Here is a 72,089-nt window from a genome sequence, read left to right on the forward strand (position 1 = left end):
GGGTTTCCATAATTATCTAATGTTTCATGAGAAATGGAAAGGTTTTCTCTAGTATATATGTCTTTTATTTGCCGCAAATCTGTTTTTCTCAACATCTTAGTCGTTGATATGATACAGTCAGCTATTTGGATGGAATTATCTCTCTACTTGCTATTTCTATGTTAGAGTTCCAATCCCTAGGAGTATTTAGACTATTTTTGTCACTACCTTTGCAATTTTAGTTTCATGTTTTGCAACATGAAAAAGAAAAACTTTGGAGACTCTTAAAATTAAGATTAACGCTGAGAATATTAACAGATGTATATACAAAATCTGCTATGAGTCCCCTACCAGGCTGAGAACTCTTCGAAGGCACAAACTGGACTTCTTTCCTTACTATAACCCATGTGTAGCACCTTACTGTGTAGATATTTGCCATTTTTTACTCCCCTGCATAGCTGCAGATTTTTTAATAGGCCCTTGAGCCCTCTACACAGTTGACCCTGGAATGACACAGGTTTGAACTATGCCGGTCCACTTACATGCAGATTTTCCTCTGCCTCTGACACTCCCGACACAGTAAGACCAAGCCCTTTTCTTCCTCCTCTTCTCAGCCTCAACAATGTAGGATGAGGAGGGTGAAGTCCTTTATAATGATCCACTTCCACTTAATCAATAGTAAATATATTTTCTCTTCTTTGCAATTAATATCATTTTTTTTCTCTAGTTTACTTTATTGTAAGAATAAAATATATAATACGTATATAAAATATGGGCTAAACAACTGTTTATGTTATAAGTAAGGCTTCTGGTCAACAGTAAGCTATTGTAATAGTAGTTAAGTTTTGAGAGAATCAAAAGTTATGCGTGGATTTTTGACTATGCGGGGGGCTGGTGCCCTTAACCCTGCATTGTGCAATGGTCACCTGCATTTGTTTTGTGTGTGTGGGGAGAGGAAGGCTAATATCTCCTACTGAACCATCTTGGTGATGTCACTGCTCTGTACCTAGCACCATATCTGGCCCATGGCGCTCACTGAATGTACCTGCTAATGTGACTTCTAAGACTCTAGACGTCTCAACAGCCTTATTAGACTGAAATTCTGAATATTCCTTTCCCATCAGGGATGAGCAGTGACAGTGCCTGGCTGAGGCCAAGGAGAAAGAGGGCCAGGAATTTCTTCTTACCCTGCTTTTGAGCATGCAAACTCTCCCTTGGGATATAAAGCATGCAAGTGTCTTGTCCCTCAGCTCTGGACACACTTACCTCTAGCCTGTGATTTAGGGATGCAAGAAGATAAGCAGTGGGAAAAGGAATTTCTCTAGTGAGTATGAAAAGAATTAAAGATCAAGAATATATTGCCAGCTCCCTATGTATCCCACCCACCTCAGTCATCAGCCAGACACAGCATGTGAAACAATCCCTCTGCCTCTGCACCTCTAACCCCTGCCATACATATTCTCTAAAGGGACACCATGTTTGAACACCATGTGTGGCTCCTGGGGTGAGCAAACCCATGACACACATGCTCAGACAATGTCCACGAGCTCCACCAACCTCTAGGAAGAGTGTGGTGATGGACTGTGCTCACATATTATTTGGTGAGTGTGTGGTGAGGGGGTGGTTGGGGACAGCCAGGGCCAAATAGGCTCAGTGTTTCAGGAGGGGCAAGCACAAATACTGGATCCCATTATTTCCTGGACAGACTGTGAGGACCCCAGAAGAACTTTGGTTTACACAGTGGGGGCAGCTGTTGCCTCAATGCCAATGGTAATTTCTTCAGTGGAGATAGTGAGACAGAGTCCTAATTGTAGAGGGAATTCTCCGTCCCTTTCTCAGACTACATAAAAGATACAGTGCCAAAGCCTGCTGGCTGTTATCATTGTGTGACTGCTGGCATGCCTGAACTTGGTATTGTTTTAGCAATTATCTCTCAGAGAAAGGAGGTAACATTTGTTAAGAGAGGAGAACAGATTACCCGGTGGCTTCATTTAGAACAGTCTTCCAGATAATATCAGAAGTAGAGCACGCCTTCTTGCTAGAATATGAAAGAAAAGAAAGCAGCTGAATCAATTGGGAAGCTGAATAACTGAACAACATCCCATATAATTATTGGAGCAGCAAAGAAATGCCTATGTTAGTTATTTGCAACACTTCTTGCTTCAAAAAAAGAGAAGCTTAAAAACATCAATAAAGACAGATGTAAAATCTCTGTTTCAAGACTCCCAGTTGACACTGATAGATTCCTACTGAAAAAAAAGATGTTTCCAAAAAGTAAAATAAAATCTTACTGCAAATATAGTAAAATTGCAAAGGAGGGGAGAAAAGTAGCCTCAGATCTGTGAGAAATGTCAATCTGCAAAGTCCATTATCCAAAGACCTTGTACATCAATACTAGATTTGAATTATGCAGCTGAGTTGCGCCTTCATTTAGACGGTGTTTCCCCCAAGTAGCCAGATAATATCAATATCTTGCATTTATATGATGATCATCTTCCCAGATGGCTTCATTAAATTGTATGTTTTATGAGACCCACTTTCTGAAATGTGGTCATCTCTGAATGAGAATGATGCTCCTGGGTAACTCGGGGCAAGGGAAAAATCGTGTTTTGCATTTATGCTGTCTTTCTATCAGTGATCATAAAAATCTTCAGTTAGCAAGCATTTCCTGAGCATCTGCGTGGGCAGAGCCCGAGACGAGGCTCTATGTGGTAACATACGGAAGATTAAAAGGTGTGGTCCCAACCCTCCAATACCTCAGTCTCCATTAAGAACAATTTTTCTGTTTCACAAATGTGAAAACTTGTGGCCAGACAAGTTTAGAGAATTGGAGAAGATCATGTAGTAAATTTGTTCCAGAGATAGGAGCCCTCATTTCTAGGATTGGGTCTACATGGTTTTGAGAATAACATCTAAAAATATTTAAAATATGCCAAACCTGCATTTAAGTGTTAACACTTTGGTTTTTGTTAAGGGAGAAAAGACTAGTTCCCAATTAGGAAAATGAAAAAGGGTCTGTTACGTTGTCAACATGAATTTGTAAATATTTCTAAATATCTAAGTCTTGTGGTAATTGTAGTGGAGGGACAAAAGGAGGGCAGGCTTCCAACTCTGAAGAATTTGGCTGATTTTAGAAGTAAAATGATTGCTGATATGTGGTAATTTCAAAGAAATAAGAAGTCTCCCTTGTGCCTTGAATGAAGATTCAATTTGTTGGCTTATTTCTTCCTACCTTGTAAAATTGCTAGTACTCTAGGAGAAGTCCCACATTCAGCCAACCCAGAAAAATGTCTGGCACACAGCAATCACTCCATGAACAATTATGAGGAATTTACGCTGTGTAGATGAGTTTCTCATAGCCTTTCCTAAGAACCTAGATTTTAATGGGTTTGGAAGTAGGGTGGGGTGGGGAGAGGTCAGAGGTAATAGGTGCCAAGGAAGGAAAGAGGAAATAGACAAGAGTGAAAAGGATAGCCTAGGGGATGGGGAAAACTTGTCTTTTAAATCTTGTTTAGGGACCATGGTGTGCAATGTACTGTATATCTAGAGATATGGAGATATAAGACTAGTATACTTAAAATACCTGCAAGCTCAGAGATTAGAAATCCCAACTCTAATTCTGATCGATTTGGGATTTGGGGCAAGTCACTTCACTATACCTGGGCTACAGATATTCCATCTGTTAAGGATATAGACTAGATAGTCTCTAAGATCAATTTCTGTTACATAGGATTCTGTTATTCTAGCTATATGAGAATATTGGAGCATTTGAAACAGGAAGTAGAAGAGTTGTTCTGATGCTTACTTATCTAGATGGAGAGAAGAGACAACATTAAAATCCAAAGGCTAATGATCCTTTCTTAATGTAAGTCTAGTCTACCAATCAAAATATATTGGATTCTATACTGTCAACCATAAAAGACCTCAGCCAACTTTGGATGAATTTTGGATAATGGAAGATTCATCTCTGTTCTAAAATTCTATACTTTTTTTCCTTCTTAAATTAGAATTTTTTTAAAGAAATGTCTAATTTGTGGCTCTATCAGTTGGTAATAAAGCTTTTAAATGTTTACTTAAAAATTAAACTGTTATCTCCAAAATATTCTACATTTCAAAAACCTTTCCCACGAAATAAAAATGCTAGATTATGTATTAAAATTACAGGTGCTGCATGAATTCAGAAAGTAGAAAGATCCTTGTGGTCAATAGGTAACCAAGAAAACCTTCAAAGTAAAAATGAGGTTCAAAGTTGGGCCCTGAGGGAATTTAAGACTGGGATTTTTGGAGAAGGGGGCTTTCTAGGTTTAAGAGGATCTTCCAAAGAGCAGGGCTTTCCAAATGCACACAGATGAACTATTCTGCTTGAGGATGAAGTTTTCACTGCTCCATGACTACTAACAAAACTAAAGGGCAATGTAGTCAGTATGTCCAATAACTAAATCAAAGCAATTTAAAGGACTACCCCTTATTCTGAGACAGTGTCCTTCCTTGTTTTAGTGTTAAAACATCCTTTTATAAATGATAGTGGTAGTAGATAATAGTTGTTTTCTTCTTATTACTTTTTTTAGACGGTGTCTCTCTGTGGCCCAGGCTGGAGGACAGTAGAGTGACAGTGCAACCTCCGCCTCCCGGATTCAAGCAATTCTCCTGCCTCAGCCTCCCAAGTAGCTGGGATTACAGGCGCCTGCCACCATGCCCAGCTAATTTTTGTATTTTTAGTAAAGATGGGGTTTCACCATGTTGGTCAGGATGCTTTGAACTCTGACCTCAAGTGATCTGCCTGCCTCAGCCTCCCAAAGTGTTAGGAGTACAGGCGTGAGCCAGATGTTTTCATTTTGAAGTGATGGCATCAAATTTGTCTTCCATATGATGGTCTCTCTTGTTCTCTCTTTCTCTTCCTTTGAGATTTTGCTGGCCAATGAAATCTAAAGATCTGTGGACTACCAGGTAGGCGAGTATTTCTAAAATGTTTCCTTTATTACAGCCTTTATCCATGTACACCAAGAAGTCAAGCACAGCTTTCTAGCAAGAGAAAGAACCACTTAATTTTAGAATTTTGTTTTGCTGTTCTTGTGATACTGTCATGGTAGTAAATGCTGGTCAGGCTTAGCTGTGATGTTGATAGAGTCAAGCTTAATATGCTAGACCTAGGATGTGTTTCAGGCCTTTCGGTGATATAGCATCCTAGAAAACAACATCTGCTTCGTTTTCAACTTTTACTTGGTTTCCAACCTACACTCCACGTTGGCAGCAGATCAGCTGCTAAACTGTTTACCAAAGTCCTTGCTTTGTAGAGATTAAATTAACAATTTCATAATTCTCTCTCATTCCATTGATGTAGAGTGACTAGATCATTAGATTTGCAGTATAAGCATGCCAAGTTTCTTTCTCAGAAGCCAATCTTGGGCATTCAAAGTACTGCTTGCCTCCTGGATACAGGGTATTCCCGCCCCTCTAAGCCACCAGGTATATACTCGTTTCCCTCTGGAGGAAACTATGAGGACATGGTGTTTTAGAAGAAAACATTATGGTCTTCCATTTCCACGGTTGCCCTTCTACCTCCTGGTCTCTTACTAAGGAGTACAGGGGAACTTTTCATTATGGTAATAGGGCTTGTGCTCTGAGAAGAGATAATGAGCTTTCTATATTTTTAATTGGTAAATTGTATATGCGTTTTTATTAGCTCACTACGATCGCTGAGCTGATATGGGGAAAAAAATAGAAACACAAACTCTGATTACATTTATTTCAACCGAGAGATGAAGGAAACAAAGGTCCAGATTGGGTACTAACTGGCTCAAGGTCACCTAGCTAGTTAGCTGAAGTACAAGGACTTGAAGTTGATCTAATGTTCTCTCTCCTACCTCCCTCCAATACCCCATCGGAATTGAAATCATTGCAATAGCCACTGCCAAGTACTTAACAATGGATATTTGATGGTGGTCCTTTAGGTCTGTACCAGGGTGGTTTTCAGTTTTTTACTTCATCAGCACAGGAAGGCAAGGACATCGCACTGACTCTCATATTTCATCCTTAGCTCTCGATTCCTTTAGTTTTACATTTCTGACTCTTCCTTCAGTTTCTTGTAGGGCTTTATGATTTAATTTAATTTCAGCTTATGGCTGGCTTTGGTACCCAGAAGAGTGGTAATTTGTCCTTTAAATTATTCACCCAGGGGAGTCGGTGTTCTTAGAAAATGAGGCGGGGAGAACCTATAAGCTTCATCCCAGCAGAGGGATATGTGACACACACTGATGCCTCACTCACTTGTTCTTCTCCCACAATACCTTATCTCCCATGTTCAGCCTTGGTTCCTATAATACCTTGTATTTCTGCAGAGCTTTTCACATTAACAAATAAAGCAATTTACAGCATATTTATACACTGACTAGTGACTAATTATACACCTGCAAGCACTGCAATCATTCCAGACAAGCAACATTCCTCTACATTAGCTTCCCTGTAGGAAGGTGTCTTAGAGCTATTTGCAGAGAGAATTTGGGGCAACAGTCAGTCTCGGCTCTGACACTCAATTGTTGAATGTGGGGGCAGTTATATAATCTAGGATGCACCTCTAGACATTTTAGCTCGGAGCTGAGCTAGGGGCTAGAAAGATTACGAAAGAAAAGAAAGAGTGGATGAATCTGACCCTAGTAGAACTCACTAAAATTGTTGATAAAACCAGGCAAGGCCAGGCACAGTGGCTCACGCCTTTAATCCCAGCACTTTGGGAGGCCAAGGTGGGCAGATAATGAGGTCAGGAGATCGAGACCATCCTAGCCAACATGGTGAAACCCCATCTCTACTAATAATACAAAAATTAGCTAAGAGTGGTATCATGTGCCTGTAGTTCTAGCTACTTGGGAGGCCGAGGCAGGAGAATCGCTTGAACCAGGGAGTCAGAGGTTGCAGTGAGCCAGGATTGCACCACTGCACTCCAGCCTGGTGACAGAGCGAGACTCCGTCTAAAACACAAACCAAAAACCAAAAACCAGGCAAAAACATATGCAACAACTCACAAAGAAAACATGACATTACAAAATCACCTGCCAGGGTGTTTGGTATGTTTTAGGTGGAACTGAAGCACGGAATGGAGGAGACTATTGCAGTTGTCAATTAAAAAGATAAGAGATGAATATTGGTAAGAGCTACCATTTAATGAGTGCCTACTATGTATTTATATTTCCTCAATACCACTGCCATTTAATCTCCTCATAATCTCCAATTATCACATAAAATTAATTGAAGTTCAAAGATGTAAAATAATGTTCTCAAGATTAAACAGATATTAAGGGAGAGCAGGAATTAAAACCCAGGTCTGTCTGACTCTTAACCACTCCATTATACCCTCTTCAGCCTAAGAAAGGGATGGCAAGCATTAACAAGATGCGAATATCTAGTGTGTAAAAGTGGATTGTACAGAGAGAAGAAGAAAAGGATTAGTAGAATCCATTTAAAGGGGTGCTAAGAAAAGAAATTAAATATTTTCAAAGTTTAAGTTTTGGCAATACAGTGGGGTGGAAGCAATGGAGGAGCTCCTAAGAAACTAATATGGGCTCAGAGGATGTTCTGTGATGAATTTAAACAGAAAATAGACAAGTAATCACATTTAAAGATAAAGTAGCAATATAAGCCTGTAAGAATTAGACGCTAATGTCCAGAATGTAAGTGAGCTATATGAAGAATGCTAAGTTAGTAAAAGGAAGCCTACACTTCTATGGGGAAGGGAGAACAAGTAACAAATATCTTTACTGCATGGAGCCTAGGCTCTGTTTGTTGGGCTCTGCTAATCCTAGTGTGGAGGCTTTAAAACTTGTCCGCAAATGTTCTCACTCTCCTCTCATTGAAAGGTGGAGCCCAGATCTCCTCTTTTTTCCTCTCTGGGATAATCTCAGTGACTGGTTGGCCAACACAGTATGGCAGAAGTGCCCATGTGTAACTTAAGAGGTGATACAGCTGCTACCTGGTTTGATACAAAGCAATGAATAACTGAAACACCTGGTGAGAATGTCCGAGCAGAGAAAAGCACACATTTGCTGATGTGAGGCATTTACTCCTGGGAGACCAAAGAACAAATTCAAAGTGTGGTAAGTATCAGGTCTAAGGAGTGAAGTAAGGATGAAAGATGAAAGTAAGTATTAAGGTCAGGCTGGAAACAGGTTAGGCTGTGGAGTGCAAGCATTCATGACTGCACTCTACAAACAATACCAGTGTAATTGGGTCAGGACTGATGTGATGAGCCATACAGCGTGCATTTTTATGTGTGACACAGAAATATTCCCAAGGTCAAAGGAGCCTGGTAGTCCTAGACACTCACAATGTTAACAGATAACAGGAGGAAAGGAGAACTCCCTAACCGCTTTAATTCCTATTTTCTCTCCAGATGAACAACTGTCACATAGAGAAGGGCAACATTAACACTGGTTTTTAAAAAATAAGGTAGGTGAGGAATCTATACGTAAGCACTGGCTACTGAAGCTGTGTGTAAGTCTCACAACCTAGATGAGGTCCGTTTCTCAGACACTAAAAGAACTTTAGGATAAAACAGAACTCCTGTCAATCATCATGAAGAATCTTGAGAATTAGGGAATCCTGAAAATGGGGAAATGTCTTCTAATAACCGAGGTGAATCCTGTGAATGCTAGGTAGGTGGGCTTCAGATCTGGGTTATCTTTCAGAACAAATCCTCAAAGAGATGATTTATAAGCCTCAGCAAAGGAGTCAGCATGAGTTAGTGAAGATGAAGTGGTTAACCTGAATTTCTATACGAATTTACCAATCTCTAATGACATGATTCTGAATATGAGCTGGGCACATAGTGAGAATGGCTGTAGGCAAATAATGATTTCTGATGAATGGATTTATGTTAACCAAAAGGCACACCTCCAGAGTCCACCACAGGCCCCTGTCCTTAGTGTTGCATTATCGAAAATGTTTATTACGAATAAGGTTCTGATGGCAGGATGGCGTGCTGACGCAGGTTGCAATGCACACTATTATACTGAATGCTGGAATCTGTACCAAAAGTATCTTGATAGGTAATAACTATGGACATGTTTTAAAAAGGAGAAATTCAACAGGGAAGCCCTTTTGTTTAGGACCTAGCCCTCACTCCCAATAGAAAAAAAAAATCCAAATGCCCCCAAAGTTTTACCCCAACAATGAAAGAACAGGATAGAAATAATATGGTTTGTGCGCGTGGAAAGGATTTAAGAGTTGTCTAAATTTAACAGCTCTATACAACTTAATAGTGGGATGTGGCTGACAAAAATGCTACTGTGATAGGATGTTATGTTAAAAGAAGTATATAGAACAAAAGATGTGACGGTGCAGCTCTGGTGTTTGTTCTGAAAGTGGTCCTGTGAAGGGATAGTGACAGACTGAAGCATATCCAGAAGAAAGCAACCACTATGGTTAAGGGATGGAGAACAAGTCATATGGAAAATGACTAAAGAAATTGGGTATATTTAGACATGACAAGGATCCTCGGGGGGCATGGAGCTGGAAGCAGATTTAACAATTGAAAGGCTGGCATACAGAATTGAGTGGCAATGTGTGGGAGCCATAAAGAAGCTGGAGAGACTTGAACCCTAGGAAAAACTCTCTTGTACCTGGACCTATGCAAAGATAAAAGCAGTTTCCTCAAGAGGTGAGGAATTCCCAAACTGAAGGCATTCAACAGACATAGGAAGGTCATTTGTCAAAGATAATATCAAAGCGAATAAGAATAAATCTGCAAAACTATGACCTTTTACCACTACTTTATCACACTTACTCCTTACAACAGGAGGCACTTGTATGATGAAGAAATTGAAGAACAGAGAAATAACTTGTCCAAGAATATGCAGCTGGTAGTGGAGAGCACAGCCTGCAAGGCAGATATGCCTTATTCTAAACAGTGCACATGCCCCAGGCTTCCTCAAATAAAACTGAGCTCTTATTTCCAGGAGAGGACACTGGATCAATCTCTAAAAGGAGAAATGGGATCCACTGAAGCTAGAGTAGCTAATACATCCTCTGAGAATATTAAACATCACCAGGAGTCTTCAGGCCATTGATGAGCTACACATACTGTTTCTCAGTTTGGAATGGCTTTTCTGATGATGGTTCTATCATAGCTCAATACCAAAATTAATTTTATAAATCTAAGATCTGCTTCTTAAAGTTCTTTTAGTTTTCTCCAATCATTACCAAAGTATTAATTCCTAGCCTTTAAAAAGAGTAATGCTTCTCAAATTCCAAGGGGATTAAATTTAAAATCATTTCACATAATTTCTTTACTTTGATGGGAAATTCTTTTGATGGTTTTTGGTTTTGGCAAGTCTCAATCCCAGAACAAATCTAAATTCAAGTTCTTGAGCTTCTACAGTGTGTTTTATGTCTGTTACATGAGCTAGCTTTATACATATTTCTTTTGGGTAAGTTTAATTATTGGATCATCGTGTCCTTCATCTGCTATCAAACGAAACCCTCTGCTTTTGTGAACCAATGCATATAAATGTATACATACATATAATTAGCAAGTCAGAGGAAATTCTCTGCTACTTCCATCAGTGTCTTATAAAAATAATATACACTCTTAGACAACCATGAGTCTAGCTTAAGTTCAGTTAGAGATAAGAATACACACATTGTCTTCGGGAGGGACCTAACATTATATAAACCCCATTATGTGTGAGTTCAGTTTGAATGGAGTGTCCCAGAGATGAAACAACAGTACGGTGAATTAGCAGGACAAAAATCTTTTAGAGAACACCTTGTTATGTTTTCTGACCTCAAATTGTATGGGCCCTTGTAATAATTAATAGCTAGTGTCGCTTTTATATTCTGGGTCTCTATCATTGCCTCTGACAAAGAGTTTATAGTCTGTAATCTTTCCAGTTGTCTTCTCACTCTGATGTTTTACACCTCAGTAGCTTTGTCTTAGAGGTGTATTTTGCATTTGCTTGCTCATTCATAGTGACCTCGCTTGGGCTTTGTTTAGTTTATTTGTTGCCTGATGATACATACCAAGCCTTACAGGGACCATTTGACTTTATATACATTCAATTTATTGACTTTAGGTGTCATTGCTTCTGTACAGACCTATCCAAAAATGCCTCCAAAGTGCTATGCCACTAAAAGATAAATGTCCTTATTCTCCTTTTTTGGAGCTGTTGATGTGCAAACCTCCCCCTGCCCCCTACCATCCACCTCAATATTGATGACATTATACATCAATTTCAAGATGTCCTTTACATTACTATACTTTTAAGCTTACTTACTTTATGCTTTTCTTCACAGTGATTTTGCAAATATTTTGCTTTTATGATGTACATGAGCTTAAGCCTAAGAATTCTCTCTCTAGTTTTATGTTTAGAACATTGTAACTTTTTTAGGTTTAAGTAATATTATGATCAAAATAATTTAAGTCAGTATGAGGGGTACATAAAAATTATTTGTGTGAAAACACTGTTCTAGGATATTCCTATTACATTTCTGAATGCATCATATAGCATTATTCTTAAATATTTAGCCAATATTTAAAATTGGTTTGCATTCTCTGGCTATGTCTCATCTATTACATTTGCTATGTGGCCAAGGAAAGCCTGGAAAGTATTAAAAACTCATCATGGATAATCACGAATTGATTGTGTTTAATACCACTGTAGATAAAAAATAGCTTTATTGACATATTCAAGTATGGCAATGTCAGGGTTTTTCTTTTCTTTCTCCTATCTCTATTGTCTTTTAAAAAATTCCAAACACAGCATACACTTTATGCAAGGCATGTTTTCAACTACCTCCTATTAAGTCAATAATTCCAGACCTTCATTTCTAGACCAATTTGGGGATTCAAACTCCAGATGCACATTTCCACTGCTCTACTGGACATTTTTACCTGAATGTTCAACAAGTATTTCAAACTCACTCAACCTGAAATTCAATTCTTGTACTCTTGTTCTAGATCAATGATGTTACTTTCACTCAGTCTCTCAGGCTCAAAACTTTGAAATCATCTTCCACCTTCTTTTCTTCACTCCTAACATTAGCAGTCATCAAGTCCTGATGATTCTTTGTATCCTCTGCCATTGCCTTTGTTAAGTTTGCACCACCTCTCAGCAGACAATCGCACTAGCTGCCCACGTAGATTCCCTGTCACCAGCTACCTACATCAATCTAGCTTAAAATAGGAAAAATATATCTGATCTCATTGAGAGTTCTCAGTTGACTTGCTTCTGTAGATGTGGGCTGACCTAACTTCTGCATTACCAGGCTGTGAATTTATTGATGGCAAGAGATCTGTCTTATTCATTGTTGTGTCTCAGTGTTTAACAGAGTTCCCACACGTAACTGCTGCTTACTACGTGCTTTTGAATGTTGACAGGGCACTAGTGAGTGACTAAGAAGAGCATAGGGTTTAGAATCCAATAGATCTAGGTTCAATTTCTGCCTTCTCTGCCACTTAGCTATGAAGTGACCTTGGACTGATTAACACTAAGTCAGTGATTCTCAACGCTCAGGTGGGGCTCGGGCACTAGAACTTTTAATAAATCTATGGGTGATCCTAATATGCAGCCAAAGTTAAGAATCAACTGCTTTTAGCCTTAATTTCTCATCTGCTATTTGGTATCTATTTCAAATGGGTTTTGAGCATGTGAAATGAGACTTAATTTAGCACAGTGCCTGGCACACAGAAAGTGATTAACATCAATCATGATGTTAAAATACAACTTCGATTTGCAATTTTCTTTTCAATTGCTACCCCCAGCTCTGCCTTTCTTTCAATTCCCAGAATGCACCAAGTTTTTCAGCTTTTGTGCCCTCACACCTGTTCTTCATCCTGCTCTTAGCAGATCCCTCTCAATCTTCAGCTCACGCATGGTCTCCAGGTATTCCCCTTTATTCTCCATCACAATATGGAGATGTTCCATCTTCATGGCACTTGTCTCAGTTTGTAATTACATATGAATTCCACCATTTACTGTATTTCCCCCACAGGACTGTAGCTTCACAAAGGAATGTGGCTTGTCTGTATTGATTTCCTCCTAAAGTCCAGTGCCAAGTGTCTGGTACCTGCCAGGTGCTCAGGTGATAGCTGGCTTAGTAAATAATCCATTCTGATCTTTCAAAAAAGCAAAATTCCTTGACTTTCTATGTCCCTCAAACATATCTCACATCAAAACACCGTAACAAAAACCAAAACCAAAAAAGTAGAATGGTCTGTAGTGTGTGGGGTTCTAGCTACTGAATAGGAAAATTGCAATAGTAAAAAAATTATCTTGGATGTTTTTAATTTGGGTAATGTTTCCAAGTCCAAGGTTCTTAGAGGCTTACTGAATGGCTTAGTCATCAACCTGTAGGCAATAATTAATGTGACTCCTACAATATCTCACTCCAACAAAGTCAATAAACTTTCGTGGGTGTTTGTATTAGCTAAGTAAAGGGCTTTTTGTTTTCTAACTTATCTTTGATCTTCTTGGTTGGGAGACCAAACAACATATAAAGCTAATGGAAAAAACCTTTCTTGAGGTCAAGAATTATCAAATTGTTGATACTTCTACCTATGAAAAAGACCTCAGAAATCATCTAAACCAATCTCTCATTTTACAGATGAAGAAAGCCTAAAAAAATGAATTTATTGCAAGTGATTACACACATACTGTCTTAGTGCTAAAATACAATCCAGGTTTCAAGGATCATTCACCAGCGTTCCATTGACCACATTACACCAACTTCAAAATAACTCAGTTATTATGATTTCTTGATGTTCTTAACCAATTTATATTCTGGCATCAATTAATTTAGGATTTCCATGTTTCCATAACAAAAATTTAGTCCAAATTCATGAGCTTGATGTTTAGAACTCACATGTCTCACCATACCTCTTTGTACATGCCAGACTCTGCAATCTGTTTCATGTTTTTCCAACTCTGAGCTTCCACCAGAATGCACAGGCTAACCATATCTGCATATTTACCCTCAACGCCCACTGAAAGACCACATCTTCCATGAAAACTTTCCTCAAATCTGGTCAAAGAAGACGATGGCCCTTTGAATTTCTCCTAGGGATTTTATATTCCTCCTTGTATTGCAGTAGGAATAACTGCATTAGATGTAGGAACCTTGGAACTGGTGCTATATGGTTTTTGCTTTTTAGGTTCTGTCACTACTTGCAATTAATACATATTTAAACGAAAATAAATGCCCCTCTAGGTTACAATTTTCCATAAGGATTTTCTTGAAGGCAATTTCTAAGTGTCTGAAAAAAGCTCGGTTGGAGTAGGCATGAACTGGACATAGAGGACTTGTATTGCTTTAAGGAAATACATGATGTCAGAACATTTTCAAATTATTGTCTCTTTTCTGAATGCTTTCTCTATTCTTTTAAAAATCATCGTCCATTCTGTATAATTGGCCCAGATCTTTCTTACTGGTAGTGGAAAAACTTACAGGAGTGAAATTTGAAAGCTACAGAAAACATTAGAGAAAACACTAAGATATAGGAAATGTTAGAGAAGCATCATGCAAATACTTGCCTAGAAACATTTTGTTGGAAATTCAGATTCTTTTTCAATTTTCAGAAGTAAATGTAGATAAAAAGGTCAAAAAACAAAAATCCATCTTATCGTTTATCAGTTCAAAGTAAATGAAAGGAGTTTACCATCTGACAGTCCTTTGGAAAACTATTATGCAATTACTCTCGGCCCAGATTTCATCTAGAACATTCAAGTCCATTGTAATCTTACCACATCCATACACGTTTCGGGTTAAGCCACCTCCAAATGGAATAACTCAATAACTAATACACTCAAGAGAGATTATTTTTTCTCTCTTTTTAAAAAGAGTTGCTTTAAAAAAACAAATTCAGGGGGCAGCTCACGCCTGTAATCCCAGCACTTTGGGAGGACGAGGCGGGCGAATCACGAGGTCAGGAGTTTGAGACCAGCCTGGCCAATATGGTGAAACTCCATCTCTACTGAAAATACAAAAAGTAGGCAGACATGGTGGCATGTACCTGTAGTCCCAGCTACTGGGGAGGCTGAGGCAGAAGAATCACTTGAACCCGGGAGGCAGAGGTTGCAGTGAGCCGAGATCATGCCAGTGCACTCCAGCCTGGGTGACAGAGAGAGACTCCGTCTCAAATAAATAAATAAATAAAAATAAATAAAAATTCAGAATAGGGAAGCAACTCCTCCTTATGACGAGTACCTTTCAACACTTATATGGGCTTGCTTTTGCATTGATGGCACCACTTTCATTCAAAAAAAAAAGTTCGCTTGCACAATCTGCAAAGATCTGTTTGGCTTGGTTTCATGTTCTAAAAGTATGGTTTTAGATTAAGTGAAAAATAATACTTCTGAAAAATAAGCGGTTATAAGGTTTTTAAATTTTCTTTATGTTGGTGTAAACTTATAAAGCCCTTCCTATGAAAACTGTCCCCCAAATCACATTACTTGGTCGTCCTCGAGGAACGATTTTGAATGAAAAGCACATAAAGTGCTGTAGCATGGAGACGAGAGACAAATAACTATGCCCTTCTCCCAAAATAAGTTATGACTTACTAGGGGAGGAAAAGGAGCAAAGAGTATAAAGCCCGGTCCTCTGCGGGAAGTACCCGGAGGCCTGCCCCGGAACGCGCTCCTTTCGGCTACGAGATGAGGGGCACGCAGACGGCCGCGCCCCTCGCTGAGTGTGCGTGTATCAGTGCATGATTCCTTTACTCCGCCCACAGGGTCTGGGCATCCGTCATTACCTACGGCTGCCTGGTCAGCAAACAACAGCAGATCCGACAGCCGCCAGTCACCTCGACGGTCCACGCCCACCGCTAGTCTCCAGTTTCCCGCAGACCGGAAGCCCTTTTGCCCCGGCTCGCAGGTCCACGTCTCATTGACAGCAGGAACCGGAAGCTCTTCTGCCCCGATCGCCTGCGCGCGGCCTCGTTGGCCGCACAGGCGCAGTGGAGCTCGGGCGGAGTTGTGGGAGTGGAGGAGGAAGAGGCGGTAGGGGGTACGGGGGCTGGTCCCAGAAGATGGCGGAGGCGGGGGTGAGTTGGGGGTCTCCCGGCGAAGCGCGGGTGACGTGGTGCTGAGGAAAGCGGCCTGAGGAGGAGGGTGGCCCTTGGGAAGAAGAACTACTTGTGTTTTTGCAGCCTGGGAACCCTGGTGGCAGGTGCGGGGAGCCAGGACCACTGATGGGCCTGCAGGGCAAGGGGCTCCGCTTACCTGAGAGGGGTCCGCAAGGTCCAGAAGGGGACTGCGGGATCGGGGAGGGGGTATAGGAGGCGTCGAGGCTCCCCGGACAGTGGATGAGTGTCTGAGCGGGAAGAAGGCTGGAGGACGGCGAGAAGGGCGACCCAATGGTCTGATGAGGTGGTCAGCGAGCTGTCAAGCATAGAGCTGCCAGGACTTGGGGGCTTGTAGCCTGGGAGAGAAGACTCAGACTTGGGCGGGGATTGGATCCAAAGAAGACAGGTTGTCGTAGTAAGTTTATAATCCACTAAGGAGACAGGGTATTGGGTTGAGGAGTAATACTCTGGCGTTTTTGACTGGAATTGGTTACCTATGGAATAGGTGTTTCGGTAAAGCCAAATAATTCTTGCCAGGGCCTAGAAGTGGATTTGATGATAATTACTAGATTTTAGGGTTGCTTAGTGGGGATTGGCAATATGGAGAAGGAAAGCAGTGTGGATTATGGGAGTGGGCGCGGGCAATGGCGCTAACACTTAAGTGATAATGACCCATGTCCAGTTAACGTTGGAAAAAGTTGTTAAAGTATGATATTAGCTAGATGCTCTAGGAAAATATACCATGAAGAACTTGCTGTTTTGTAGGATTGATGAAGAAATGCTTTAAAAAGGAATGGTTAGGCTTGGCAGCTGGGCCACTGAAACTGTTTGGTATCAGTATTGCGGTGGAGCTGAGGACTGCAGGGGAATGCGTGCTCCGGTCCTGGTGCAGAAAAAATAAAAGCAGCCAAACAGTAGCTAGATGGTGTTTTGTAACTTTTGGGTTTGGCCCTGATAGTGAACCACTGAATGAAGATGGATGAAGGGAATGCTACTAATGGGGGCCCCAAAGAAAACAAAAATCAGACGTGTGCTCTTCCTGTTTTCTCTCTTTCATTCTTTCCCTGTACTTTGTGCTCAGTACTGTGTTTTGTCATTGTGTTATGTCGTAGTTCTCAGTTCACATCTGCTGTACAGTGACCAAGCTGTGACTCATGTCCACTTGGGAAAGAGGTTGATTCTCTTTAACTGACAACTGTTGCTTTTGCAGATGGTCACACGGAAAAGGAAAGGATAAAATGCAGTTCAGTAGTTTAAAGACAGTTTTCTTTGTTCTCAGAAACTTATCTCGAAACGATGGAGTAACTTTTTTAGGCACTGAGATGTGACATTTAAAAGCTGTAAGGGGCTGTAAATGCAGCTAACTTACTGGTTTCTATGTTTGGGTTTTAATGTTGAGAGGAAAGAGTTGCAGTGTTTATAAGGCAAATATTGCTTTTCTTCCTAGAAATTTTTAACGTCTCTAGCCCATGATACATGTAGATGTGTTTTTATTTAGGGAGAATTAAACTGTTGCATTGATTTAAGTCTGTTTTTTTCTAATGTTAGTGCTTATTCTATTTCAAGAATGCTATTCTGATTAAGAGAGCATATGATGAAAAATATGTGAGGTAGTCATTTAACTTTATTATTTAGTAGCTTACGTGACCTAAGCACCTGAAGAGACAGGGTTATCTGAGGGAGTAAAAATACTCCTTTTACTGCTAATCATTGGAAGAGGAATGGTCTTGTCATTTGGTTTTAGGGGGTGTTGCAGTTGTTACAATGCAACAGGTTCTTAAGGTTACTAGAAGATTTTGTATGTGTGTTTGTTTTCAAATGCTTGTTGCCTCTAAGTTGTTTCAGTGGCCAACATGAACCTTGATTTTTATTCACGAAGCTCATAATCACTTATAACTCTTTTTTAACCTAAAAGTAATAATATCAATCCATTAATAGGCAGCCATACACCTGGAATAATGTTTTTCCAGTATTGATGATTCATCATTGATCTATGCAAATTATTTCAACTTTTTTTCTTTTTGTTTAGTATTGCACTTTCCAGAAATTTTAGGCCAGGGCTCAGCGTAGAATTTTTCAAGTCTTGTGGAAAGTTTTTCTTTGTGAATTGTTGAAAACATTATTTTGGTATTAATAGTAGTTTACCAACATGATTTTAAAAACGGTTTCTTGTGTGGCACTTAAATTGTTTTGTACCATGTTTGTGAATGGAAGCAGTGTGGTGAAGCAGGAAGAACTCCGGACATGGGGTCAGAGTGGGTGAGCCTAGTCCTGGTGCTACCTGGTAACAGTTCTGTGATCTTGGAAAGTTACTTAACCTATTTTATTTTGTAAAATGGAAACTAACAGCACCTGCCTATTTACCAGGATTGTTTTCGAGAATCTATTGACATATTGTCCTTTAAACAGTATCTTTATACCAGAGACTTTTTCCCTGGTCAACAAATTATTTGTCAAGTAATCTAAATTTTTCAAATATAGATTTTTAAAAAAAATTTTGGAGCATCAAGTTTATCATTAATGTAAGACTAATATTTAAAGATATAGATCCACTTTGTTTTCAGAAAATGGTATCAGTACAAAATCAGAAAAACAAACTTCAAAGTAAACGAAGGGAGCTTACTTTCCCTGGAAAATAACCCACTCCTCTGACTCCTCTAGTGTGCAACTGATATTATAAACATGCTTTTAAAGGAATTTCATCGTTGCATGGTAGGGGGTGATATGGTTTTGTGGAAGCCTCTATCCCTTTGATGAGTCTGGTCATTTTCTGGCATTCACGATACATGTTTGTGGTAATAAGAACTGATGGTACTGTCTTAATCTTGTTAATCCAGTTGACCACTTTGCATGTCATTGGCCTTGCTAATAGAGTGAGAGAATTGTTAGATTACTGAATCTTTACTTTGTTTGGATCGTGGGCTTTTTTGAGTACTTTATATAAATTATGGAACTTTCATCCCAGAAAAAAATGCGTATATATACAACTTTTTTGTTTTGTTTCGCATGGGGGTCTCATACCCCTTGGAATAGATGATTTCCCAGTTCCCTGCTGTTTCTTAAAGCTTTTATTTTTTGTCACCAGTAATTATATACTATTGTATTATGATGTAGTTACAAAATTAGCTTTTTGAATCTCATTCAAATAAACATCAAGCAAATGTGTTATTTTTAAGGAAAACTTTTGGGGCGAAGTAGAAAACTAAACAAGCACTGCCAGGAAAGGTTAAATAAGCAGCTGTGGTAGAAAACATAAACAGAAAGTCTCTAGCTGTCTTGAAATAGAATGAAGTCTGTAGCAATCAGTGGCTCTCATTGTGGGGACAATTTTGGTTATCACAAATAGGGGAGGGGGCATTTAGTGGGTGGGAGCCAGGGATGCTAAATGTTTTGCAATGCTTAGAACAGTCTCACACAGCAAATAATTGTCCTGCCTAAAATATCAGTGCCCTTTGACAAATGCTGGTCAGTGTGAGATGGGGGCTAGCATGACTGAAATAGCTTTTTTAAACTGAAGTTATTTTCCTTTTTAAAAATACTATTAAACATAAAATACCCCTTTCCATTAATTCCCTTTTGGAAAAATCACAAACAGAAACAAATGATACACTGTCTCAATGTGGGTTACTCAAAGTATGCCCATCTTCTAGCAGCTGTTAGCAGCACGTGAGGGCAACGTGCTGTGTCTACTGGGATCTGGGGAAGTAAAGAGTCAACTAATGTTCTCATACAGAGTGTTAGTTTGCTATTTTTTCTTTTTACTTTAAAACATATTTTTACACCTTGATCTAGTACTATTAAAGAAAATTTCAAGGTGATTTTACATTTATTCTCATCGTCTTTGTGCAATTGTATAGTCACCTACTTGTTTTGGCTTACTATCTGAGAGTGTATTATAGTTGAGACGGTATTTCAACATCTAACCATCTTTTCAGTAACCAAACACTTTTATATAGAACCATCTGCCGAAAAAGAAGTCTGAGCAGTTGAGATGGAATGGAATTCAAGGTATAGAGGCAAGAGGACGGGTTTTGGAATCAGACCTGAAGTGAAATTTCAGTTTTGATACTGCATGTCATGTGACCATAAGCAAATTGCTGAATCTCTTTGACTTGGTAGCCTCATCTGTAAAATGAGGATGATAATGCCTACCTTTATGTTTGTTTTGAAGAGTAGAGTTACTATATGTCTGGCAGGGAGTAGGCCTTCCATAAATGGGTGCCCTATAAAGAATAATGATGATGATGATGATGATGATGAGAGTTCTGTAGCTACTGAACCTTGCTAAAAGTAACCAGATGATGATGATGAGGAGGAGGAGGAAGAGAGTTCTGTAGCTACTGAACCTTGCTAAAAGCAACCAGATGATGATGATGAGGAGGAGGAGAGTTCTGTAGCTACTTACCTTTGCTAAAAGCAACCAGATGATGATGATGATGAGGAGGAGAGTTCTGTAGCTACTTACCCTTGCTAAAAGCAACCAGATGATGATGATGATGAAGGAGAGTTCTGTAGCTACTGAACGTTGCCAAAAGCAACCAGATGATGATGATGAGGAGGAGGAGGAGGAGGAGGAGGAGAGTTCTGTAGCTACTGAACCTTGCTAAAAGCAACCAGATGATGATGATGATGATGATGAGGAGAGTTCTGTAGCTACTGAACCTTGCTAAAAGCAACCAGATGATGATGATGATGAGGAGAGTTCTGTAGCTACTGAACTTTGCCAAAAGCAACCAGATGATGATGATGATGATGATGATGAGGAGGAGGAGGAGAGTTCTGCAGCTACTGAACCTTGCTAAAAGCAACCAGATGATGAGGAGGAGGAGGAGGAGGAGAGTTCTGTAGCTACTGAACCTTGCTAAAAGCAACCAGATGATGATGATGATGAGGAGGAGGAGAGTTCTGTAGCTACTGAACCTTGCTAAAAGCAACCAGATGATGATGATGAGGAGGAGAGTTCTGTAGCTACTGAACCTTGCCAAAAGCAACCAGATGATGATGATGATGATGATGGAGAGTTCTGTAGCTACCGAACCTTGCCAAAAGCAACCAGATGATGATGATGATGATAATTATGATGATGAAGGAGAGTTCTGTAGCTACTGAACCTTGCTGAAAGCAACCAGATGATGATGATGATGATGATGATGAAGGAGAGTTCTGTAGCTACTGAACCTTGCCAAAAGCAACCAGATGATGATGATGATGATGATGAAGGAGAGTTCTGTAGCTACTGAACCTTGCCAAAAGCAACCAGATGATAATGATGATGATGATGATGGAGAGTTCTGTAGCTACTGAACCTTGCCAAAAGCAACCAGATGATGATGATGATGATGATGATGGCGAGTTCTGTAGCTACTGAACCTTGCTGAAAGCAACCAGAGTGCATGGCATACTCATATGCCTGGATTCCACAGCAAGGAATGGTCTGCAGGATCAGGTCAGGAGGAGATGTTTCAGGGCATTTTCAGTTGGTATTTAGAGTATGTTTTCCCATGAATTAGCTATACTGTGGATTAGTTTTTTTAGTCCTTTAAGCCATAGAGTTCAATTACATTATAGACTAAGTAGGTCAGTGAGGACTAGCTTGGGAACAGAATTTCCTCTTGAATGTTGAACACAGAGCTTTGATGTGGCATAGCCCCGGTAAAAAGGCCCGTTGTCTTAAGTGTTTATCACATGGAACTGACAGGTTGTGGAGGTTACTAGAACTTACAGATATTCTCATTTTCATACTAGTTATTTGTAATTCAGCCCCATTCTCTGCGGTTTACATGAGGGCTTTGTTCCAAAATTCATTCACAGGTTGTTTGATACTGGAAAACTCAGAGGAAATGTGTAAATTTTAAGTGATGATTAGGAGCTAGGTTTGCTCTCAGAAAGGCCTACTTTACCCTATATGGTTTGATTCAGAAAGAGTTAACCCAATTTAATTAAGCAAATATGATTATGTGGAGCTCCCACATAAGTTCCTGAGCAGGAACTTTTCTGGGTGCATAGGCACAGTGATATTAATACAATAGTGAATAAGACCTTCATAAAACATTTGCAATCCATAAAGCAACTATACCTTTAATTAGAAAGTAGTCATTATAAGTGCTACACTTTTTAAAATAAACTGCTTTTGGATTGAAGGAAATATCATTTCTGTACCGATATATGAAAGTGCCAAAGATATATTGTTGGATGGTATAAAAGTAAATTACCTGTGTAGTATTTTTCCCATTTAAAAACTGTTAGTATTCATAGAAAACATATCAAATATGTGACAGTTTGGGAGACTGAACATCATGGTAAGAATGAGGGCTTTGGAGTCAGACTGCATGGTTTTGAATCCCAGCTTGGCCTCTTACTGGAGATGTGAACTAGGTCAAGTGACTTAACCTTTCTTTGCTTTTTTGCATCACCTATAAAATGTACATAATAATTGCACTTACCTCTGAAGGTTATTGTGAGGATTAAATGAATTACCACATGTCAGGTGCTTAAAACAGCACATAGAAAGCCCCAAAAGGAAAGATCACTTTGGTTAGAGGAATGAACAAGTACCTAGACTGATTGTAGTAGCGAAGTTTTAGGTTTCAGGAGTCAGGGACCAAGTGGATAAAACTCCTTAGAATCTAGCCATTGGATTGTTCTTCATTTTCTTCACCTCCTTTCTTTCGCTTCGTCCTCCAGCTTTCTTACAATCCCTTCTGTGATTGCAACAAGGGCAGACTGTTGAGACAGGAGTGGGATACAGTTGTGCCCCTGGGGAGAGTGAGTCAGGTCTGGTTTCTGTGTTTGGTGTATATGTAGGTGTGTGCGTGGTGGTCTGGTTTTGTAGAATGTTTTTGTGCAGATAACCAAATAATAAACATTAAAGCGGGTTATTTTGTTCTTCTGTGGAGGTTGTCCTTGTAAGCAAGTAACATTTTATTGCAAAAAATACAGCGTCTTCAGTCAGAATATGCTTATCTGTAAAATATAAAATACAGTATTGTAACTGATAGGCTTAGAGATTTAGGGAGAAGAAACAGAGAGCAGGGTTTTACCCTCCAGATTCTAGTGGAAGTGTCAGATTACCTGTTCTGCTTTTCTCAGAGATGGAGCAAGCTGTTTCTACTATGACTCTAACCTTCAGGTCTCTCAGGTCATGTTTTCTGTCCTAGGAAATGTAAAGGTAGTACTTTATTTTTTATTACGTCTTGCATATAAAAATACTTTTAAAACTTATTCAATAAATAACTGTTAGTAATTTGAATAAATTAGTATACAAGCTTGTCATTTTCTTATTTGTCCATTTAAATTAACTAGTATTGAAATCAGTAAAATTACAATAATCATGTATTAGATACACATTAATTTCTTTTTTCTTATCTCTTGCAGGATTTCTGGTAGGTCCTACTTTAGGACAAGATGTGGTACCATTGAAGCGTCAGTCTTTGATTCACAGACAGTTGAGCTTTTCAGCTGGGAAGCCTTTCCATTTTTTTTTTTTTTTTTTAACGGCTTACTGAACCTATGAAACCATGGCAGAAGGAGAGACAGAGTCACCTGGGCCCAAAAAGTGTGGCCCATATATTTCATCTGTCACTAGCCAGAGTGTGAACTTGATGATTCGAGGAGTAGTGCTATTTTTTATTGGAGTATTTCTTGCATTAGTGTTAAATTTACTTCAGATTCAGAGAAATGTGACGCTCTTTCCACCTGATGTGATTGCAAGCATCTTTTCTTCTGCATGGTGGGTACCCCCATGCTGTGGCACGGCTTCAGGTATGTGTAGGATGTTTCTGTAATGCTTAGAAAGGAAATAGGGTAAATGAGTATGGACGTTGTCTGAGCAATAAACCTTTTTAAAAAAGAAAATATATTTATTGAGATATAATTTAGGTATAATACACTGGACCCGTTTGAATTGAACAACTTGATGTGTTTAGGCAAATGCGTACAGTCACATGGCCACTGCCAATCCAGCTGTGGAACATTTCCATCACCCTCCAGAGTCTCTCGTGTCCTCTTGCAGTCCATTCCCCACCCCCAGCCTCAGGCTACCACTGATCTGCTTTCTGTTGCCATAAATTATTTATCTCTGTTCTAGAATGCAATATAAATGGACTCATAACGTATGTACTCCCTTCTGTCTCATTTCTATCTGTCCTGTAAGCTTTTAACATTTAATTCTGAAAAACAATCCTGTTTCCCTTAGGGATGAAGCATTTAACCCCTTAATTTTGTTCTTTCTTCAACCCATCTCATCTAAGTGTTATTTTAAGTTATTTTGATGATGAGCACCACCATTTGGTTTTAAGGGTTTGATGCGTGTGCTGTAGTCTTGTTTCTGAAGTAATAAAAACTTGAATAATTAAAGTTTAAAGCTTCATGTTGTATTTTTGTAAATGCTTTTTTCCTTGGTATCTTGTTTTTATAAGTACCTTAGAATAATAAATATTTAAAGACATCTATAAGGTAGACTCTCTTTGCTTAAAATTAGTATCCTATTAGTTACTTTAGATATTTTTTTGGTGGTGGGCAGTGTGTAATACATAGAGTAGAGCATTTCACAATACTTTATTGCTGCCATACTTCCACAATGGATAGCACTTTAGTGTTTTCTAATGACCAAGACCAATAGATTAATACTGTTTTTAATAATAAAGTAATAAAAGGAAACCATAATCATGTGGTAGAAGATAATCCTGATTGAAGGAGAAAATTGCTTTTTAAATACCCATTTGGTGTCTCATACTTAACATATATGAATGAATATCTTGCAACATAATATATGTCCTTCTTGGCTTCCATCCAAGGGCGGGAGGTTGAAGGGTGAGGTTGCGCTTTACGGAAGTGTTAGAATGGCCTTGTGAAACTTGCTGGACAATTATAGAATCCTGTTGCACAGTTAGAGGGGCACTGTTGTAGTAAGGCTTCAGTGTTTATATACTGATGTCTCACTATTACAGCGTTCACATTAAAAGTGAAGTCATGAAGGCAGTGATTCTTAGTTTCCCAGGGTTATCATTCTCCAAGAGAAAAGGCAAAAAATAGTCCAAATAAAAAACAAATTAAATTGTATCACTCTGCTGTATGTACTGGTCCTCATGCATTTTTCTTTCATTTAAATTCAGAAGAGAAAACGTTTTCTCAACAACTTTTCTAGTTCTTTGTTTCTTTTCTTCTATAGTATAGTCTGGCTGCCAGTAGAAGCTTTTTGGGACATGGAAGAACATACATGTCTTTTCAGGATAGAACAGAGGGAAGGGAAACTGTTGTTTATTGAATGTCTGCTAATGTGCTAGGTACATCCTGTAATCCCAGGGTTCTGTAGAGCAACTTTGGGAGAGAGATGTTTGGCATTGTGCCTGTTATGGGGAGATGAGGACACTCACTGGGATGAAGAAAGAAAACCAGTGAGCCCAGGGTCCCAGAGCCAGTGAGTGGTGTGACTGGGTCCACATGTCACATGCTGGGGAAGGGAAAAGGAAGCTACTCACACTTTCCCCCCTACTCAGGATGCCACTTTTCAAGCCTCCAGACTGGGTGCCAGACCTAGATGGAATTCCCTGGCGTGTGTTGTGCATTTGGGCTGGGGCAGGAGAACTTAACTGAGGTTTCATTGTACCTCCACTATGAAGAATAACAGGGCTGCACCTGCTGTCTTGTCCTTCTGCCCCTTTAGTGTCAGCATTTTTGCCATAAACTTACATTTTAGGAAGGAAAATTTCAAATGCTAATACCACAGTTCAGCCACTACTTTCCTTCCTATTCCCAGCCACTAGGTTTGTCACACTTACGAACTTAACCTCATTTGGGGAATTTGCATTTACATTTCTTGCTTAAGTATTTCTTCTGAAAGCAGTTTGTACCATAAGGTACTTGGGCAAAAGAAAGTAGAGAGACATTAGGAAATCTAGATTCCAGCCAATTCTGCTACCAATTTTGTTAGTTAAGTCATGGTGTTTAGTAGATGAGAGTGAAAGATATCAGATTTGTCCAAGTTGCCAGAGATGGAAAATGGATTCTCGCAAAATCTCTGCTCTGCCATCCCCTGCATCATTATTTTAGGGAAAGTATCATGGGAAAAGAAGTAAATGATTTAAGAAACATAGTGTGTTTGAGTTTGTGTGTGTATGTAATATGCATATGTTTTTGTGTATATGTGTTGGCGTGGATTTTCAAGACCTCGCTGGGGTCTTACCATCTTAAGTCAGAAAAACTGATAATCATCCTTTGATTTTCCTGTTCAACTAACATTCATAGATAGAGCAGCCACCTTTTGGAGGGGCTCCAGAATCACCACCTTCTGTGTGTAGAAAGTGCTCCTTGTTATTTGCCACCTTTCTCTATAGCACAATCCTGGAAAATTTGCTAGTGGTGGTTCTGGTGGGACAACTAATAGAGAACTTTGGTAAACTAATTTTGATGACTTTTTTTTCTTAATTCCATATTTTTAGTTTGATAATGCTGATGTTACAAGTTAACTTCCTTATGTATGCCATGCACCAGAATTGGAATTAGAAATCTTTTCAGCATTATTGAGGGCCACAAAGAAATCTTTCTAAAGAATAAATAGAAAAAGACAACTCGTGTGGATAAAATAAGTAGAGAAGTTGCCTCAAAAATCACAAGTAGCCTGGTTGTGTCCAAAGTATGAAAATAATATCTAATGTAAAAAGAAAAGAAAAATCTTTCCTGTTTTGTTGTGCAGTCCATTGCCCTATTCCTGTAGAGCCTTGTAAGATTCCTTGCTTTCTCTCCCTTTCTACATCCAGTTTCCAAGTTTTACATCTTTCCTCTGTCTCTTTCTTGGTCCATCCCTCAATGGCTGTGCTTGGAGTCTTTAGTCTTTTCCGGCCTCTAGTTTTGCACCCACCCTTTTCTCAGCCCCCTTGTGTGGTACCCTCACTGCTAAGAAGATGGCCTCTCTCTGGTACAACAGTGATGACATTGTTTTCCTGATTGCCCATTGTCTGCAGGGTAAAGTCTTCATAATATGGCCCTTGACTGCTGTTTTCTTCTTCAGAGTCTTTCTGGACCCCGCAGCTCCCTTTGTGTCTGAAGCTTACAGCTTCCTCGTAACACCAGCAGTTTCCAGTTGTCCATGATTGTCCTCAGCCACCTCCCTTTAATGACAGCACTATTTCTGCGCCATTTACTGCTGAATGCTCCTGCCTCAAGGGTCACCTCTTTCTGTGAAGCTTTTCTGACAGCCCAGCACCTTGCCTTCCCCTAGCACAGGCAAGGAGAAGCCTGGGACCCCTCTGTCCTGTCAGCTGCCCTTAATGCAGGATTGTATTTAATTGTTTCTGTGGTCACTTTGCAATTGGAATCGTATCTTACTCTTTTGCCTTTTTTTTTTTTTTTTTTTTTTTTGAGACGGAGTCTCACTCCATCACCTGGGCTGGAGTGCAGTGGCGCCATCTCGGCTTGCTGCAACCTCCACCTCCCAGCTTCAAGCGATTCTCCTGCCTCAGCCTTCTGAGTAGCTGGGATTACAGGCGCCCACCACTACGTCCAGCTATTTTTTTGTATTTTTAGTGGAGACAGGTTTTCACCATGTTGGCCGGGCTGGTCTCAAACTCCTGACCTCGCGATTCGCCTGCCTCGGCCTCTCAAAGTGCTGGGATTACAGGTGTGAGCCACCACGCCTGGCCTTACCTTTTTAAATCTCCAGCAAATACCAAGAACCAGACATATTGTCAGGGCTTAAGTATTTGTTGAAGGAAAATATTATCTTATAGTTTTGCATCGAAGTATACCTCATGGAGTGTTTTCATTTATTCAGTTCCTGTTTTCTTACAAAATGTCTGACTTTAACTGTGTTCCTTTTAGTGCCTCCCTGCATTTAAGCACACTCCCGCAAAAAAGTGATGACTTACTACTGATGTTTTACAAACTTCTTTAGTGTTTAGCTTTGGTAGACTGTAACTAGTCACTGGGAAATAAAGGTATCACAAGAAATGTGATTTTTGCATCAGAGAACCATTTGATTTATAAGCAGGACTGTGTTTGCATATGATTTTACACAGGCATGATTTTAACAGTCTTTCTTGTTTTTTTTAAAAAAAAAAGTACAAGAAGAGGAAAAGAGGCCCAGACATACTCTGTTGAGCTCTCAAACAGTGGAACCTCACAGTGTTGTATATATTGCTATCAGACTCTGCCATGCCTTTATTTAAAGGAAAGAAAGAAGACATTTCATGGGAAGTGACAAGCTTCTTCGAATTCTCCCTCTCAGTGAGCAACTGAGAACCATGCCTACTCAATGGATTTGATTTTTATTGGCAAATCCCAGGGTTGGCAGTGTGGCAGTTTAAATTTCTTTTTGTGTTTTTGCTTTCTCTCCTCAGTTGTCTCTCACTTGCAAGTCTGACATCACATGCATAAAAATATAGTCGATTTTACTTATTTATATCTTTGCACATACATGTCAGTATTCTCTATGTAATAATTCTTTACCTAGGCATCAGTTGCTCAGGAAAATTGACTTGGAATGTCTGCTCTTCGTTGACTTTACTCAGCAACAGGCAAAGGGAGGATATATATGGTGGGGGGACAGGGGTGACAAATGAGCTGTTAGTTTTATGACCCCTTGAGAAAAAAAGAGGTGATATTCGTTTAATTACATTTCAACTGTTAGGGATGCTTGTTGCCATTTTATTTGTATAGAAATTTTAAAATCCTGTCAGTTAATCTTCTCAGGATTTTGGAGCAGATTTTTAAATAGGAATATAGTGTGAAACTTCTAGATTTACTAATAGTTACTGGAGCTCTGCATTGCCGAGATATGTTCTTAATCTCTTGATGTTCTGTGAGCCATCTATACTCAGCACATGCCTAACTCAAAAGAGTTGTGGACTAGAAAATGCATACAGTATTGCAGCATCTCATCTCGAGATAGAAGGGTGGTCACACAGCCTTTTTCAAATGCTGCACCATTGGTCTGCTAGGCTGTGATTTTTGATACTGATTGGTTTCTGTTTTTCTTCGAAGAGTGAATGCATTGCCTGTGAGATACAGCTGGCTAATACTGGGTAGGGGGAGGGCCTCTTGTCGCTCAGGCACTTAGATTTTGGCGTTGTAATTTCATGATTCCTCTTAAGTGGTATTGGTTATTTTAAACATGCTTTTCAACTGATGTGACAGTAGTGTCTTTATTGCCAGAATGGCACAACATAATCATCCTGTTTTTAGGAAGATTAGAATGTTTTCATTAAATAGTCTTTTTAATAACTAATTTAGCACTTAAAATTCTTTCCCACTAAATGAATAAAATGTTGAGGTTTGAGAAATAAGAAAGGGATGAGAATATTTTGGGACTCAATCATTGACATTTTATATACAGTTATATATAATTAATGACACAACATTCAAAGTGTTCTTTCCAAAACTAAGAGAAGTACTAAGATGATTTCTTCTTCTCTTTTAACAGTGCACTTAAAATTTAACTGAAAATTTTAAATACCTCTACACCTTGTTTCCTCCATTGTTTCTATGTGCAGAATGAGTCTTACCTGTAGATTTCTGTTGTGAGTTTTCCTGCTTTGACAATATGACCTACAGCCTCATTAAAGGGCTAGAGTGGAAAGGAGTGTCAGTAAAAGGTGCTAGATGCTGAAGACTAAAACGGGAAGCTGGTAGGGGCGAGACTGATCTACGTAAGAGGCCAGCCAGAACCTTCAGAACATTGTGTGTATGATGAGCTTGTATACTTTTATACTTCTAGATTCTCTTTAGATTTGTGGCATATAATAAATATTTTATGGTTTGGAGTTTAGAGAGAACATTACTTAACTGCTAACTGGTTTGATACTTTTCAGGTCTCGTAGGTATCAGTAGTAGAAAAGTAGCATGAATCATTTAGTAGCATGAATCATTTAGTCCAGTCTGCTAAATTGTGAATCATACATTTGAAGAGTATTTTGTTGATTATAATTTAGAATGTTGTTGTAATCATTTGCAATACTTTCTTCATTGGTGTTATCCTCATTTCATTTCCTTTGGAAGGTAAGTTAAAAAATATCGGTGATTGATGTGAAATAACTTTTTTTTTTTGTTTTTTTTTTTTAAGAATCTTTAAAATGCTTGTGGTGGTTGTAGTGATTCTTTTAGCTTAAGTGTTGCCAGTACAACATTGGAGGTAACTTAATTTTTTTCTTTTTTCCCCACAGCTGTGATTGGGTTATTATACCCCTGCATTGACAGACATCTAGGAGAACCACATAAATTTAAAAGAGAGTGGTCCAGTGTAATGCGGTGTGTAGCAGTCTTTGTTGGTATAAATCATGCCAGTGCTGTATCCTTTACTCTGTAATGAAATGCATAATAACAAAGTGGCTTCCAACAAACCAAAGGTTAAACAGCCCCTTACAACTTCACTGTTGTCAAATTATGATATGCCCACTTAGTCAGAAGAAGAATGTCAACCATATTGTTGAAACATCGGTGTAGCAGCTGTGCAATTATAAAGTGGGGTATAGCCTTTTATTTCAGTGTGTATTTTTCACTATCACTTAGAAACTTTGCAAATTTGAAAACTTTACTTGTTTTTCTTAAATTTGGTTACTTAATTACTTTTGTGTAGTTAATCCAAAAATGGAACAGGTACATTTTCAGAGGAGTTTTTTCCTCTCTTTCTTTGTTAAGAATTGCTAATAAGGACATGTGGTAGCTTCAGGTGCTATTTTGTCTTTTGTTTTTCTTAACTTAAAGAAGCTATTTTTTTTTTTAAAGCTAGATGCATTGGTTTTAATCAATACCGACAGACCACGTAAACGGCATGAGTAGAAATACCAACTTAGGCCTTGGCCAAAAATAAGTTTCTTCCCTCGTACATATTTTTAAAGTTTTATTGTTTGAGGATTCAGACATTTTATTTAGTGGTGAATGAGTATTGTTACAGTGTCTCAGGTAGCCCCTATTCCCCTTCCCCTTTCTACCTTCTCTGCCCAGAAAAAATTGTTTGCCCTCATAAGGTTTTCCTCCTATCATCCTCTTTATTTCCTCTCTTGTACTTCCTCCTCATTCGCTCTGACTTTCCTTGGTAGAAGAGGAGCTGGGAAATGCTATTCCTGTCTTTTTCTAGGAGATGTGGTTTAGACAATGAAGGTGGCAGGAGCCTTGGGTACTTGGAAAAGCAAGAAGTGTGACTCAGGCTGCCGAAAGTTTGCTCTTATGAGTCTGCACTGGACTCGGGGCAGGCAGAGTTAGCTGGCTGGAGGGAGAGGGTGGGTCATGTGTCAGGTAGACCCCTGTGTCTTTCCCAAAAAGTATGGAGGTGTTTTGGATAAGCTTGGGGGCAGAAACCATAGAAAAGAGCAGGGTCCTAGATTCTGAAAACACATCTGCCTTCCTCTGCATAGTTGTGCTGGCTGTTGCAGGTCTGTGAATTTGGAAGTCCCTCAGTGGCTATTATTAGTTTTAATTTCCATTTGTATTGAGGACATTTCCACATGTTTATTTTGGTGAACTTTTTGAGATTTAAGATTCTATAAAAAATCTAGTGGTCAGGAGGGCTTAAAAAGTTAAAATCATATACTATTATATCTAGAAGAGAACTTAGAAATCACCTAGTTCCACATTTTCTTTGTAAAGATAATAAAACAAACAGAAGCTAAAGAGGTTAGGTAATTTACTAAGTCATTTATACTGCGACATTGCAGCAGAGCTGAGAACAGCCCTGAGACAGCCTGACTAAAGTCTAGAAACATCTCATTTTCCTACCCAGGAACCTCAAAACTGTGTCAGTTCCTCTCTGTCCGGTGGATTAGATCTTTCTCTCTTAGACACTTCCACTTTGATTTTTGTTTTTAAGTAGAGAAATTTAAATAGCCTTTTCTGAAATTCTAAAAACTTAATAAGTTCAAATTCTTTGCTTTGTTCACTCTCTTTCTCAATGAAATACTTAAATATAGCAACCTTAGATATCCTGTTGTCCTTCAAGTAAAGTCCAAAATGTTTACCAAATTTATAGCATACATTTCTAATATTAGGTTACTTAGACTTTACAAAATCATGTGGCACTATTTTTTTATTTTTTGAGACGGAGTTTTGCTCTGTCACCCAGGCTGGAGTGCAGTGGCACAATCTTGGCTCACTGCAAGCTTCGCCTCCTGGGTTCACGCCATTCTCCTGCCTCAGCCTCCTGAGTAAGCTGGGACTACAGGCACCCGCCACCACACCCGGTGAATTTTTCTGTATTTTTAGTAGAGATGGGGTTTCACCATGTTAGCCAGGATGGTCTCAATCTCCTGACCTTGTGATTCGCCCGCCTCGGTCTCTCAAAGTGCTGGGATTACAGGCATGAGCCACCGCACCTGGCCCATATGGCACTATTTTAAGATTGATATATCTATTTACGCTGGAAGCCTCCTTACTTCGCTGTGACTTTTAATTAAGTTTAGTTAGCAAACATGAAACTCATTTAATACCAAATTCCACTCTTTACATGAGTGTTTATTTCATAGGGAAATCAGAGCTCTAAACCTTTTCTTTGAACTTTAAGTATAATGACAGCATAACAATAAGAAAAGCTTTTCCAGAAGCATACCCATATGAACTGTAGGTTTCTTTTTAAATCAAGCCTTAACAAGGAAGGACCTTGAGGGAGTTGCCCATGATAGTCCTGAGATTCTGAGAAATAAGCAAGCTGGGTGTTTAGGATACTTGCTTGGTGTAGGGGTAGGGAAATAGTGAAAAAGAGTGTTAAAGGAAGTGGGAAATGGCTTCGTTGCAATTTCTTTTTTGGATTTCTCTATACTTGCAGCATGGTCAGTTTGGTGATACGTGTTCTCCCAAACCTCCCCCGCCTTCCCCAGTAGCTGGTTATAGAGCCAAGATGTGGCCTTTGGGACATAGATAATGCCCTTTTAATGACACTTGAAATTCCTTTAGTGTAATCCTCTAGCAAAGAGATGAGAAAACTGGATTTGTAAAGCTTAATTTTACCCAGAGATTTTGGTGTAGAAAAGGGCCATACATTTGTGAATAGATGCTTAAGTAGGTGATGAAAATAAAATATCATTTGAGCAAACTGTCCTATACCAGTAGTCTCAGGCACCAAAATAGCTTGGCAGGTTGTAAGATAATGTTCACTTCAAGGCTTTATCCTCAACAAATTAAAACTAGAACAGTTGACATAATAGAAAGGGATACTGTGTCCTTGGTACTCTTGTTTCTGAACTGCATTACTATAAAATGTGTCTGTCAGTAAATCATAGAGAGAATGTGGTACCCTGTTAAATAGCTGTCAACTCTTCTATTTTCAAGTTCCTGTATGATTCTCAAGTAATTCTAAACCTGTTGGAGAAATAATATTGGTTTCCTTTTTTGCAAAAGTGTGTTCCTTTAGTGATACTTGTGTTCTGAGGCTTCCAGTTACATTTTTAGCAAAGAAAGCATTTCTTAAATAATGGGTAAAGCCTTATAATTGGGAATGTATGTAGACTGTTCTTTTTGTTTTGTTTTGTTTTTTGTTTTGGAGGGGTTACAGTTGGTAGGATCTATTGATTAATGTATTTTGTGTATCTCGTATTGGGTAAATACTGGAGACAGTTTTAATCCCACCTAGCTTCATACATTGTACTAAGAGACTGAATGTACTTGAGTAGAAGCAATTAATTCCCTTCTCAACAGAGGCATCTCTTATTTAGAAAAATGAACAGGTGATATTATTTGGTTACAACTTTTAAGATGACTTCTTAACACTGATCTCAGAAAGTGGATTTTGATAACAACATACAGTTGTCTCTCACACTGGCTGCACTATCCATTGGACTGTGGTGGACTTTTGATAGATCTAGAAGTGGTTTTGGCCTTGGAGTAGGAATTGCCTTCTTGGCAACTGTGGTCACTCAACTGCTAGTATATAATGGTGTTTATCAGTAAGTATTAGTCCTTCAATTTTTGGTGCTTGTTTGCTAGATAAATAAATGATAACTGCTTTCAGAATTGAGATTATGAAATGAGGTTAGCCAGTTTAATCTACAGAGTAGTTTATTTTCATTGTAATTATCTTAAGTGTCATTGCAGTTCCTCTGTGGGTATTAAAGACATGTCTGTTATTCTAGATATACATCTCCAGATTTCCTCTATGTTCGTTCTTGGTTACCATGTATATTTTTTGCTGGAGGCATAACAATGGGAAACATTGGTCGACAACTGGCAATGGTAAGCTGATGCTCACTTTTCTGAATAAGATGTGGAACAAATGACAAGTTTTCTCTAAAAGGTAGTCCTTTAAGGGAAAGCAATTTGTGAAGACAACATTCTTTGATTGCTTTTTTGCACTTCCATTGAAATAAATCATTTGGAAGAATTTAATCACAGGTGTTTTAAAAGTTGAGGAGCCACTGGAGAGAAAAACTCAAAATGTGTTATGGATAGGGCAATATGATTTATTGACCATATGGGGGATATTAGTGGTTTTTAAAAAACTAATCTACAGGTTTCCACTATATCAGAAAAGGACAGTTTTAAAAGTTGAAAAGGTCACTACTACTAAGTGTGTTGCTACAATAGGTATACATTAGGACCATCTCTAACAAATCAAGACGTTTGATCATTTTAGTTATGAAGGAAAAGGAAAAGGTTAGGGAGTGACATTCAGAGGCCACAGCAGTTTTGTGAATAAATGCTGTCACTTTTACCTTTTTAGCCAGGTTAGGAGAATTGAGTGATTTACTTTGCTGTATTTTTGGTAAAATAGCCAACCAATTATCTTACCCTGTTGGTTTCCTTTATTTTGAATTGTGGGTGTACACTTTTATAGCTGTACTTTAAAAATGTTGTTTTGACTGGAAGCTTTTGTTAATGTAACAGATTTTTTCCTTTATATCATATAGCAATTTGAAAATACAGTGATCTGAGTTCACCACAACAGCCCTATCCTTAAGTTCATGAACTATTCTTTGCTAATTTGCCTTATTGAATACTCAAAGAAACCTGCTTTGCTTCCTTTCGACATTAAAAGATTGATCTAAATTCTAAATCATATACTGCCACTACTTGCTTGTAATGCAGAAATCTCATCTTTCTCTTGCTTTTGGCTGTGGCTTTTTCACTTCCAGAATGTGAATTATTTTTTTCCCGGTCACATTTGTCATTTAATCATAGTAATTATGTAACTCTTGGATTATTTGAGGAATAAATGGGCACATAGTAATAAAATGTTCATTTTTAGAGCTTTTCAGTTTATTTGGAAGTTGCTATTCAAAAGAAGTCTTAATCTGTTAACCTTTTAACCTTTTAATTTTTGCAGTACGAATGTAAAGTTATCGCAGAAAAATCTCATCAGGAATGAAGAAGGCAAAAAATATCTTTTGTACAGAAAAGCAAGATGAAAAGGATGTGAAATGGTAGATATACCAACAAAACTTCAGACTGTAAAATTGCCAGGATGCAGTTTTCCCCTTGATTGGCGTGTGTGTATATATGGATAAATATATATATACACACACACATATTACTGCAATCTGTGATTGCTTCATCTGTAAATCAGTTGCAAACCTTTACATATTTGACTTAAATAACTGTAAGATATATATGTACTACATTAAAAAGTGTTGATTAATAGATGAAATTTTTAAATTAATTTTTTAAACATGCCATACATTGTATCACAATGTTAATGTGCCAAGATATTGTTCCTGTCATGCAGAGTATAAGAATGCTTTGAACAATTTGTAGACTTAGTGAAATAAAATAAGAGGAAAGCCAAAAACAAACAAACAAAAAGCATATGGGGAGCTGGTATTTTCTCTTTAGCTTACTGTTGTGCCTTTTTATTTTTCTAATCACAGCAGTATGAGTTATGAGTGCCCTAATTTGTGGTTAGTTTCTAATTTAATGTTGTTTCATAGAGTTTGGAGTGTTTTGATACAGGGTGAAAATGAACTTCTGGTTTCAAACCTGCGTTACTGGAGACAGCCCAAAGAGTAATTTTCTGTTTTGACAGATTTTACTGGAAGTATATGTGATGAGCAGAAGAGGTTATCAGCATTAAATTGTTTTGGTTCTAAATTTGGAACAGTATATATAATTAAAAGTAAGGACCATTAGAGGATTTAATTAGAATAAATACATGTTCTGGAAATACAGTGACCTCTTGCAGTGTCACAAAAGTGCAAAGTGATATTAGCTGTCATCTGCAATACAGAATCTCATTGCTTTTGCACATGGAGCATATAGGAAACTCCAAACAGATCACAATGAGGTTTCTAAATCTGTTGGGTTCTGTCTTCTATTGGGTTCTGTGAAGCAAACCACTGTAGCTTTAGCTGGGTTCAGTCATATGACTCATTGTTGGTGGAATGCCTAGGTTTTTCATCTTACATGCAGCCTTGGGGGTGGATGAATACATAATTTCTTATGTATTCGTGTATCCATTAGTGAATAGTTCAAGTCTGTTTAAGAATGTATTGAGATAGCATTCTCTGCATGTTAAAGATCTTAATGGCAACCAGCACCTCTTAAGTATGGTTTAAACATATTCTTAGCTAATTTTTTCCATTAGTTTTTGAAATTGATGGCAGTTGTCTGATCCACAAGGGCAAGATCTTCTGAGTACTCTGGGGTGTGAGTATGTGTGCACACATGTGTGTGTTGGAGTGAGTGAGAGAATGTGTCTGTGCATGTGGCCATGCTTTCCTAGAATATCAAGTAGATATTTTTACACTTTGAGTTTTAAAGCAATTACTATCAGACTGAGATCTTGTATGCCAAACTTTAATCTGCTTTTATGTTTTCAGGCTGAAGGTGTGAAAATCCTAAGAGGATTTCATATTGAATATGTGTACACAATCTTAACTATCGTGGTGGAAAACATACTACTATAATTTATTATTATATCTTCCAGATAATGTTATTCATTTAGAACAAATAAGGTATATTTTTTAGAATCAACTTTGTAAGCACTATAAAATCTTTAATAAGTTATAAGGTCTATGATGTGTTTACTTTAAAAATTGCTGTTAAAAGCAACACGTATTAAATATGTAATTATCATCTGGGTTAAGAGTCTGTTTTTCTTCTTTGTGGTAAGTCTTAGAATATGGTACTGTGGATTAATCTAATGAAATTAACATATGTGGTTGAAGTTACCAAGAAATGATGAAAGGAAACTAAATATAGTTGACCCTTGAACAACAGGAGTTAGGGGCACCACTCCCCAACATAGTTGAAAATCCATGTATAACTTTTGACTCCTCCAAAACTTAACTACTAATAGCCTACTCTTGATGGGAAGCCTTACCAATAAGAAACAGTGGATTAACACATATTGTGTATGGTGTATGTATTATATAGTGTTTTCTTACAATAGTGTAAGCTAAGGAAAAGAAAATGTATTTACTCTTCATTCAGTGGAAGTGGACCATCCTAAAAGTCTTCACTCATGCTATCTTCATGCTGAGTAGTAGGCTGAGGAGGAGGAGGGGGGCTTGGTCTTGCTGTTGCAGGGGTGGAAGAAGATTTGCACTATTAGTGGGCCCACGCAGTTGAAAACCATGCTGTTCAAGGGTCAGCTGTATACGGTATCGGTGAGATTGAATGACTATCGTTGGTGTTCTTAAATTATTTTCAGGTCCTCTAGAAAATAAGATAATTATAGCAAAAAATAAAATTGTTTTGAAATTTTGATAAATATATAAATGTATAGAACCTATTTTTTTCAATGAAAGAAAATGGGAAACATTTTTTAACATTGCTAGATTGGCAGTGCTTTCTTTTATTATTTCAAGTTATGGAAATTTGCGCAGTTGAAAACTGGGGATAAATTCTACAAAAGTGCAAGAAAACAATTCAAATTAGCCAGAGCCCTGCTAAAACTTTTAATGTAAAATTTATTTATTTGCACTGAGCTGTTTTACCTTCTTTAAGGCCATTGGGACCTCTCAATGATGCATATGTTTCATACATCTTGTATTTTCCAGGCAGAAGTCAGACTTGGTTAATACCAGTAAATACTTCTGTAATCCCATTGGCTCACTTACCTTTATAATGAAGTATATTCTGTGTAAGGTAATTCTTCCAGTGATGGTCTGAGTAGTAGAGTCATAGCTTTGTGTGTCTGAAAAGGTCTGTTTCATTCTGAAGAATAATTTAGCAGGCTGTAGAATTCTATGTTCATAGTTTTTTTTCCCTCCCTCAGCACTTTGAAGATTTTTAACTCATTGTCTTCTGTCACCTAATGTTACAGATAAGTCTGCCATTACCGTAATTTTCTTTCCTTTGTAGATAATCTATCTTTTCACTCTAGGATATTTGCATGATTTTCTCTCTATCCTCTAACATTTTTCAGTTTCATTATGATTTGACTAGTTGTAGATTTGTTATTTTTTTTTTGCTTGGTATTTGGTATGTACTTTCAATCTGTGGGCTCATGTTTTCAATTCTGGAAAATTCTTAAATATGCCTGCATATTGGAATCACATGGGGACCTATAGAAAATTCTGGTGTCTGGGTTCCACCCCCAGAGACTCTGATACAATTAGTTTGGGGTATGCCCTGATCATTAGGATTTTTAAAAGTTCCCCAGGTGATTCTGATGTGCAACCCAGGTTGCCACTCACTGGTGTAGTTATGCATAAAATAAGGGGTAGAGTCCAGGTGAGAGAGATGAGATGGGTAGTAACATTGGAAATGAAGAATGAGGGGCACATTTTGGAATAAAATCACCTGAACTTGGTGACTTGGGTGTGAAGGTTAAAGATGAGGAAGAGTCAATGGTAAGTTCCTTTTTTTATCTTGAGAAACTAGGTGGATGATATTTCCATAAACCAAAAGAGAATGTAGAGAAGCAGGTGAATGGGTAAAGTTAACAAGTTTGGTTTGATATGTTGAGGTTGAGTTATGTAGGGCACATCTGATAAAGGTATCATAAACACTTGGATATTTGAGTCTGGGCTGTAGGATGTAAATGTGGAGTCATCAGCATGTGACCGTAATAAATGATGCCTTAGGAGTGGATGAAATCACATAGGGAGCATGTTATGGTGAAAAGAGAAGAGCGATCAAGAGTAGGAGGAAAGCTCACACCTGTCATCCCAGCACTTTGGGAGGCTGAGGCAGGTGGATCATGAGGTCAAGAGATCGAGACCATCCTGGCCAACATTGTGAAACCGTGTCTCTACTAAAAATACAAAAATTAGCCGGGCGTGGTGGCGGGCACCTGTAGTCCCAGCTACTCGGGAGGCTGAGGCAGGAGAATCACTTGAACCTGGGAGGCGGAGGTTTCAGTGAGCCGAGATCGTGCCACTGCACTCCAGCCTGGAGACAGAGTGAGACTTAGTCTCAAAAAAATAAAAAATAAAAAAAAAAGAGTAAGAGGAAAACCAGAAGAGTGATGGGATGAAGCCAAGGTAGGAGGAAGTTTCAGGCAGAGAGTAACTGGTACAATGAAGTACAATTGGAAGGATGAATTAATCTTGATGATAAAGGAGAAGGTGTTGTTTTACATTGAAAATGTTTTTCTAACCTGCTGTTTCTTAACATATAAAATACCTCCCTGTATACTAATAAAATAGCTCACAAAATAAAGAAAAGCCTGATTATGTACTGAGTCTTTTATTGGGAGTGAGGGGATCTGGGGCAACTAGGGAACTTTGAAAGAATGATGGATGTTTGGACAATATCTATGAAGAATGGACATAGTAACTGACTAAAGATGAAGAAAGACTTGCCAGACAGTTTTGAGGCCATCAAGGATCCATGTGAGGATAGAGGTCAGATATTTGCAGTAGAGCCAATTGACGCTGTTAACGCCATGTCTTAGTGGGCTCAGCAGCCCAGGAGTGTAGACTTGTCATGATGAAATACATTGATTGTAGCTGAGAATTCACTGGTAGGCATGGCACGAGGATATGTGAAAAATGAATAGAGACTCCCAGTGAAATATCTGCAGACGTTTTCATGGGATCCAGGCAAATTGGGGAAGGAAGTTGAATCAGCAGTGCTGACCTGATGGCATGAGGAAATAGGATGAAGTCAAATGACTGCAAGTGTTGAGATTAAAAATCCAGTTTAAGGGTAAGGGTGGTAGGTTTGGGGTTTGTAAGCAGAGAGGAATGTAGTGGAACATTTCCAGATCTTGATAAAGTCCAAGGAGTGATCTAAACCACTGTATTTACATAGTTCACTGAAGTGAGTGGAAATGAACAGCAGCGGAGTAGAGGTCCAATGCGTGGGTGAACAGATGTTGATGTTGGTATTGATGTTACCTGGAGTGATCTCAAAGGTCAGGTGGGAAGGAAGGGTGTCATCTATACGCTTTTTGACCATTTGAGCAGGTACTTATCTCAGTGCCTTGACTGTATTGGGATTTTAATTAGAATCCCTTTACCCCCTCTTTTATTTATTTATTTTTATTTTTATTTATTTTTTTCGAGACAAGGTCTTACTCTGTCACCCAGGCTGGAGTGCAGTGGCACGATCTCGGCTCACTGCAACCTCCACCTCCCGGGTTCAAGCGATTCTCCTGCCTCAGCCTCCCCAGTAGCCGGGATTACAGGCACTCACCACCACGCCCGGCTAAGTTTTGTATTTTTAGTAGAGACGGAGTTTTACCATGTTGGCTAGGCTGGTCTTGAACTCCTGACCTCAGGTGATCCACCCGCCTCAGCCTCCCAAAGTGCTGGAATTACAGGCTTGAGTATTTATTTATTTTTTAGATATTTATCATCCTAGGTGTTCTGAGATTTTACTACAATATGTTTAGGAGTGAGTCTTTTTCTGTTAATCATGTTCAGTCAGATATATCTTTTGAATTCTGGGAAATTTACTTCTATATTTGCTGTTAGTGTTCCTTTTTTCACTTTCTCTTTTCTTCTAAAAGTCCTCTATTCTAGACATATTTGACCTTCTGTTTCTGTTTTTTTATATAGCCCTTAGCTTTTCTCTGTTGTGTTACTTTCTAGAAGAATTACATAACTGTTGTTCCAGCTCAGCGAGTTGCTCTTCAGCTGTATCCATCCATTCAGCCCATCAGTTGAGTTTTTAATTTTATTGATAGCAATTTTAATTTCTAAGATTACTGTACTTTGAAATGGAAGTATATTGCCCTTCTTGTATTTTTTCTAAGGATATTGATTGCTCTTCTAAAGTTCTAAGCACTTCTAAAGAGCCATTGCAGGGAAGGGTGGGATGAGCTTGCCACCAGCTGATCTCCAGATGTGAGTGCCCCTGGTTTGCCTTGGGCACATCGCCATGCTTCTTGAGACTGTCCACACTTAACACTTACATCATGGGGTAGATACCATGCTGTCTCTGCCTGGTCCAAGGTTGGCAAGTAGGAGAAGTGTAGAAGGGTTGGCCAGACTGGCTGCTTTCACAGAAGCCTGGTTGAACCCATAAGGTCAGTTGCCCTTGGCATTTCCAGCTCCCAGCATCAGCTACCTCTGAGCTTAGGATGCCCCTAGTTTCATATTTAGCAAGTCCTCTCCTTGAGTATTTCAAGCTGTGGTTTCCCTCCATCCAGCTACTCACTCTTGCTTTCAGGGATTCCTTGTAGTTTCTAGTTCACAGAATGTACTTATTTTGCAGTATAGTTGTGGATTCCTTTTCTTTTTAAAAATCTCTTTTCTTTTTGTTATTTCTGTGGATTTAGGGTAGGTGGAAGAAGCTGCAGCATGCCTGCCCGGCTGACCTGATTCAGCTTTCCCCACCACTTTTTTATACCACAAAAGCATGCTATCTCCCTGGTCATTTGTCTTTACCTTTCAAAAACTCGGTTTAATTAGGAGCTGAGATAAATAGGTTAAGTCAGTGGTTTCTTACTGGGCCTCAATAAAAATTGGGATGTAGAGGGGTTTTTTCCTCCTTGAAATACATATAGTTCATTCAGTTCATCATGCCAGCAAGTATACTGGCATCTGCTCTTTTATGCCTCCCTTCTTTTTATCACTGATGAGATCTGTGAAACCTGTCATCTTTGTGATTTACAAGATAGACTTTTCCAGGCTATGTCAACTGTTCTGAAGACAATGTTGTTAAGTATCAGATTTGGCAGATCAGATAGATAATGATGTGCCTTGGAAAGACTGGGCTATTGATGAGCCTCGTGTCAAAACTGATTGCCATATATGGGCGATTTTTCCTTTTCACTGTTTCCCTGGTTTCAGTTTCTGTGAGGATTTTCTTGAACAAGGGCAGTTTTGATTCCAAATCAAAATTGTGCTCTAGTAACTGTGTCCTCTGCTGCTTTCACATGGCAGCATTTATGGCTGCTAATCATTCTGTGGCCTCCCCGAAGGTGGGCTTTGAAAGTAATGGGCACTTGGGAAACATATTGCCATTTAAAAACAATCATTTTTGATTGCCATTCCGAAAACCATAAATCCATCTACTGCTACTGTGCTTCCATGAGACTGTTTCATTTGCAAGATTTGCTTCTCTTTTAGAAACACTTTTTGAGGAAACTTGCACAGAATGTGATCATGGACCAATTCATTGTGATGAGCAGTTGAGTAGACAAAGCAAAGAAATAACTCAAGTGCTGAAACTGTTTGTTTCAGAAGAAAAGTTTCTAAAATGCATTCACTGGGAATTTCTGCCATTGGATCAAACTCATTTCTATTCCCTTTATAGTCATCACATGTCACTCCTAGATCTTTTGGGAATGTCTGCTCCACCAAAGTATGACAGTGGCAGTTCTGTTTTGAAACGATTCTTTCTGCTTATATTAATAAAAAAGCTTGAGATTTTCTAGCAGGACATTACAGAGAGGCAGAGTGCTGGCCCATCACCTCAGGATCAGCTGGATGCACCTGGGGTGCGTAGTCTCACACCCTGGGCTTGAGAAGCTTGCAGACTGACAAATTTAAGATGAAACTTAAAGATGTTTATAAAGACAAATCTCTGTGGAATTTTCAAAGTCCCAGATCCTAGTGCATATCAAGATCATGTCCTTGAGAAGGCACGTCAGGGCATGTTGAAGCGTGTCTTCCCAGAATGTGTGTAAAATTCATACTAAAGTTGAGTTTGGTTCAGCTTTTTTCCCCAGAAAGAATAAGTTATTGATCCTTAAATATTGTTTGATAATCTGATTTTGAAATGGCAGCTTGTTTTCATTGATGTGTAACTTGGCTTTACAATAACCGGGTTTATTTCCCACTTACGTGACATGTACAGTCCGGTTTGTGGGAGACTGTGCCCCACTGCAGACAGGCAGCCTCACTCGCTTGCCAAGGCAGGGGAAGAATGGGCATGGGTTCTCATACTCACTCTTCTCTGCTTGGGCCTAGAAGGAATGTACTGCACTTCTGCTCCGCACATTGGCCAGAACTAATCCTGTGGCCCTAACTGCAAGGGGGCTGGGATGTGTAACCCCTCTTCCAAAGGGAGAGGAGAACCAAATATTGGTGATCCCTGGTAATGTCTGCCACAGTTGTAAAACGTTTTGCGGTGCTCTGTTCACAATAGAATACTTTACTCCCTTAGTGATTGATAGTGAACATGACTATAAGAAAATAGTTTTTGGTGGCAAAGTTTAAAACAAAATTATGGTTTTTACCTAAAGTGTAAACTTTGTATCTAAGTCTTGGAGTGGTGAGAAAGAAGGAAGGGATTCACTTTCATCTTTTCCTCTCGCCTAGAAGGAGAAATGTGTGGGAGGGAATGAACCAGGTGTCTTCCTGGTGCCTCCTGGGAATGTCCCCAGCACACTTCTGTGGGTATTGACGCCATTTTACGGCTGCCAACATCCACATTTTTCTGGGTGGCACAGCAGAGTTTCAAACCCTGGTTTGACTTCACTCCAATGACCAAAGACTTTCCTCATCACCACAGACCTGTCTGCTGTCCCTGAAAGTCCCTTCGCTGCTGCTCCTGCCTCATGTTGCATATGCATTTCTGACGGAATTCCAATGCCGTCGCTTAGAATAAGTGACTTGGCATTGTGGGCATTGCTGATAGGAATGCAATCTTAGCTTTTTAGTAGAAAAGTGTAAGACTTTGTAGACGTATTCATGTTGAATGTGTTCCTCCACTCTGGAGTCTGAGTTTCTTTAGAAAGTTAATAAAAAGCATTTCTAGAAAGCCTGGGAATGGCCTTGACTTGGACCTCAAGCCCCTTTCCATAGCAGATGTTCTGCCCTGCTGCAGCTTCTGACAGATAGGAAAGAGATAGGTTTTTTTTTTTTTTTTTTGAGAGATGGAGTCTTCCTCTGACACCCAGGCTGGAGTGCAGTGGTGCAGTGGTGTGATCATGGCTCATTACAGCCTCAACCTTCAGCCAGGGCAAGCAGTCCTCCCACCTCAGCCTCCCTAGTAGCTGGGACCTCAGGTGCGTGCCTGGCTAATTTTGTTTACTTTTTGTAGAGACTGGGTCTCAGTATGTTGCCCAGGCTGGTCTCAAACTCCTGAGGTCAGGCAATCCTCCTACCTCAGCTTCCCAAAGTGCTGAGATTTCAGGAGTGAGCCACTGCACCCAGCTGAAAAGAGACAGTCTTCACAGGTTTTAACTTCTCACCTTGTTTAAAGGTTTAGTGTGAGAGAAGTCTGTATGAATGATTGTGCTGGATGGTGTCATTTTTGATGTGACCCATACTATATAAGTGGCTAGTTTTGTGGGAGCCGTGTGCCTGGGCTGTATTGATGGTACATTTTGTAAGAGGAAGAGCAGCATGTTGACACTGATCAGGAAAGCTCTAAAAGGTGTGGGCATAGGTACCGATGGGGTTCAAAGGAAGGAGCAGACCCAGCTGGAGGAGGCCAAGGCCTTTCTCCTTGGATGGTATGGACAGGAAACCCACGTGGACAGATTCGTGCATGTTCTCTCAAGAACCGAAAGTCTGGTCTGGTGGTAGTAAAGTCGCAGGTAGAGGAAGTGGGTGGAAGGGAGGACTTTTAAAACATAGGGATTGGCTTCTCTTTGAGGATTTAAATGGCTCCTGCACTCATGTTTCTTCTCAGGCAGGGCATGCTTCTGCTCAGGCAGGATCTACAGCTGTCCATGGGGGTTCCTTTTAGGAGGCCTGCAAGTAAGACCGCCACACCCACCACAGTTCCTGGTGTTCCCTTTATTAAGCAGCATCATTGCCAGGCTCTTATGTAAAAAGAAGGCCGGGCGCGTTGGCTCACGCCTGTAATCCCAGCACTTTGGGAGGCCGAGGCAGGCGGATCACCTGAGGTCGGGAATTTGAGACCAGCCTGACCAACATGGAGAAACCCTGTTTCTACTGAAAATACAAAATTAGCCAGGCATGGTGGCACATGCCTGTAATTCCAGCTACTCGGAAGGCTGAGGCAGGAGAATCACTTGAACCTGGGAGGCGAAGGTTGCGGTGAGCCAAGATCACGCCATTGCACTGCAGCCTGGGCAAAAAGAGTGAAACTCCGTCTCAAAAAAAGGAAGAAAAAGAAAAAGAACATTCTGAGTCTGATCAAGGTGTGTGATCTTGGGTTGTGGTGGAGAGAGCCAGGGAAGAGTCAGCTGCGGGAGAGAGATAACGCAGGCTTTAACTCTGGGTGAGTTACTCGCAGACTGGGACGCTGGGCATGTTCCTCATGCTTTCTAAACTTCAGGTTGCTACCTGTAAGATGGAGGCACAATACCACTTTTGTCTGAGGGCTGTTAACATCAACTGTGATAACATTTCAAAGGCTTAGCTCATAAGGGCTTTCCAGTGAAATATTGGTTCCTTTCCCTCTCTCCTCATTCACTTCAAAGCATGAGTGTGGAGCCAGCACATTGGCATTTTCTTTGGATTAGGTTGCTTCCCTAATGTTTCTGTCAAAATGAGAGGAAGCATAGTACACGAATCACTGTGCTTGCTGACACCTTGCCACAGCTCCACTCATCGGTTAGTTAACAGGGAGCAAATTCTTAAGGACATAGGACAGAAACTGGCTGGTTGTTATTATACTGATTAATTGATTGATTGACGGCAGGGATGAGGGTTTGGCCAGTTCAGGCAGGGGCTGCTTCCATGGAGGGAAGCTTAGGTAGGGTGCCACAGGATGGCATGAGTCTGCTGGAGAGCGAGGAAAGGAGGTGGGAGGTAGGAGATAGGTTTTGTCAGCATCTTATTTTCACCTAGGGATGATGGCTCTGTCCTCATACTTTATAGTGTCACCACCGTGCGACTGCAGTCTCCTGAGGGAGGAGTTACATTTTAATTAGCCACAAGGTACCTGATTTCTGATGTATCAGTCCTTTTCTCTAGGCCTCATTGTTTCGGATTATTTTTGCCCATGTCCTCCACTTGCCTACTCCTTTCATTTGTATCAGAAGGAAACCACCAAGCAGCCTGGAAATCCTGTTACCAGACCTCAGGATATTAATTGTCAAGTTCTCCCCCACGGTTACACAAGTGCTGAAAAAGTGGTTCTCTTTCAATAGTGTCTTGTCAAAATGCCAGGCACAGTTTGTTTTTGACGTTTGCTGCTATTGTTAAATAATAGTCTTGCTTCTGTCATAGCTAATGTTGACTTGAAGGCATTTGGAGGGCATTTCTCAACTCCAGCCTTAACAGCAAGACCTGGGTCTTGACAGATATTTTTCTTGCTTGCCCAAGGCAACTGAGTATAAGGCTTGCAACCTTTGCTTTTCTAAGCTCCAAGAAAATTTCGGCTGGGTATGCACCACCTTAAGCCATAGATCCAGTTGTATTCACACATGTACACACAGACATAAACCCACAGACACAAAGACACACACACACAGACAAGTTGAAGTTCTTGAAGTTTTGCCATCCTAGGAATCACATTTAAATAACTTAAACAGTATCCCATATTAGGACTCCTCAAATCCAGCTGTTCTGCCTTGGTAAACCTCTATCAGAATGTCATGCTTAATTACACATCTGTTTAAAAATCAACATGCATTTTTATTGTTTCTGTATTTGCAATGGAGCAAGCCCGTGAACGCTGCTCATCTAGCTGCATGCATGGCGTACCATCTGTCAGAGAGAAGCTGGGTTCTTCATGCACAGCGCTTTCTTGTGTTGCTATGTCCATTAGAAATTTCATTTCTGCTCCCTTTCCCACTTTTATGCGAAGGCATCTTTTGAATTTTTCCTCTCAAACCTTATAGGCGACATGTAGAGACCTTCTTCTAATGGGATCGTTATTTCTGAAATGTTCACCATTTATGAGGTAATGGAGAGGGGGGCAAGAAAAAAATGGGCAGAGTGAGTGAGAACTGCTCAAGAATTCGGTGGAACTGCGTAGGCGTTGGCATTATTTGTATGTGAAGAGGCCAAGAAATGCACAGTTGGTTTCAAAATAAATACCAAAGGAATGGTTAATTACACAAGTCTGTTTTGCATTTCTAGAAAAATAGAAATATGTCAGTCATTCGGATTTCCAATAACTAAGGCAACATGGGTTTGGAGGCTTATTTATATATGGAGTTGCAGATTGTAGACCTAATGGTGTGTTCTGCTACATACTTTTCCGTGAGTATCTCTATGTCCCTAAATTCAATTTCACTTTCTACCTTTGAGAATAATTTTTAGAGATTTCCAAAATTACAAAATGTGAGCATGAATTGTACTACCATCACTTCTTTTTCTTTCATGAGGTAATATTATTTGAGAGACTAATTTTAGATGTCAGCAGTTTGTCTTCCTCCGAGAGGAGTATGGGTTTCTTTACGATAAACATGCAATTATCCCATGATGACTCGTATATATTAAACAGCCATTTAACTGACATATAAGACTCAGAAGAATGGTAAAGTTGGAAGAGGCACTAAAATTCATTTAGAACAGCCCAATCTTGTCATTTTACAAACGCAGAAGCAAAGCCACAAATTGATTACATGTTTCTCCCGAGTTATACAACCAGTCCGTGGCAGAATCAGACATTTCAGTAGCTTTAGCGTGATGTTACATTTCAATTTATGAAAGATGGAAATTTAATTTTATAACTATGCAAGGTTTACAGCAACATAGCATGTATGTTGACAACTGGTAGGAAATGGACATTTATGAATTATGAATGTTTCTATTATGAAGGGCAATTATTACCTTAAGTAGTAGCTGGTAATGAACACTGAATGCCTACTATGTGCTTTACATACACCACCTCATTTCAAGTCCCCAATAAAGCCATAAAGTTGATATTACAATCTATAAAGTATAAGGTCAGTACTTCATATGTGAAGAAACAGAGGCTTAGAGAGATTATACACAACCTGCTAAGGCCACACAGCTAGTATGTACAGCTGGGCATAGAGCCAGGCCCTTGTTCTTTTTCCCAGGATGCAATCTGCACTGCCTGTGGGTGTCAACACAGAAAGTTGGTGGAATCTGGTTTATTCCTATACAATGTTAGATGTGGAACTTAAACATATATGTGGAAGTTACGCTCTTGCCCTTTCTAAACAAGTGTAAGTTTTAATTGAGGCAAGGAACAACTTCACTAGTATAATTCTTGGCAAAGAAAGGAGTTCTGAGCCTGAGATTTACTATTTTGTGCAGTAAGTTGGATGTCTTGAAACAAGAGTTTTGGAGAAAGATTATTTGCGTCATGACTTATTAAAGTGGAAATATTTCTAAATCAAAGAATTGGGTTATATGGTCTCATAATGAAGAAGCAGAATGTAAGGTACACCTTACCAGATGCAATTTCATTTATGACTGAAATTTGAACCTCTAAGTCATTAAATATAGTCTTCAATTTTAAGACTGAGGTTGGCATGTCCACAAGAGAATAACTATGAAATGCACACATCGTTTTCTCAATTTTCATTAGACTTGCATATGAAAAAAATCACAAGCATTATTTATGAAGTTTGAAGTGATTTCTGCATACTTTGATCTTTTATATTTTGACATTCATGACCTTAGTGAAGACAGGACAGTAAAAATATGATTAGGCTAATTGTCAGATCAAGGACTCTGATTAATGAAAATAAATGGAAGAGGTTGATTATTTTTTTCTTCCTCTGCCCCCCTTTACCCTGGAAAGAATATCCTAGAAACCACATTAAACTGCACTTCCCCTGAGCACATCCTTCCTAACTAGGCTAGTCGTGAAACTGGAGTGCAAGGCCAGGTGGAGGAATGGGGTTGACTCAATGGCAATCCAAGGCTGACAGCTGTGCTAATGGATGACTTAGGCAAGAAATATAGTGATTGACTCATGAAATGAAAAGCAGGACTGGTCTCACGGACAGCTGGGATTCAGACTTCAGAAAGCCTCCATCAGGACTTAGCTTCTTTCCAGCCCTTCGCCCTTTCTGCTGTGTTGGCCTTAGTCTTGCGCTTCACAGTGGCAGGATGGCTTTGGCAGCTCCATCCTCATGTCCTCTCCCCTCCACATCCCACCTCTCTGAAGTCTCAGCAAAAGTCTCATGATTTATTGGCTTTGGTCAGGTCAGGTGTCCATTGCTGAAAACCAATTCCATGGCTGGTTCTCCACAGAAAAAAATAAAATATGACAAAAATGAGGGTAAACGTAAAAAACAGAAAACAAACAAAAAAAACTGTCCTATGTCAGAGCCAAAAAATAATAATGAAGTGGAAGCTGCAAAAGCAAGAGAAAGGCATGAGTTACAGAGAGAAGCAGAAGTTGGAGATGAGGAAAAGGGGAGGATGGGGGAGAGCGAGAGGGAGGGAGGGAGACAAAGCATCTGACATTTTTCTACTTCCCCTGAAACCTGTGCTTTCCTTCCAATAAACTCTTTAAAAATGATTTAAAAGTTGAGTGATTTTCTCTTCTTTGTAACCAAATGACCATGACTAAGATATTTTGCTGATGTTCCCTTTACCAAGTAAGGCTGGATTCCATGTGACATGTAAGTTATAGAGGCCCTATGGTTGACTGTGTTCCTCTGTGGGAAGAGAAACCTGCTTGCCAAACAGATGAGAGATTTTTTCTTTTTGGAGCAATTAGATATATGGTTTGAAATAAATGATCTTGGAGGCCCATGAAATTTGAGGTTCTGGGGTTCTCTGGTTTTCAAACAATACCTACACTCAGTTTCATGCAAAACTAACCCTTTTTCAGCCTTTTTTCAGCCCAGCCCAACTTTCTCACTTGGTGTAGAGGAGGAGGTGCTGTGGTTAAGCATTAACTGGCTGCACTTCCTCTTAAGTGGAATCTTCTTTGCAAGTGAGAACATTTAGGCCAAGGGGGTTGGAGACACCATTGAAGCAATTCTCTTGAATCTGAGCTGAACCACAAGGAAACCATTTCAGAATCTTGTTTGAAATGAAAACTAGGAGAACTGGGAAAGGAAATTCTAGAATCTTTCCAAGAAATTCATCCCAAGTTTTAGCTACTTTCATCTTCATCTGGCGTTTACCACATACTAATATTAGGTTAGAGGGCTTGGGAGTCAATTTGTTCTTTAAGATAATAGGAATGCATTTTATTCAGTTTCTGCTGTAGGGCCCAAAGTAGGCAGGTAGTGGGACTACTTTATAGTGTCACAATTTGAGATAAAGACCACTGTTTCTGTTCCCATACCCCTCACAGAGATTCTGTGTCACTAGAGGGCCAGGTTTCTGGGGCTTGCTGTCGATCTCACCTTGCTGGCTCATCGTGAATGAATGCAGGTGGAACACCACCAGTCGCAGCATCAGAATGTCTTTCTGAAAGCCTCTTGTGTGGATTGTCCAGGAGTGTCACCCTTAGTCATCTGGCTTAGGTCCCTGCCCCACCCAGCTAAACAACTTTGATTTTTGGCAAGTCAAGTAATTCCACTGGGATAGGATGTCTTTGGAATTTCCGAATGAAATTCTCTTATCTTGCCAAAACCATTATGTCCTTTCTTAGTAAAGTTGATACACTGGGTCAGTCTCCCCAAATACGTCATAACTCCTTTCTTTTTTCATAATTACTGGAATGAATGTGGAATGGAATGAAAAAATAATAAAAATCTCACCATCTGAAGCCAAGCTATGCAGGGAGATGTTAGATCACTTTTGGCAACAGAGAAAGGCTCTGCGAGCTGGACTTGGAGATAAATACCAGCAGCTCATCCCTTTATGTACTATATTTTAATGGCCATCCTCTCCCCTGAGGGCTGACTAGTATTCTCTCCTATTGGCTAACATTAGTTCTTACTTGTTCTGGGAAAATGCCTGTTTCCAAGGGTGACACCCACAATCTATAAACAAAGAACGAAGGTCATGTGCATGGGAATTGGAGAGAGAGGAGGTGCTTATAAAAAATACAAGTCTTCCCACCTAGAAGGATTTAGCCCTTGTGGAATTTTAGTTTTCTTTACTTCCAATCCCCCCAGTCCTAAATCATTTTATATATCCTAGTAATATTAAACATGAATGTATTCCACAGCTGGGTGATTTATTCAGGACTCAAAAAGTATACATTATTTAGATAATATTTGATTACATCATCTTTATTTCTCCTATGGTGCTGGCCCTGCAGTCCTGTGAGGTGAGGTAGGCAGGAGTTGCTATTAAACCATTAGCCCATGTCATCCAGCAAATGACAACCTCTTGCTGCCACAAATACAGCTTCTGTGCATTGTGAGGGGCAGCGATGCACAGCAGGAAGGCTCTGGATAAAGGTCCAAATACCAGGGGTCTAGTTTTAGTTCTCCCGGCAGCTTGCTTAGCAGACTCAAGTCCCTGTTTCTTCACGCATGTAGTGAAGCCAGTGGGTGAGTTGGTCTCAAAGCGGCAACAGAGCACAGTGTCTCAGGCTGGGGTCCTGGCTCTGCCGCTCACTAGCAGTTTGAACCTGGGCAAGTTATTTTACATCCACGTGCCTTGCTTTTTTTTTTTTTTTTTAATTTGTAAAATGGCGGCATTATAAATTGATGTAAGAATTAAATAATCTAAAACATACAAAGTATCTAGAAGAGAACTTGTCTCATAGTAAGTGCTTAGGTGTAATTATTAGCAACATCACCATTTAAAATCCCCCACCAAGCCATGAGTAGGACCTTGTCCTACCCACCATGGAGATAGAAAAGGAGGACTGAGTTTTCCAACTTGATTTGGGAAACAAAATTTATGTATAGGAAAGATAGAAAACAATAAAAAATTACCTGATTGAATAAAAAGTTGATTCTTCCTCCTTTCAAATAATACCCATAAAAATGAGAAAATATAGACCTTGTTGAATTTTGGGGCAGGGGCCTTTCTTTACGGCCAGAGTGATGTTTGATTGGAGATGATCTACAGACCCTGTGATTTCTCCATACTCTACCTTCCCGCAGGAACTGGCACCTCCTCGGCCTCTCTACATCTCAGTTTCGAAAAAGCAGCACATCCTCTCAAATCAATTTGACTGAAAATAAAGATATAAAAAGACCTAAGCGACATAATCACAAACGTAGATATGATGGATAGATGTCATACTATGTGCCCTGAATTTAGGGAATATATTTTAGTTTCAAGTGCCCACGGAACAGCCACAGTAATTAATCCTACCATTGACCATGGCAAAGAAAATCTCGATGTCAAAAGGTAGCAATAATGTAGACATCATTTTCTGTTCACAATGCAGTAAAATTAAAAATTAATGCAGAATTGGAGAATTTTATGAAAGTTGTTATTTAAACAACTTTTGGGTCAAAGTTGGCTACAAATCCAATATACAGATTCCTAAAAGACAATGATAATGAAAATACTACGTATTATGTTCTGAATCTAGAGGATAGAACGAAAGCAGTACTCATAGGAAATGTCGTAGCCTAAAATAATTTTATAAAGGGAATGAAATTGAAGAAATTAAGAATGAAACTTCAAAATTAGAAAAAAAAAGAGGAACAAAATAAACCAAAGAAAACTAGAAGGAAGAAAGTAGAAATAAAAGGATAAATGAGTTAAATAACAGAAGGAAAAGCAAATTAAATGATAAGTGAATAACTGGGTCATTGGGGGAATAAAAACAACAAAATAAGTCTTATCAAGAACAAAAGAACAAACATAATAAGTAACAAGAAGATAACGCAGAAACCAAGGAAATATTTAAAACTATTTTGCACAATTTTATGTACATAAACATGAATCTGAAAGATACGGCTACTTTTCTAGGTGAATATAATTCACTGAAACCAACTCCAGAACATGCAGATAGACCGATTTTCATAGAAAAATTTGGAGAAAATTAAGAAGGAACTAATATTCAAAAGCACCAGGGCTAGAAGTTTCTCAAATTTAACCAAATCTTTAAAGACGGGGCCGGGCGCGGTGGCTCACACCTGTAATCCCAGCACTTTGGGAGGCAGAGGCGGGCAGATCACGAGGTCAGGAGATCAAGACCATCCTGTCTAACACGGTGAAACCTCCGTCTCTACTAAAAATACAAAAAATTAGCCAGGCGTGGTGGCGGGCGCCTGTAGTCCCAGCTACTCGGGAGGCTGAGGCAGGAGAATGGGGTGAACCTGGGAGGCGGAGCTTGCAGTGAGCCGAGATCAGGCCACTGCACTCCAGCCTGGGCGACAGACTCAAAAAAAATTAAAAAAATAAAAAAATAAAATAAAGACGGATGACTCCAACATTATTTCAACCATTTCTGAGCCTAGACAAAAGGAACAAAAGACTTCCAGTTTCTTTTATCAAGAAAGGATAACACTGATAACAAAGGCTGTACAAAAAGAAATGATAAATGAATTTCACACATGAATATTGATTCATAAATCTTAAATAAAACATTAGCAATCAGAATGCAGCAGCGTTCCTAAAGCATAATACTTCATGACTAAGTCAGCTTATTCTAAGAATGCAAAGACAGTTCATCAAAATAGACCTAAGGAGAGAAAACAACAACAACAACAACAACAAGGAGTAATAATCTCTATAGATACTAAAGATGCTTTTGACAAAATCCCACACATGCTTGTATTTGCATAAGAAGCTCTGGAAGGACAGATGAGAAACTAATGATTCTGGTGACTCATGGGAGCACAAAATGGGGCAGGTAAAAGCAAGAGTGGGGCAAGGTTCTCAATGTACATCTTTTTATATCATTTTTCTTTTTGAGCCATGTAATCATTTTATCTGTTCAAAAATTAAAGTTCCTCACCAATGCTAAATATTTTAGCTACCATTTTAGCTCATACCAGGCACTCTGAGCTGTGTTCTTGTTGCAAAATTAAACTCCAAGTGAATCACAGACAAGAGAAGTATTATGTCACAGAATTTTAGGTCAGAGTTAAACAAAGACCAAATGTGCTTGTTAATTTCCTTCTGTAAGGTCTCTTTGCTCCACGTGGACTACAGGGAATATATTCTAGTTTCAAGTGCCCATGGAACAGCCACAGTAATCGATCCCACCATTGACCATTGCAAAGAAAATCACAATGTCAAAAAGTAGCAATAACTTCAGGCTAACTTGGACTTGTTCTTGTGCAAACAGCCTACGCATGGGTTCTGATAAACCATATACCATCCCAGGCCCATAAGGTTGGTCTAACGCTCGCATTGGATAAAAGAGGAAAACAAAACCTTAAGTGATTTGCTCAAGTCCTTCTGGCAGAGCCTGGACCTCCAATCTTTCCATTACTTTCCTCAAAAAGGAACTGCAAAGTGGTTAACTGGGCAGTATTGCCCAAGACCACCCAAAGTGTCCTGATGTATCCTTAGACATGTATTGCAGCATGCTGCAGCAATTCCACTATGTTTATCGAGGATCTACTCTGAGCCCGAACTGGAGACATAGAGCCAGAAGATACGCCCCCTTCCTCCAGAGAGCTCAGACTTAGGGATAGACAGGCTGGGACACCTGCAAATACCTGTTACTACAGAACTGCACTCAAGATGCACAAGAAGCCCGCAGGAAACCTGCAAAACTAGCCCTGGAGGTCAGGCAAACCTTCCCAGAGTTTTAAGGGATAAGTTGGAGTTTGCAAGATAAAGAGGTGAGGAGTGGTGCAAACCCAGTGTGAGAAGAGAGACCTTTGCCAAGCTGCCTCTCTGCCCAAAGGGCCCTCCACCTCCCCTGCTGACCATTTTCACTCTCCAAGTGTCCCCTCCTCAGAGACAACCCAAGAAGACACCCTCTTCTTTCTCACCCACTGATTGGTTGGTTTGTTGTTTGTTCTTGTATCCCTGGCCCAGTTCAATGCTTGAATCTAGTAGGTGCTTGGTAAATATTTGTTAAGTGAATGAATGATTTATAAGTTGTGTTCTTGAAGGAAAGCTGGCCAGAATTTTTGCATCAGTGTGTTCAGTTTCTCCTGTGGCTAGCATGAAAAGCCATTCAGGTGCTTATTGTTTTCTGAAAGAGCCTGTGCTAAGTGTGTGAAGGCACAGCTAATGACTTCGAATACTGGGGTTGAGAACAGTCATTCCCTAACCTGGGTCCTCTTATCCCTCTTTGCTTTGCTCCACCCCCACCCCCTCTCCGCGTTCCACACATAACTCATTCTCTGCTCACAAATCAGCAAGGATGGCAAGGAAGTCTTTTGGTGAAATTTTTGGGGGGCTGCCTGAGGGCTATATGCATATGTTCCATTGTTATTTATTATTTGCTGTGTGATATTCAGCTGCTCACTTAACTTCTCCAAGGCTTAGTTTCTCCCTCTGCAAAAGAGAAATGTCATCATGTCTACCTTGTTTATTGGCCATGTTTTTGCAACTCATAACAGAACACCTTGTATGTAATAGATGCTCAATAAATGGGGGCTGAGTCAGTTGCTACTATTATTGGTGATGGTGACAGTGTGTTTAGCGTTTCATTCATCAGTCTCAGCACATTGCAAATACCAATGAGCAGAACCTCCTCCTCCATCCCGTTATGTCTCTGTGTGCAGAGAGCAGTAATGAGTAGACAAAGATATTGAGAAATTAATTAATCAGTACTAAATGAGTGAGGCAGTGAAATATGAAGTCTGGAAAGACAAAGACAAATACAAAAAAATAAGACTAAAAACAAAGACTTTTTCTATCACAAGGAAAAATGCTCCTCTAGGTTAAGGACTCAGGACTCTTGTTGGAAGTAAATTCTTGGTATCTAACCTAAATTCGTCACCCTTCAACTTCCTTTGAATTCTTGGAGGATCCTCGCTTGTTTTCCTCTTTCTCTTCTGCTTGCTTGTGTCAGATTTCCCTGGGCTCTGCCTCCTCGGCCCTCCCTTAAATGTCAGCATTTCCCAGATCTTCACCTTCGGATCCTGCTGCCTGCCATCCTGACCCACCCAGTCACCCAGAACAGGGACCTCTTTTTTTTTTTTGTTTAAGACAGGATCTCTCTCTGTCACCCAGGCTAGAGTGCAGTGGTGCGATCATAGCTCATTGCAGCCTCTTCCTCCTGGGCTCAAATGATCCTCCCACCTTAGCCTCCTGAGTAGCTGGGACTACAGGCATGCGCCATGAATCCTGGCTAATTTATTTTTATATTTAGTAGAGACAAAGTCTTGTTATGTTGACTGGGCTTCAGTAGTCACTCTTGATTCCTCTTTCTCTTTCTCTTTCTCTTTCACCAATTGCTATATCTTAGCAGTTCTCAAACATTCCGTCCCCTATGCCACAACTCCACCTTCAGATACCAGTCCTAGCAGCTGGATTTTTGTGTCAGAACTTGAACTGTCTCTCTGCCTCCAGCTATTGCCCATAATCCCCTCTCCTGGTATGTCAACCACACTGTAGTTGGAGTGAGTCTTCCAACACATGCTAAGGAACCCCAACTGTCTTCTGAGTGTTTTTCTACAGAGGTGGAGGTCAGGATGGGTACTGGGTGGTGGGAGGTATGTGCTTGTCTAGCTTCCCAGCAGAGGTGTTACGGGACCACCGTGGGGAAAGGCTGAGAACCTATGGGAAGGCTTGACAAAAAATGCTCAGGAGCTTCATGGTGGGACCAGGCAGGAGGGAGGCACCCCGGGTTCCCCTCCACACACAGTGCACCTCTGCACTCTGCTGCCCTCAGAAGACAGTTGGGGCTTCTTAGCATGGTGCCCCAGCCCTTCAGGACCTGGCTCCTGCCACATCTTCAGCCATACCCTGCCCCTTCTCTCTGTCCCTCCCACACTGAGGACAGCAGTTCTGCTCTCAGTTCTGGGGGCTTTGTTCATATTGCTCTTCTTGCAGGGCACAATTTGCTCCACCTTTTAGCCAGACCTCAGTTCAGGGACCATCTCCTCTAAGAAGACTTTGCTGACAACTCCCCCACCCCCTCACTCAACATACACCCCCTTATTATCCCAGGACATCGGGCACACTTACTGCATTGTAACAGGCTCACAACATTTATGACATCATATTGTGGTTGTCTCTTAGCTGACTGTCTACTCGTGTGGGGTAGTGGTGAAGGTGCATTCTCTGGAGCCACCATGTCTGGGTTCACATCTGGGCACTACCACCCATCAGCTGAGTGGCCTTCTACAAGTTCCTTAATCCCTCTGTGTCCCTGTTTCCTCCAACTGAAAAATGAAGATGACCATAGCACCTGCTTCTCAGGTGGGCATGAGGATGAAATGAGGTAATAGCCATAGAGTGCTGGGAACAGGACATGCACACAATAAGCCCTACAATAATGTGACATTATTATCAGACTGTGATCACCTTGAGGGCAGGGTGATCTGCTTTATCTGTCTCTGAATCCATAGTTTCCAACTAAGTCCCAAATTAATGATGAATAGTAATAGCACTAACAATGATAAGAGCAATGAACATCTGCAGAGGTTACACTTTATAGCCTGTAAAATGTTTTCACAAACTGTATTTCATTTAGTTGTCAGCACACTGCTGTCAGGTACCTAAGATTATTCCCATTTCACAGATGAAGCAACTAAGGCTCAGAGAGTCCTGGATGAGTCCAGTATGTTGGAGGATTCTAGACAGCCATCTGAATTCAATACTCATGCTTTTGGAATATGGACATTTTAATAGCCAAGACTGAGTCAGCATCTTCTCTTTCTTTGGAAGTCTGTCTTCCAGATTCTGTCTGGTAAATTTCCACTTGTACTTCAACTCCTAGCTTCGAAGTCATCATTCCAGAGGATCTTACTGCCTCTTACACGCTGCCTCGGCTATTCAATCTATGCCACCCAATCGCATTTCTCTTTTCCTTTCTGTTTTTTCCTAATGTTCCCACTACCCTGTAATCTCTTTAAAGGCAGGGACCATTTATGGTTCATCTTAGTATCTCCCATGCCTAACATGGCATTAGCAGATGAAGGTGCTGGAAACAAACTGAACTGAAGCTTGGTTCCTTCAGTATGTGATATGCACACAGGGTAGAGTATGATGTGGATTATAGGCAGAAGCACAGTATGTGTGGAGGAAGGCCCTGGACTCCCTCCTGCCTGGTGCCACCATGAAGCTCCTGGAAATTTTTTCTCAACCCTCCCCATAGGTTCTCAGCCTTTCCCCAGGGCAGCCACAATAGTACATCTGCTGGGGAGCTGGACACAGCACCCCCCTCCCACCTCCCAGGACCCATCCTGACCTCCACCTCTGTAGAAAAACCCTCAAAGTCTGAGGTCACTTCACTGTAGGGAGCCAAGAGTGGCCATCAATGCAACTACTTCACCTTAAAAGAGAGGGAAAAGAAAGAAAAACTTGTTTTGCCCTTTCAAAATGCTGCCAAACCTTTTGTGAGCCTTAGTGGAAGGTGCATATCCCAAAACTTTATCTATTGATAGAAGATAAGAGAAGCGCCTTGTATTCAAAATACTGTTTCCTTCTCCTTAAAGCCTGGTTCTCCATCAAATACAAGTCTCAATGGCCTCAGCCCAGAGCTGCGCACTCCCTGAAATCACAAGAATAATGCCTGGCTGAGATTTGGACCATTAAGAAGGTCCCTCCCCGGAATGGTTCGGGAACTTTAGCAACTGATAATGGTGCTGGAGTTCAATTTCAAGGGCTATCCAATGTGAAAGGACAGATGATTTTAAGTAGTTTATTTCTTCATGTTTTGGAAACTTGATATCCTCTTTTATAAGTTGGAGTCCATGATATTGTTTTGCAAAGTGATTGAAAAGATGAAATAACATAAATAGATATAGTCATTGTCCTCAGGGAGCCTCTTGGAAGCCCAACCAGTGAGCCAAGTCTTTTGCAGACTAGGTGTGATTGGAGCCGGTAATGGTCCCCATCTTCACCCTCACTATATTCATGTCCATTGCCATGCATCTGTGCAGCGCTTTCCTACCCAGACTCTGGGCTCAAGTTGGTGGTTTATGTTGGTCAGTGGAATAAGGCAGACAAGATGGTGTGCCAGTCTGGAGACTAGGCCTCAAGAGCTCCTGCATGTTTCACTTTTCCTCTTGCACTGCTTCCATCGTTGTGAGAATGACGTGACTGAGGTAGCCCGCTGATTCCAGAGGTGGGTGAGAGACACCCGGAGCAGAGCTGAGTCACTGCAGCCAAGGCTGGCCTAGACTGGCCGAGTGATAGCCAAGCCCCAGATGCCTCAATGCTCCCAGCCGAGATCAGCAGAGCTGTCCAGTCAAGCCCAGTGTAGAGCCCTGCTGGGCTCTGCAGACACGTGCCAAATAATGTTCGTTGTTTTAGCTTCTGAGGTTTTGTGCAACAAAAACTGCCTGAATTGAGATCAGTGGTGAAATAGAATGAGAGCATTGATATGAACATGGTTTACAAACTTTTAAGGACTATGAAGATCATTCCAAAGGAATGCAGGAACAAAGAGAGAATTGTGTCAACAAAGTCTGGCACATGGCAGGATTCCACTCACTTTCCACAAACTTCGAAGGAGGAAGGAGCTAATTGAATCTGAAGTTTCATTCACTGGAAACTAATATAGAGAATTTACAATAACTTCTCCTGGATGGAAAGTAAGATCCATCGTGTATATGTTAAACAAGAGAAGCATTTGATCCCTTATCTTCCTAGTTAACATTGATCTTTAACACTGATTATGTGATAGTCTTCCTAATACAAAAACTGCCTGATGCCTGATACCATGTGCCTGAACACTTGGGAGGATAATGAACATGGGAGCCCACAGGCTGGTTAGGGCACAAGTGGTCCAAAAAACCCCAGGGCCTTATGAACAGTTTATAGTTCATAACTGTGTGTCTCTAGGTTTGACTTCTCTTGGTTTGAATCTTGCCTGAATATAGTCAGATTTTCAGATAAGCTTTGTGATTGTAGAGGTTTTCCTAGGTGACAGATGGTGGTGGAAAGGAAGTACATGCAAAAGCGTCTCTTTTTTTTTTTGAGACGGAGTCTCGCTCTGTCGCCCAGGCTGGAGTGCAGTGGTGTGATCTCAGCTCACTGCAACCTCTGCCTCCCTGGTTCAAGCGATTTACCTGCTTCAGCCTCACGAGTAGCTGGGACTACAAGCACACACTACCACGCCCAGCTAATTTTTGTATTTTTAGTAGAGACAGGGTTTTACCATGTTGGCCAGGCTGGTCTCAAACTCCTGACCTCAAGTGATCCACCGCCTCAGCCTCCCCAAGTGCTGGGATTACAGGTGTATTTTTATATCAACAAATTATCTCCTGTCTCCATAAAGCTCATCAAAACTTTGTTCTTATCTGTGTGCTCCCCAACCCCATCCCCCTTGCTATTTGTATTAGGAAGACTGTCACATAATCAGTGTTCAAGATGAATGTTAACTAGGAAGATAAGGGATCAAATGCTTCTCTTGTCTAACATGTACATGATGGATCTTACTTTCCATCCAGGAGAAGTTATTGTAAATTCTCTATTAGTTTCTAGTGAATGAAACTTCACATTCAGTTAGCTACTTCTTCCTTCAAAGTTTGTGGAAAGTGAGTGGAATCCTGCCATGTGCCAGTCTTTGTTGACACAATTCTCTCCTTGTTCCTTCATTCCTCTGGAATGATCTTCGTAGCCCTTAAAAGTTTATAAACCACATTCATATCAATGCTCTCATTCTATTTCACCACTGGTCTCAATTCTAGCTGCCTGACTTAATGAGCTTGGCCATCTTTCAGCCTGGGTATATGTCTGGCCTGGCTAGTTGCTGAGTGACCTAAATCGAGTTACTTAAATTCTCTGAACTCCTGTTGCTTTATTTCTAATGGGGTTAAACAGTACATAGCCAGAAGGGTTGTTGTATTAACAGCACCCAGCACAGTGTACGGCATACAATCACACTGAAGAAGTGTCAGCGTCTTCCTTCCTTCCTTTCAGTCTCCCATCTCTGCCTTTACTTCATTAGTTTAAACTCAACTCTCACTCCTCCCTTGAAGCCACCGCACATGTTGTCTCTCCCGTTTATTTGGCAGCCAATTGGCCTTCCATATCTCGGACTCCACATCCAGGATTTTGACTGTGAATCAAAAATATTCGAGAAAACAATACAATGAAAATAACAACCCAACAATAAAACATACAATATAATAAATCTTTACATAGCATTTGCATTGCATTAGGTATTGTAAGTGTTCTAGAAATGATTTAAAGTATATGGGAGGTTGTGTGCAGGTTACATGCAAATATTACATCGTATTATATAAGGGACTTGAGAAACTGTTTATCTGGGTAGCCTCAGGGGGTCCTGGAACCAACTCCTCTGAATACTGAGGGACGACTGTATTACCACATAACAGTTCTGACATTAGGTCTTCTATTATTCATTCCATATTGTATTTACGTTTATTTTTTGACAATATTTATTGAGCACCTGTTCTATGCCTAGTGCTAGGCATTAAGGTTAGTTTATGTTGTAAGTTATAGAAAACCTTAGCTGGGCATGTTGGCTCACGCCTGTAATCTCAGCACTTTGGGAGGCCGAGGCGGGTGACACCCTGAGGTCAGGCATTTGAGACCAGCCTGGCCAACATGGCAAAACCCCTTCTCTACTAAAAATACAAAAATTAATGGGGCGTGGTGGCAGGCACCTGTAATCCCAGCTACTCGGGAAGCTGAGGCAGGAGAATTGCTTGAACCCGGGAGGCGGGGGTTGTAGTGAGCCGAGATCGTGCCACTGCACTCCAGCCTGAGCAACAGAGTGAGACTCCAACTCCAAAAAAAAGGAAAAAAAGAAAAGAAAAAAAAGGAAAGAAAAGGAAACCCAACTCAAACAGGCTTCACCAATAAAGATCACCTAGTGGCACCCAGATGGAAGGCACATAGGCATGGAACTGTGGCTATGCAGGTTGATTGGGGTGATATTCCTCCTGTTTGATTTATCTATCTGTCCCTTTCAGGATTTTTGCAATGGTTTAATACCACTAGTGCTATTAGCAATATTTTCTTAAAGTGATTTACTGTTTCTCTAAATAAACTTACTTTAAAAATAAACTTTAAATCAATACTCTAAAGGAAAACAAATATCCCTGCCATAGGAGGTAATGACAAAATAAGAACAATGACAAAAATAAGTACAATAACAATGATCAAATTCTGACCAATGTTGTTGGCCCAAGCCCCTGAGTCTGAGGCCAGCTTGTTCTTTATTGAAAAGGGAAATTAGAAAGAGTTGGAGTGGTGTTTTTAACCACCAAACTAGCATCAAACTAAGACTTTCTCTTTGATATAATCAGAATTGAAAAAATAATTATTTTCTCAATATAAGATTCAATGATGTCTAATATAATGTCCAAGCTCTACCTAAATTTCACTGCAGGTGAATTATATCCATTCCATATAAAGGCACATACCATGTAATGAGAGTGTAGTCAGAGACTGCTAGGATACATGCTAAGGGTCAACGTGATACGAGCTGCCCATGGTGAGGTGAATTTCACTGGCAGGGGCTGCTTGAAGGGGTAGACCATGGGGCAGACATGAGGCAGGCAATAGGGATGGGCTTGATGAGGAAAGAAGACAGAAGATACTCAGGGATGATGTCTCCAGGGCTTGGAAACCAGAAATTAGGTTCTGAGGGGAAAGCGGGTACTTAGAGGTGTCTCAAAGAGAATCTCTAACATAGAGGTAAAATAACTGAAGCCAGGCCCAATGAAGAGGGCAAAAGATAACTGGAGCAATTACATTGCCTAAAACATAATGGCCTCTAAATCATGGTAAAATAGTGGGCAGAGGGTAGGAGTCATGGGTCACTGGGCTAGGATTCCGAAAAGCTGTGAGCAATCTGGTGTGATTTCTCACCGCCTAGGCAGATGTACACATTAAGTTAGAGATTTCAAGTTCAAATACCTGCATGTGTCAGGCAGGTAATAGGAACAACTAGTTTTCATGGGTGTAAGATAATAGTGGGTAGTGGGGGTTGGGGCAGAACACACACCACACTTAAAGACACTCAGATTCTGTGAAAGCAAACTAAAAGAAAACACTGGACCTGCCAAACAAGCTGCATCCAAGAAACCTGCCCCTGCACCCCCCCCATGTTGTTGGACTCTGGCCTGGATTATTTCTGTGTGTTCCCACATATTGGAGTCACTACTCAAGATCCAGGTGAGTTGTGTTGGTTCTGATCTTCCAGAAAGTGGACCCTAAGACATGACTAGACTTGTGGGAGAGTTACTGGGGGAAATGCCTGTGAAGGAAAAAGGAGAGGAAGCCAGAATGGCAGGGAGAGCTTTTAAGTACAGGTACAGGTGTAAGACCTGGGAAATGGGGCATGGGAAGAGAGAGTGTGTAGGGGTGTCTCAGGCTGCAGGAAGGTCTCAGACGGGCCGTCGAGTAGTCTCAAGCCAAAGATGTCTTCAAAGGGGCCCATGTCTGCGGGAGGGGGCATGCCTCTTAATATCCCTGCTGCCCTCAGTCGCTTGCTGGAAGCAGCAGGGCAAGGGTGGTGTGAACTCAAGGAGGGATCAGGAAGGCAGCAGCTGGAGCTGTCAATCATACCCCCAGAGCAGGAGATCTGAGTGGTGCCTTTCATAACCACAGCATGGCTGAGGGGGATCTGATGCCCCCCAAGTAGCAGGCTTCTTGGCTACTATTCAGCTTCTGTGCTGGGGAGAAAGATTCAACCTTCCTGTCTCCTTTGGGATCCCCCATCCCAAATAAGGAGAATGATTGGATCTTGGAAGTCGACAAATGATAAATGTCCATTATCAAAAGAGCTCTGTGAATTGATATTGTCACCCTTCGCATTAACAAAAGAAGTTTCTTAGCCAAAAATGTTTGAGAAACACCTATTTTTAAACAAACATTAAATAGATTTCCAGGATTTCCCAGAGCTGTTACTAGGCTGATGTATATCTTGAGTCTCCATGAGAATGAAACAGTATGTACAGTTTGTCACATTTATTCGACTATTGACACACACTCCCAAACTCCAGTTTTTTATTATATTTTAATAGAGCATCTTGCAAGATGCATTTCAATGTGCTGTACATGCTGCACATCTTCTGTTTGTCCCCCCAGATCCACTCACCATCCTTCTCCTTTTCCTCTGTGCCCCAGAGGATAAGCTTCATGAACAAGGTCTTGACCCTCTTTTACCCTTTATTAGCTTTGCCCAGTAGAACGTTTACTGATGATGAACATGTCCTATGTCTACCCTGTCCAGGATGGCAGCCACTAGCCACCAGTTATTGAGCACTGAGGAACTAAATTTTTAACCTTATTTAATTTTGATTAACTTAGATAGCTAAGTGTGGCTAGTGGCTCTCTTACTGGGCAGCACAGTTCTGGCTTCTGGTTGGGTCTGGCCGGTAAGAAGCAACAAGAGAATCCTGGGGAGGAAAAGCAGGGTGAAGAAGGTTATTTATTTCCCTGGGACCTCTCCCTGTGTGGTTACCCATGGGTCATGATGTCCTCTGCAAAGGCCTCAGCTCTTGTCAGACATCCCTTGCCATACAGCCACTCTCTTGCCAGATTCAGCAGAGACTTCCTTTTCCTGGCCTTTGAGGACGAGGGGTGGTCAATGCAACCGAATGCTGGTGGCTACTGTGCCAGCCTTGTAGGTTTCCCTACCCTAGCCTGCCCACACAATTGCAAATGGTCCTGTTAAAATTCTGCTCAGTTACTTGGGTTGAGAATATAATCTGTTTCCTATCAGAACCCTGCCTAGTCTAAAGCAGTGAAATAAAACTTGTTTTTAATTTTGAAAAATATTTTCTTGTAGTAATAGTAAAAACATCAGAAAGGACTTATGACAAGAATCACCAATCATTTTCCCCTAAACACTCTTTGTCCCTCCTCCCAATGCCTAGAGGCAAGAACTTTTAATTCTCTTCAGTTTTACCTTTGATGGTTACCTCCATACCTCAAAATAATAGGCTAAGCCCACTCTTAGTGCTATGTCAACTGGCCATTTCTCCCAATGGGCTACATGAGGATTTCCCTCACTTGCACCACCCCTACCTTCCCTTCCTCTCTCCTCCCAATTTTTGATAGCTATATTAGTATTTTAAACTTCCTCTACTGCTTACCACATACATTTAAAGAATAGATATAAACTACTATTTCTTGTTCTGTTGCTTTCAACTGCATCTCTTGACCCCCCGTTTTGCAAAATGAAGGTATTTCCTTCCCAACCTGTTTTTCTTCCCTTTTCACCTCCCTGTTTCTGTCAAGTTAAACCTTTATTTTTTACACGGTGAGTGTGGAGAACATGTACATTTTGTTTTGTAGCCACTCAGTTTTCCATGCTTTGTCTATGAGAGTTTCTAAAAATTAAGAGCCAGAAATGAACATCTATGTTATGTTGATATTGTTTAGTACAGGACTAAGGAGCGTGCATTTTCTTTTCTCCAGGCCTAATATCACAATCACTTTGCTAGTCAAAGAGAACATTTCTAGCATCAGAGCCAAATGTACTTCCCCCCTAACTCCTATAATTGCTCAAAATTATACCATATTTTAGTTCTTCCTAAAGAACTAAAGATCTTTTGTTCTTTCTTTCTATTTATTTATTTTAAATTTTAGATTTATGGGGGTATATGTGCAGGTTTGTTATATGAGTATATTGTGTAATGGTGAGATCTGGGCTTCTTATGAACACTTCACCCAAATAGTGAACATTGTAACCAATAGGTAATTTTTTTTTAATTATACTTTTAAGTTTTAGGGTACATGTGCACATTGTGCAGGTTAGTTACATATGTATACATGTGCCATGCTGGTGCGCTGCACCCACTAACTCGTCATCTAGCCTTAGGTATATCTCCCGATGCTATCCCTCCCCCCTCCCACCACCCCACAACAGTCCCCAGAGTGTGATATTCCCCTTCCTGTGTCCATGTGATCTCATTGTTCAGTTCCCACCTATGAGTGAGAATATGCGGTGTTTGGTTTTTTGTTCTTGCGATAGTTTATTAAGAATGATGATTTCCAATTTCATCCATGTCCCTACAAAGGACATGAGCTCATCCTTTTTTATGGCTGCATAGTATTCCATGGTGTATATGTGCCACATTTTCTTAATCCAGTCTATCATTGTTGGACATTTGGGTTGGTTCCAAGTCTTTGCTATTGTGAATAATGCCGCAATAAACATACGGGTGCATGTGTCTTTATAGCAGCATGATTTATAGTCCTTTGGGTATATACCCAGTAATGGGATGGCAGGGACAAATGGTATTTCCAGTTCTAGATCCCTGAGGAGTCGCCACACTGACTTCCACAATGATTGAACTAGTTTACAGTCCCACCAACAGTGTAAAAGTGTTCCTATTTCTCCACATCCTCTCCAGCACCTGTTGTTTCCTGACTTTTTAATGATTGCCATTCTAACTGGTGTGAGATGGTATCTCATTGTGGTTTTGATTTGCATTTCTCTGATGGCCAGTGATGATGAGCATTTTTTCATGTGTTTTTTGGCTGCATAAATGTCTTCTTTTGAGAAGTGTCTGTTCATGTCCTTCGCCCACTTTTTGATGGGGGTGTTTGTTTTTTTCTTGTAAATTTGTTTGAGTTCATTGTAGATTCTGGATATTAGCCCTTTGTCAGATGAGTAGGTTGTGAAAATTTTCTCCCATTTTGTAGGTTGCCTGTTCACTCTGATGGTAGTTTCTTTTGCTGTGCAGAAACTCTTGAGTTTAATTAGATCCCATTTGTCAATTTTGTCTTTTGTTGCCATTGCTTTTGGTGTTTTAGACATGAAGCCCTTGCCCATGCCTATGTCCTGAATGGTAATGCCTAGGTTTTCTTCTAGGGTTTTTATGGTTTTAGGTCTAACGTTTAAGTCTTTAATCCATCTTGAATTGATTTTTGTATAAGGTGTAAGGAAGGGATCCAGTTTCAGCTTTCCACATATGGCTAGCCAGTTTTCCCAGCACCATTTATTAAATAGGGAATGCTTTCCCATTGCTTGTTTTTCTCAGGTTTGTCAGAGATCAGATAGTTGTAGATATGCGGCATTATTTCTGAGGGCTCTGTTCTATTCCATTGATCTATATCTCTGTTTTGGTACCAGTACCATGCTGTTTTGGTTACTGTAGCCTTGTAGTATAGTTTGAAGTCAGGTAGCGTGATGCCTCCAGCTTTGTTCTTTTGGCTTAGGATTGACTTGGCGATGCGGGCTCTTTTTTGGTTCCATATGAACTTTAAAGTAGTTTTTTCCAATTCTGTGAAGAAAGTCATTGGCAGCTTGATGGGGATGGCATTGAATCTGTAAATTACCTTGGGCAGTATGGCCATTTTCACGATATTGATTCTTCCTAGCCATGAGCATGGAATGTTCTTCCATTTGTTTGTATCCTCTTTTATTTCCTTGAGCAGTGGTTTGTAGTTCTCCTTGAAGAGGTCCTTCACATCCCTTGTAAGTTGGATTCCTAGGTATTTTATTCTCTTTGAAGCAATTGTGAATGGGAGTTCACTCATGATTTGGCTCTCTGTTTGTCTGTTGTTGGTGTATAAGAATGCTTGTGATTTTTGTACATTGATTTTGTATCCTGAGACTTTGCTGAAGTTGCTTATCAGCTTAAGGAGATTTTGGGCTGAGACAATGGGGTTTTCTAGATATACAATCATGTCGTCTGCAAACAGGGACAGTTTGACTTCCTCTTTTCCTAATTGAATACCCTTTATTTCCTTCTCCTGCCCCTAATTGCCCTGGCCAGAACTTCCAACACTATGTTGAATAGGAGTGGTGAGAGAGGGCATCCCTGTCTTGTGCCAGTTTTCAAAGGGAATGCTTCCAGGTTTTGCCCATTCAGTATGATATTGGCTGTGGGTTTGTCATAGATAGCTCTTATTATTTTGAAATACGTCCCATCAATACCTAATTTATTGAGAGTTTTTAGCATGAAGTGTTGTTGAATTTTGTCAAAGGCCTTTTCTGCATCTATTGAGATAATCATGTGGTTTTTGTCTTTGGCTCTGTTTATATGCTGGATTACATTTATTGATTTGCGTATATTGAACCAGCCTTGCATCCCAGGATGAAGCCCACTCGATCATGGTGGATAAGCTTTTTGATGTGCTGCTGGATTCGGTTTGCCAGTATTTTATTGAGGATTTTTGCATCAATGTTCATCAAGGATATTGGTCTAAAATTCTCTTTTTTTGGTGTGTCTCTGCCTGGCTTTGGTATCAGAACGATGCTGGCCTCATAAAATGAGTTAGGGAGGATTCCCTCTTTTTCTATTGATTGGAATAGTTTCAGAGGGAATGGTACCAGTTCCTCCTTGTACCTCTGGTAGAATTCGGCTGTGAATCCATCTGGTCCTGGACTCTTTTTGATTGGTAAGCTATTGATTATTGCCACAATTTCAGCTCCTGTTATTGGTCTATTCAGAGATTCAACTTCTTCCTGGTTTAGTCTTGGGAGGGTGTATGTGTCCAGGAATTTATCCATTTCTTCTAGATTTTCTAGTTTATTTGCGTAGAGGTATTTGTAGTATTCCCTGATGGTAGTTTGTATTTCTGTGGGATTGGTGGTGATATCCCCTTTATCATTTTTTATTGCATCTATTTGATTCTTCTCTCTTTTTTTCTTTATTAGTCTTGCTAGCGGTCTATCAATTTTGTTGATCCTTTCAAAAAACCAGCTCCTGGATTCATTAATTTTTTGAAGGGTTTTTTGTGTCTCTATTTCCATCAGTTCTGCTCTGATTTTAGTTATTTCTTGCCTTCTGCTAGCTTTTGAATGTGTTTGCTCTTGCTTTTCTAGTTCTTTCAATTGTGATGTTAGGGTGCCAATTTTGGATCTTTCCTGCTTTCTCTTGTGGGCATTTAGTGCTATAAATTTCCCTCTACACACTGCTTTGAATGCGTCCCAGAGATTACGGTATGTTGTGTCTTTGTTCTCGTTGGTTTCAAAGAACATCTTTATTTCTGCCTTCATTTCGTTATGTACCCAGTAGTCATTCAGGAACAGGTTGTTCAGTTTCCATGTAGTTGAGCGGCTTTGAGTGAGACTCTTAATCCTGAGTTCTAGTTTGATTGCACTGTGGGGTCTGAGAGATAGTTTGTTATAATTTCTGTTCTTTTACATTTGCTGAGGAGAGCTTTACTTCCCAGTATGTGGTCAATTTTAGAATAGGTGTGGTGTGGTGCTGAAAAAAATGTATACTCTGTTGATTTGGGGTGGAGAGTTCTGTAGATGTCTATTAGGTCTGCTTGGTGCAGAGCTGAGTTCAATTCCTGGGTATCCTTGTTGACTTTCTGTCTCATTGATCTGTCTAATGTTGACAGTGGGGTGTTAAAGTCTCCCATTATTAATGTGTGGGAGTCTAAGTCTCTTTGTAGGTCACTCAGGACTTGCTTTATGAATCTGGGTGCTCCTGTATTGGGTGCATATATATTTAGGATAGTTAGCTCTTCTTGTTGAATTGATCCCTTTACCATTATGTAATGGCCTTCTTTGTCTCTTTTGATCTTTGTCGGTTTAAAGTCTGTTTTATCAGAGACTAGGATTGCAACCCCTGCCTTTTTTTGTTTTCCATTTGCTTGGTAGATCTTCCTCCATCCTTTTATTTTGAGCCTATGTGTGTCTCTGCATGTGAGATGGGTTTCCTGAAAACAGCACACTGATGGGTCTTGACTCCTTATCAAATTTGCCAGTCTGTGTCTTTTAATTGGAGCATTTAGTCCATTTACATTTAAAGTTAATATTGTTATGTGTGAATTTGATCCTGTCATTATGATGTTAGCTGGTTATTTTGCTCGTTAGTTGATGCAGTTTCTTCCTAGTCTCGATGGTCTTTACATTTTGGCATGATTTTGCAGTGGCTGGTACCGGTTGTTCCTTTCCATGTTTAGCGCTTCCTTCAGGAGCTCTTGTAAGGCAGGCCTGGTGGTGACAAAATCTCTCAGCATTTGCTTGTCTGTATTTTATTTCTCCTTCACTTATGAAGCTTAGTTTGGCTGGAGATGAAATTCTGGGTTGAAAATTCTTTTCTTTAAGAGTGTTGAATATTGGCCCCCACTCTCTTCTGGCTTGTAGGGTTTCTGCCGAGAGATCCGCTGTTAGTCTGATGGGCTTCCCTCTGTGGGTAACCCGATCTTTCTCTCTGGCTGCCCTTAACATTTTTTCCTTCATTTCAACTTTGGTGAATCTGACAATTATGTGTCTTGGAGTTGCTCTTCTCGAAGAGTATCTTTGTGGCGTTCTCTGTATTTCCTGAATCTGAACGTTGGCCTGTCTTGCTAGACTGGGGAAGTTCTCCTGGATAATATCCTGCAGAGTGTTTTCCAACTTGGTTCCATTCTCCCCATCACTTTCAGGTACACCAGTCAGACGTAGATTTGGTCTTTTCACATAGTCCCATATTTCTTGGAGGCTTTGCTCATTTCTTTTTATTCTTTTTTCTCTAGACTTCCCTTCTCGCTTCATTTCATTCATTTCATCTTCCATCGCTGATACCCTTTCTTCCAGTTGATCGCATTGGCTCCTGAGGCTTCTGCATTCTTCACGTAGTTCTCGAGCCTTGGTTTTCAGCTCCATCAGCTCCTTTAAGCACTTCTCTGTATTGGTTATTCTAGTTATACATTCTTCTAAATTTTTTTCAAAGTTTTCAACTTCTTTGCCTTTGGTTTGAATGTCCTCCCGTAGCTCAGAGTAATTTGATCATCTGAAGCCTTCTCTCAGCTCGTCAAAGTCATTTTCCATCCAGCTTTGTTCCGTTGCTGGTGAGGAACTGTGTTCCTTTGGAGGAGGAGAGGTGCTCTGCGTTTTAGAGTTTCCAGTTTTTCTGTTCTGTTTTTTCCCCATCTTTGTGGTTTTTATCTACTTTTGGTCTTTGATGATGGTGATGTACAGATGGGTTTTTGGTGTGGATGTCCTTTCTGTTTGTTAGTTTTCCTTCTAACAGAGAGGACCCTCAGCTGCAGGTCTGTTGGAATACCCTGCCGTGTGAGGTGTCAGTGTGCCCCTGCTGGGGGGTGCCTCCCAGTTAGGCTGCTCGGGGGTCAGGGGTCAGGGACCCACTTGAGGAGGCAGTCTGCCCGTTCTCAGATCTCCAGCTGCGTGCTGGGAGAACCACTGCTCTCTTCAAAGCTGTCAGACAGGGACATTGAAGTCTGCAGAGGTTACTGCTGTCTTTTTGTTTGTCTGTGCCCTGCCCCCAGAGGTGGAGCCTACAGAGGCAGGCAGGCCTCCTTGAGCTGTGGTGCTCCGAGCTTCCCAGCTGCTTTGTTTACCTAAGCAAGCCTGGGCAATGGCGGGCGCCCCTCCCCCAGCCTCGCTGCTGCCTTGCAGTTTGATCTCAGACTGCTGTGCTAGCAATCAGCGAGACTCCGTGGGCGTAGGACCCTCCGAGCCAGGTGCCGGATATAATCTCGCGGTGCGCCGTTTTTTAAGCCCGTCGGAAACGCGCAGTATTCAGTTGGGAGTGACCCGATTTTCCAGGTGCCGTCTGTCACCCCTTTCTTTGACTCGGAAAGGGAACTCCCTGACCCCTTGCGCTTCCCGAGTGAGGCAATGCCTCGCCCTGCTTCGGCTCGCGCACGGTGCGCGCACCCACTGACCTGCGCCCACTGTCTGGCACTCCCTAGTGAGATGAACCCGGTACCTCAGATGGAAATGCAGAAATCACCCGTCTTCTGCGTCGGTCACGCTCGGAGCTGTAGACCGGAGCTGTTCCTATTCGGCCATCTTGGCTCCTCCCCGCACCAATAGGTAATTTTTTAACCCTCACCTGTCTCTCCCTCCCCCATTTTGGAGTCCCCAGTGTCTATTTTTTTTTGAGATGGAGTCTCGCTCTGTTCGGCAGGCTGCAATGCAGTGATCTCAGCTCACTGCAACCTCCGCCTCCCAGCTTCAAGTGATTCTCCTGCCTTAGCCTCCTGAGTAGCTGGGATTACAGGCACCTGCCACCACGGCTGGCTAATTTTTATATTTTTAGGAGAGATGGGGTTTCACCACGTTGGCCAGGCTGGTCTCCAACTCCTGACCTCAAGTGATCTGCCTGCCTCAGCCTCCCAAAATGCTG

The 72,089-nt window shown here is 40.4% G+C and overlaps 1 protein-coding gene across 2 annotated transcripts; it reads left to right on the forward strand.

Annotated features, from left to right (window-relative positions):
* The first annotated feature begins 15,811 nt into the window (after positions 1-15,811).
* On the forward strand, positions 15,812-37,631 carry INSIG2 (insulin induced gene 2). 2 transcript variants are annotated; one of them, XM_003819130.7, is made up of 6 exons: positions 15,812-16,006; positions 23,402-23,788; positions 30,184-30,308; positions 33,728-33,894; positions 34,081-34,180; positions 35,271-37,631. In XM_003819130.7, the coding sequence occupies exons 2-6, from the start codon at positions 23,545-23,547 to the stop codon at positions 35,310-35,312; spliced, it is 678 nt and encodes a 225-aa protein (XP_003819178.1). In that variant the 5' UTR covers positions 15,812-16,006; positions 23,402-23,544; the 3' UTR covers positions 35,313-37,631. The 2 variants fall into 2 exon arrangements, with proteins under 2 accessions (XP_003819178.1, XP_008970733.1); XM_008972485.7 differs by having other exon boundaries at positions 16,003-16,131.
* The last annotated feature ends 34,458 nt before the right edge of the window (positions 37,632-72,089 follow it).

Source organism: Pan paniscus, chromosome 13, assembly GCF_029289425.2.
Source record: "Pan paniscus chromosome 13, NHGRI_mPanPan1-v2.0_pri, whole genome shotgun sequence".
Classification (NCBI taxonomy): Eukaryota; Metazoa; Chordata; class Mammalia; order Primates; family Hominidae; genus Pan; species Pan paniscus.

Coding starts and splice junctions, on each gene's coding strand:
- INSIG2 (XM_003819130.7), top strand. CDS start 23,545: ATGGCAGAAGGAGAGACAGAGTCACCTGGGCCCAAAAAGTGTGGCCCA. Junction 23,789..30,183: donor ATGCTGTGGCACGGCTTCAG/GTATGTGTAGGA, acceptor TTTTCCCCACAG/CTGTGATTGGGTTATTATAC. Junction 33,895..34,080: donor GTATATAATGGTGTTTATCA/GTAAGTATTAGT, acceptor CTGTTATTCTAG/ATATACATCTCCAGATTTCC.